Source organism: Bufo bufo, chromosome 3 (assembly GCF_905171765.1).
Source record: "Bufo bufo chromosome 3, aBufBuf1.1, whole genome shotgun sequence".
NCBI classification, from domain to species: Eukaryota; Metazoa; Chordata; class Amphibia; order Anura; family Bufonidae; genus Bufo; species Bufo bufo.
This window is the reverse complement of record NC_053391.1, coordinates 435,647,523-435,719,611: the sequence shown is the minus strand read 5'-3', so window position 1 is coordinate 435,719,611 and position 72,089 is coordinate 435,647,523.

Below are 72,089 nucleotides of genomic sequence, written 5' to 3'. Positions count from 1 at the left end.
GACAAGAAACAGCTGAGGAGGAGAAGCTACGGATCCCTGAGTGAGCCAAAAAGGATTGCAAGGCAAACCCAGAAAGCTACCATTAATAAACATCACTGTCTTTAGACATAGAGCGCGCAACCACCCGCTGCGACTTCCTGACCCCGAGTATAACGGAGTCAGGCGTGGCTCTTGACACCCTCGTGACAGGTAATTTGTATCATCTTTGTCCTTGCCCTCTAGCTCCTCCAGATCCTGCTGGTCCTCTCCTGTCACTTGTGCAGATAACCCGCCTAGTTGTATATAAAATTCCTGGGAATTTATGTCCTCCTCCTTTGCTAATTCATCCTCCTCAGGGATCAGATGCCATGTCTTCTATCCCCTCGCCAATCAGATTTCTAAGCTTCCCCTCCAGGACATGAAGGAGTGGAATGACATCTTGTATCCTACAGTTTTGCCAGCTGACAAATAAAGTGGCCTCCTCAAAACAGGTGACCAAACAGCATGTATGAGCTGCACCTGGCTAACGTGGAAGTTACACCCAGGAGTAAACCTGTCCGTCTGCAGCATTAAGAAAATCGCCTTCCTCTGCTTGTACAAGTGTTTTAATATATGGAGCGTGGAGTTTCAATGGGTGGACACGTCACATATCAGGCGATGTTGGGGAAGAGCGTTTTGCCTTTGCAGCTCAAGGAGGGCGTGTTTTGCATGGTAAGAATGGTTGAAGTGCATGCCCAGTTTCCTGGGCATTTTTAACAGCTCTTGCAGTTCAGTGGAAGACTTGAGGAACCGGGTAACAAAGAGATCGAAGACATGTGCCATGCAGGGTGCATAAGTCAGCTGACGCAGCACAGACAAAATGTTCTTCCAGTTATCAGTAACCATGGTTCCGATATCCAGTTGGCGAAGAGACAGCCAGTGTTCGATTTCTTTATTGATGACACAGAACAGTTCCTCCCAGATGTGGATCCGTACAGCCTGGCTGTACAGCCGTACAGCCAGGCGCAGAACCATGTGACAATGCATAGCTTTGCATAGGTGATATGCTGAGGGACCACTGTAAACTATGCCTAGAGGGGAGGGTGAGGACAAGGTGGAGGATGAGGAGGAAGAGGAGAACATTAGCGCAATAAATCCCAGCATTACAATGCTAAGGCAGCATTACTATCACCTAGCCTGGGCCAAAACCACATTAACCCAATGGTCTGTGAACGATATATACAGTATTGTCCTTGACCATAGTTACAACTCCATACATCGGCATTGGCGTGAACTGTACTGGACACCGAGAGGCACAAGGACTGGCCCACCTACTGCTCAACATACGTGTGCAGGGCTGGTACAGCTTTTTCTTGGAAAAGTAATGTCTGCTTGGAACTCTCCACCTTGGATGGCTACAAGCCATCAGTTCTCTGAAATGTGCAGAGTCAACTACATGGAACTTTGGAGCAATTTTTCAACAAGAACCTTCTGGTATAGCACCGTTTTGCTTGTCCTCTCCACCAGAGGAATGAGAGATGAGAAGTTCTCTTCGTAGCTGTGGTCGAGAAGGGTGAACAACCAGTAATCCGTGTTGTCTGAAATGCATATAACGCATGAGTCGCGGGAAAGGCAGCCTAACATGAAGTCAGCCATGTGTGCCAGAGTACCAACAGGCAAGACTTCGCTGTCGTTATCAGAGGGTGAGCTGACCCTGTAAAAGATTTTAGGTGAGGGCCTGCAGGTGAGCTGACCCTGTAAAACATTATATGCGAGGGCCTGCAGTTGAGCTGACCCGGTAAAACATTATATGTGAGGGCCTGCAGTTGAGCTGGCCCTGTAAAACATTAGGGGCGAGGGCCTGCTGGTGAGCTGACCCTGTAAAACATTATAAGCGAGGGCCTGCAGGTGAGCTGACCCCATAAAACATTATATGCGAGGGCCTGCTGCTGAGCTGACCCTATAAAACATTATATGCGACGGCCTGCTGCTGAGCTGATCCTCTAAAACATTAGGGGCGACGGCCTGCTGGTGAGCTGATGCTCTAAAACATTATATGCTAGTGCCTGCGGGTGATGAGATGCTCTAAAACATTATATGAGAGTGCATGACTGTAGTACCAGCTGCACATTTAGTGCCAGCTGCACATTTAGCTTCCGTGCCGTTGGATGAGTGCATGCATACTGTTGTTTTCTTGCAATTGCCTTGGTGATCAATTTCTGTTGAAACAAGTGATGAGGAGTAGGAGAAGGGGGAGGAGCATCAGGAGCAACAGATGGCATTGAAGTCAATGGGAAGGAATTGACGAGCCCTGACTGCTTGAGAGGTGGTGCGGGACAGTGGGAGATGCAGCGGTTGCTGCATCAGGCTGTAAGACTAAATGAGTGGCACGGTTTTCCATGTCACTTTATGGTGATGCTCCATGTGTGAATGCAGAGCCGTTGTGCCAACATTGGCACACTGGCCATGCTTCACCTTCTGCCCACAAATCCTGCATACCGCCAACATTAAATTCCCCAGTGACTTGGTGAAAAATTTCCACACAGGCGAGTATGGCATTTTCCCTCCACCACTGCTTGATGCCTGCCTGCCGCTGATTTTATGAACCCATGCACTGCTAGTGTGTTCCTCACATGTAGTCTCTCAAGTAGCAGACAGTGTACCCCTCCAGCATTTGGCTCCCACTGCTTCTACCCTGTTGCTTCATGGGCATTCTTCAACCCTGCTGGCTCATGGGCACGCTGCCACACTGCTGTCTCACGTGCACACTGACACCCTCACCCCCTGATGAATATTCCCCCTCTTTACCTGGCTCCCATGTGCGATCGGCTACATCATCATCTACAAGTGTTTGGTTGTCACTTGTGTCACCCATACCTGTCTGTTGTTCACTTCCCTGACTTCTCGCAAATGTGCTCCCACCGGACTGTGATGCTCAGTAATAAGCACAACTAAACGAGTCCACAGCAGACCTCGACTCCAAGTCTGGGCTGGCCTGTAACTGCTGACTGTCCTCACAAAACTCATCGTCACTGAAAAGCAGAGCAGAGTCAGCGGTTATCTTGTTGAGCAGAAAGAGCAGCAAAAGCAAGAGGCAGGTTCAGTACAGGTGAGGGCATAAAGGCAGTTCCTGGGCCATGCCAACTAAGTGTGGTGTCAGAGGAACCGACTGATTCCTGGCTGTGTGTATCCATAGTCACTTGAGATTATGTTGAACAGCGAGTCAACCATTCCAGTTCAGCTGCATTGTCGGTCTAAACTCGACCAATGGATGACAGTGACAGGTCTGGCCTGTTGCTACGACTACCAGCTCCCCCTCCTCCTTCTGCTGCTACTTGTGCCAGCTACAGCAACATTTTTCCCACTGCCCGTTCCTTTGGAGGGCCCAGGAAACTGTCTGTTGGCCATAGTGTACAGTAATTGTATCACTAAAATAATGGATTAACTCTAAATGTGGGTTCACTAGAATGTGATGCACACGGCAATATATTACACCTGCCTTTAATACTGAGGCACACTAAATGTATCACTAAAATAAAGGATTAAAGCTGAATGTTGTTGCACTAGAATGTGATGCACATGGCGATACGCTCTCTATGCAGTTTCACTGCACTCTCCCTCTCCCAATTTTTTTTTAAAACACTTTGCAACAACACTGTCCCTAGTGCATGAGCATTTGACACTAGTGTTGAGCACCAATATTCGAATAGCAAATTTGTATCGCGAATATCGCCACTTTCACGATATTTAGAATATAGTGCTATATATTCGTTATATCAAATATTCAGCATTTTTTCCCATCTGAACACATGATTCCTCTCTGCTTCTTGCTTGTGGGGCAGTGAGAAGGAAGCAATGTCAAGTTCACAACAATACTTAGTGCACCAATCAGATTGAAATCATTGGAGCTCTCAGATCCTCCTCCTTGCCTCTAGACCCATGCCCGGCGGCCTTGGTAAAAGTCCGCCGCGGTTGCAATGGCATCCTACATTGGAGACATTATAAATAGTTCTTTTTCCAGCAGTCAGGTGCCGGCTATTCTGAAGCAGGCAGTGGTAACACCCCTGCCTAAGAAACCGGCGATACTTGTGACCGATCTAAGTAACCTTAGACCGATTTCGGGACTGCCGTTCGCTGCAAAGTTAGGCGAGAGGGAGGTTGTTGCACAACTACAGGGATATCTGGAGGCCAATCACATTCTTGACGACTTCCAGTTGGGATTCCGACCCGGAAGGGGTACTGAGACCACTCTGGTCAATGTCCAGGACGATCTACTGATGGCATTAGACCAGAACGACTCCTTCTGGACCTATCATACGCTTTTGACACTATTGACCATCAAGTGTTACTGAACCGGTTGAAAGTGGTAGCCGGACTAGATGGAAAGGCCTTGGCATGGATGGTCTTATTTCTCCAGGACAGGGTACAACGAGTGAAGCTGGGGGTATTTCACTCAGCCGATCTCCCACTGTCCTGTGGAGTACCACAAGGCTCGGCACTATCTCCAGTCTTGTTCAACATCTATCTGAGACCATTTGCCGACATCATCAGGAGCCACAATCTTCAGTTTCATGTTTATGCGGATGATACGCAACTGTACTTTAGGCTTGCCAAAGGTACAGTTGATCAAGTCGATCTGGCCGGATGTCTCTTGGAGATCGATCACTGGATGAGTGCCAATCATCAAAAGCTTAATGGCACCAAAACTGAATGTATTACATTCAGTGACCAGAAAATTACACCCTCAGCACCCCAATGGCCATTGTCTTTTGGACCTGTCCCTGAGACAGTCATCCAGGTCAGGGACTTGGGAGTGGTCTTGGACTCCAGATTAACCCTGGCTCCTCAGATAAATCAGGTGATTAGTACCTGCCACTACCAGCTGAAACTTCTCAGGAGGATCTTAAAATACATCGAATACCCTCTCAGGAAAGCCTTGGTCGGAGCAGCGATCAGCAGTCGGTTGGACTATTGTAATGCCTTGTACATGGGACTCCCTAAGAAGAACTTGCATAGACTTGCATAGAACTTGAAGAATGCCGCAGCAAGGCTACTAATGGGTGTTGCCCGCCGAGAGCATATCACTCCCTCTCTTAATGCCTTGCACTGGCTCCCCGTCCAACAACAGGTGATGTTCAAGATTGGATGCTTCATGCATAGGGTATTCCATGGTGTGGGGCCCTTGTACATGCGACATAAATTTACCAGATACGCCCCGTTGAGGACATTGAGGTCTAGTAACTCTGCGAATTTTAGCATCCCACAAGTTAATAAGATCAGAAGTGGAGGTAGATCCTTTTTGGCTCAAGGGGCCAGATTTTGGAACCACCTACCTCTGGCCCTGAAAATGATTCCCAGTCTTCTCTCATTCAGACGTGCACTGAAAAGCTTACTTTTCAAACAGGTGTTTGATCTTCCTATATAACACTTATTTTTTGTTCATATAATTTTGGGGGTTTTCCTAAATCTTAGTCTATAAATTCACGGTTGATAATGTCCCTTCTTTTTTTAAAGATACTTTTTCCTCACGTTTATTAATTTTGTTCTCTTCACATTCTCTATATCTCACCCGAACCCTTTGAACCTTGAGATCCCTCTACCTTCCCTCCCTTTTTCTTGATTCTCTATTCGATAAGTGATAGGAAATTGGTCTCTGGAATAGGTGCCTTATCCTCTAGGCCTTTGCGGCTTATGGCTTTCCTCCCTTGTTGAATCAGCCAGCTAAGCGCATTGAGGCCCTAAGGGTAAGACTGTGTGTACACAAGACTATACATCATCATCTGTAGTCAGACCTGCTAAAATGTGAGGTTGCATGTAGTGCGAAAAAATATTTTAATCACTGCCGATTAGCGCAATCGCGAATATATTGGAGCACTTGACTCTATCTGCATATAAATCTATTCTAATGTTCTGCCATGCCAACCATTTTCTCCAGTCTCAAGAAACTTATACCAGCTTGAAAAATTTAGCCAAAGTGACCCACGCCTGTATTTCGCGTTACGAATTTGCATAACGCGATTTTTACATTGCCAATTTTTCGCATTCAATAAAATTATCTAAAATTCTTGAAATTTGCGAATATATGATGAATATTCTACAAAATAGTCACGAAATATCGCAAATTCGAATGTAGCCCCTGCCGCTCATCACTATTTGCCACATCTTTTCCTATGCTCAGCTCACAGGACAATGATGGAGACCACTTGAGATGAGTGTTTTATAGGGCTGTGACATTGTAGCGGTCAGGGGAGGAAGAGACCACAGGGCAGGGTTCAAATACAGTACAGCAGACGAGGAGGCTGAAGCAGATCCCGGTTTTATTAAATAACAAAATATAACGGCAGGAAAATCGGTTTAACAGTTTTGTGCCGATGCACCAGGGGCGCAATCGACAAATGACAAAAACAATGGTAACAAGTTTACACAAATTTACAGGAAGGGTAACTGATCCATGATATAATAAATGTGCTCCAACCAGCAAACACATAAAAATACAGGCTACTCTTCTCTGATATTTTCCTGTTTGACCCCTGCTACTCAGGGCATGTTGCTACAACACTCTGACTAAAGTTTCTTGCTCTATACTCTATAGCAGGTTAGCACCGGTGCACACTCACAGTTCTGTAGGTAGCTGGGCAGAGATCAGTCATGTCACATTCTCCCACGAGATAGCTTCTTGTCTTGGTCTGGTATGTGGGGGCAGGTGTTGTCTTACAGTCGCTTGCTTGTCCCAGCGCGTTGTCATTTCCTCTCTCTCTCTCTCTAGATTGCAGGTACAGGAATCCACATCAGTTCAGCTCTGCCAGGAGTCCCCCGTCCTCTGACACGGTCCCGCTATCCTATAGCACGTTAGCCGGGCCCTGTGTCCTATCACAAGTCTCTCAATTGGATGCTCTCACTCTTCTCAGAATCACTTTTTAGTCTCTGTGGCTCTGTCCAACTGCAGCCAGACTCTCAGCTCACCACCAGCCAGGAAGACACACACCAGACAAAGCCTGGGAACTTGAAACTCTTCTTACATCCTCTGGAATAAACAACTTCTTTTTTTTTCTTACTCAAAGACACAGCGGCCTCTTGTGGCTGAAAGAAGTCATCACAGTCTGTGTAAAACATTATCACTAGCAATTGAATGTAACTTGGTCATTCTAGGGGCTGACTCTTACATGCCTCTCCACTTAAAGGTGGCCGTCCTCAGCCTTGCTATATACTCCATGAGAAAGGAATGGTCAATATAACTTCTAAACAGCAGTACAACATTGTCCACAATACATACAGGTGGACCAAATTAACTGATCGGCAGCATAACTCTTTGGTGGAATCCCTGCATTTGGTGGGGCTGCCAACCTGGATTCATCCACTATAATTGGAGATTTGGATGTGATCAAGAGTTCCTCTTCACTGCGAGTCGGTACTGGTTCTGTGGCAGGAGCTTCCTCACCTGCTGTAGCATATTCCTATGTAGAGTCCTTGAGGCAAACTCCTCATCTTCAACCCGTACTTCGTAAACCGGACCATTGGGGTACACTCACTTGATCACTTTGTATGGCTGTGCTTCCCAACACTCGCTCAACTTGCCTCTGGGACGTTTCTCTCGCACCAGTACCCGGTCCCCAGACTGCAATGAAACCTCCTGGATTGGAGGACGGTCAGTATGTGTTCTCTATTGCAACCGCTGACTTGCTAAACGGCAGATGGTCTGGAGCCGCTAACAGTGTTCTTTCACCCATGAGGTGGTTGATCATTCTATTAGGTCCTCTGGTTGTTCTAGATTCAATTCAACAATTTCCCGACCAGCTCTTCCAAACAGTAACATGTATGGGGTGTAGCAGGTGGTGGTGTGGACCAGATTATTGTAAGCCCAGACCAATTCAGGCAGATAGTCAGGCCAGTGCGTCTTCCTCTAGCGTCCTCAGCATTTGAAGCAGTGTCCGGTTAAAGCGCTCGCAGGCCCCATTACCTTGGGGATGATATGGGGTTGTCCTGGATTTTTCAATGCCATACAGTCGGTGTAGCTCCTCTATCACTTTCCCTTGAAAACACGCTCCTTGATCTGAGTGAATCCGCTTTGGACACCCGTAGACCTGGATGAAGTCTTGACAGACAGCCCGAGCTGCGGACTCAGTCGTCTGGTCTCGAGTTGAGGTGACCACTGCAAACTTGGAGAAGTGGTCAATCATGACCAGGCAGTACTGTAGGCCTCTGGCTGACTGTCCCACGAGGAGATAGTCTATTATTAATACTTCCAGCGGTTCTTTGGTCTGTATGGCCTGTAGGGGTGCCCTTTGGTCCATGCTTTTAGTGAGTTCACACACTCGACACTGTCGGCAAACTTCCTCAACTGTGGCCTCCAGTCACGGACAATATACATAATGCTGTAGCCACTGATAGGTCTTGACTGGCCCAAAGTGAGCTCCAAATTCATGAGCCTCTTTGACTATCTCACGTGTCACGCTTCTGGGAATTACTATATGCCACCTCGCCTCTAGATCAGCAGGCTGCTGCCACTTGCAGTACAAAACAGCTCAGTAAACTTCCAGTCTGTCCCATTGATGTAGAATGGGCTTCATCTCGGCATCAAGGTCAGTCCTTTTTTCTCTGTTGGGTTTCCTTCGCTGGGTTACCAGACTCTTGGCTACTGAGACTGGACTTGTAGGTGAGGGCCTGCTGCTGCTTTGTTGACTCTAGATAACTTCTAGGCGATCGCACGTCCACGTGACGGCGACAATCCATTTGGATGTCTCTCCCATCAACTTTGGAGCAATTTTTCAACAAGAACCTTCTGGAATAGCACCGTTTTGCTTGTCCTCTCCACCAGAGGAATGAGAGATGAGAAGTTCTCTTTGTAGCTGTGGTCGAGAAGGGTGAACAACCAGTAATCCGTGTTGTCTGAAATTCATATAACGCATGAGTCGCGGGAAAGGCAGCCTAACATGAAGTCAGCCATGTGTGCCAGAGTACCAACAGGCAAGACTTCGCTGTCGTTATCAGAGGGTGAGCTGACCCTGTAAAAGATTTTAGGTGAGGGCCTGCAGGTGAGCTGACCCTGTAAAACATTATATGCGAGGGCCTGCAGTTGAGCTGACCCGGTAAAACATTATATGTGAGGGCCTGCAGTTGAGCTGGCCCTGTAAAACATTAGGGGCGAGGGCCTGCTGGTGAGCTGACCCTGTAAAACATTATATGCGAGGGCCTGCAGGTGAGCTGACCCCATAAAACATTATATGCGAGGGCCTACTGCTGAGCTGACCCTATAAAACATTATATGCGAGGGCCTGCTGCTGAGCTGATCCTCTAAAACATTAGGGGCGATGGCCTGCTGGTGAGCTGATGCTCTAAAATATTATATGCTAGTGCCTGCGGGTAATGAGATGCTCTAAAACATTATATGAGAGTGCATGAGTTGAGGGCCTGCAGTTGAGCTGACCATATAAACATTTTTTTGTTGAGGGCCCGCAGTTGATCTGACCCTATTAAAAAAATAAGAGTGGAGGGAATAAATACAATCTGGATAAGGAGGAGGAGGAGAAAACAAGATTCAACCATATACTCTTTTTTTGTGGTGGAAAAGGTGCATGGAAATACACTACAGTAGATTGAGTATATCATAAATGATAGATTGAAATTACCTTTATGTTCATCATCAGCTCAGCTCTCCTCTGGTGGAGTTGAGAAGTCAGGGGCAATCCAGGCCTTGTTCATTTTTATCTGAGTCAACCTGTCAGCATTGCCAGTGGACAAGCGGATACGCTTATCTGTTATAATGCCACCAGCAGCACTAAATACACGCTCAGACAAAATGCTGGCGGCAGGGCAGGCCGGCACCTCCAAGGCGTAGAGCGCAAGTTCGTGCCACGTATGCAACTTGGACACCCAGTAGTTGTAAGGCACTGAGGGATCATTTAGGATACTGACTCGGTCTGCTATGTATTCCTTCACCATCTTCCAAAACTTTTCCCTCCTTGTAATACTAGGCCACACTTCAGGGTGAGGTTGCTGGCGGGGTTTCATGAAAGTGTCCCATGCCTTCGAGAGTGTTGCCCTGCCTTTGTTGAAACTGCTGTGTGTTCCACTTGTCTCCCTTTCTCGGTTGCCTAAGGAAGTATGGACTCTGCCAGGCGCGTTGTCAGATGAAAAATTTTTGTGCAATCTCTCAGACCTTCTGGTATTACACCATTTTACCCATCCTCTCCAGCACAAGAATGAGAGATGAGAAGTTCTCTTTGTAGCAGGGGTCGAGAAGGGTGAACACCCAGTAATCCATGTTATCTAAAATGCATATAATGTGAGGGTCGCTGGAAAAGCAGCCTAACATGAAGTCAGCCATGTGTGCCAGAGTACCAACAGACAAGACGTCAGGATGACTCTCCATCTCCTCATCCTCCTCCTCCTTATCTGCCCATCCATGCCGAACAGATGGAATTAAAGTTCCATGGGTACTACTCTCTGTAGCAGAGGCAACTGTCTCCAGCTCCTCCTCCTTCTCTTCATGATCCAAATCTACAAACTGTGGCTGGTCTGGCTATCACCCTGTGTAATGTCCTCCCCCATTTCCTCGTCTGCCACATTCAGAGCATCTTTCTTAATTGTGAGCAGCGGTCGTTTGAGTAGACACAGCAGTGGGATGGTTACGCTGATAATAGCGTTATTGCCACTAACCATCTGTGTGGATTCTTCAAAGTTTTTTAAAACCTCACAGAGGTCTGACATCAATGCCCACTCCTCGCTTGTGAATAGTGGCAGTTGACTCGAAAGCTGATGACCATGTTGCAGCTGGTATTCCACAACTGCCCTTTGCTGCTCACAAAGCCTGGCCAACATATGGAATGTAGAGTTCCAGCGATTGCTCACGTCGCACAACAGTCTGTGAGCTGGAAGCCGCAAGCGCTGCTGCAGTATTGACAGACCAGCTGAAGCTGTGGACGACTTGCGGAAATGGGCACACACGCAGCGCTCCTTCACTAGTAGCTCTGGCAAATTGGGATAGGTACTGATAAACCGCTGAACCACTAAGTTTAAGACGTGGGCTAGGCATGGGATGTGTGTCAGGTTGCCAAGCTCCAAAGCCGCCACTAAGTTACGGCCATTATCAGACACAACCATGCCTGGTTGTAGGTTGAGTGGCGAGAGCCACAGCTCGGTCTGGTCCCTTATCCCCTGCCACAGCTCTGCGGCGGTGTGCTGTTTTTCACCTAAGCAGATCAACTTCAGCACGGCCTGTTGACGCTTACCCACAGCAGTGCTACACTGCTTCCAGCTGGCGACTGATGGCTGACTGCTGCTGGAGGTGGAAGTGGAGGAGGAGGCGGTGGAGGAGGAGAAGTGGGGGTTGGAGCCAGTAACATAGCTGCTGGCGGAGACCCTGATGGATGTAGGGCCCGCAATCCTGGGCGTGAGTAGCACCTGTGCCATCCCAGGGTACGACTTACTCCCGGCCTCCACAACATTCACCCAGTGTGCGAACAGGAAAATGTAGTGTCCCTGGCCACCAGCACTTGTCCATGTGTCCGTGGTTGAGTGGACCTTCCCAGTAACTGCGTCGGTCAGAGCACGGATGATATTCTGGGACACATGCTGGTGTAAGGCGGACATGGCACACCGTGAAAATAGTGGCGACTGGGGACTGAGTACCGAGGGACGGCCGCCGACATTAGGCTGCGGAAGGCCTCAGTATCCACAAGCCTAAATGGCAACATTTCAAGGGCCAGTAATTTTGAAAGTTAAGCATTTAGTGCTATGGCCTGTGGGTGGGTATTTGCGCTTTTCGTTCAAATGACTGTGTTATAGACATTTGGACACTGCACTGGGACAGGGAAGTGGATGTTGTTGCTGATGATTCATGCGAAGGTCCAGGTGCAGGGCGAGGGGCATCCGGGCTTGCGCCTTCGACAGGGGATTGGCCAGCAGTGCGTAACACAGGGGAAGAGAAGGCAATGGTGTGACCTGCAGACCCAGATTGTGGACCCAGGCGTTCGGCCCACTTATTAGGGTGCTTGGATGCCATGTGGTGGATCATGCTGGTGGTGGTGAGGTTGCTAGTGTTCACGCCCCGGCTCATTTTGGTACGGCACAGGTTGCAAACTACCACTCTTTTGTCGTCTGCACTTTCATCAAAAAAGCGCCAAACTGCGGAACACCTACCACTTGGCAAGCTAGATTTACGTATAGGAGTGCTCGGTGTAATGGTTGCGGGCCTATTTGGTGTGGGCCGACTTCTCACTTTTGCAACCCCACTGCCTCTTCTTGCCTGTTGCGGTGCTGCGGATCCCTCCCCCTCTGTACTGCTGTCCTCGCTCGGCTTTTCACCTTCCCATGTTGGGTCAGTGACTTCATCGTCAACCACCTCCTCTTCCACTTCCTCACTCTGCTCATCCTCCTGACTTGACCTAACCACAACCTCAGTGATTGACAACTGTGTCTCATCGTCATCCACCTTGTGAACGAGTGGTTGCTGTTCATCACCGTCATTTTCTTGACACTGTGAAGGCTCAAGAGGTTGGGAATCAGGGCACAATATGTGGTACAATTCTTGCAGAATATTCATGCCCATTATCACCGGTACATCCTCTTTGAACATCTCGGGGACCAGCAGGATACATTTTCTCCCCACTTCTTGTCCACATAGGCATACATTCATCCACATGACTCCCGTGACAGGGATCTGTTGTTGATTAGCCGCTGTAACCTGGACCAATGTCTCTCGCTCTGGCTTGGCCAGCGCTTGAAACTAACGGTTGAAGTATGACTCAGGCATAGTCATTACCTGTGACCCGGTATCCACTAAGCAGTCGACAGGAATACCTTCAAATTCGGCTCGTATGATGGGACACCCTGCGACCAGGTTTTCGGAGCCATGCTGGGTAACGTGGCTCTCCACTTCCCCCGCAGTACGCCCCACTACTGAAGGGGCCGGAAGTTTAACGGCGGTTCTGGGTGTCCAGACGGATCACTCCCTGACTCGTTCCCGCAGGGCCTGTCTCAGGGGAGTGCTGTAGAGCCCAAGAATAAATTATTCTCGCAGTATCCAGTCTACGGGTCCCATGACGGTTACTCCGTCTTCCTCTTTTTTCTGTACTTCGGACATTACTTCCTGTAGCACTGTTGCATATTGTGAGACCCCCTTCGTCTTCCCGCTGAATCCAGTAAAAGAACTTTGCCCAGAGGTGCCCTGCACTAGCTGTTTCCCTGTATATTTCTTCCAGAAATTGCGCAATCTCTTTCAACGTATCGCGTGTGGCTTTTGTTTGTAGGAACACATTCCTTCGGGCCTCACCCTCTAGGGTGGCCAAAGCGATTTCCACTTGTACTTCTGAGCTGAAATTGTAAATTCTAACAGCTCTCTGTAACCTCGTCACCCAGTCTGACAGTGACATGTTCTGGCCTTCAAATTTGGGCAGCAAGTTAAAAAGCGTGCCCATAGGGAGGGCCCTTGCAGGGGTTCCACCAATGCCTGAGGTATTCACATTAGCATCATGCACATTGCCTTCAGCCGCCTCCATCTCTGTGACTGTACCCTGCTCGCAGCGCCACTTGTAGCGGTCAGGGGAGAAAAAGACCGCAGGGCAGGGTTCAAATACAGAAAAGCAAACGAGGAGGCTGAAGCAGATACAGGCTTTATTAAATAACAAAATATAACGTCCGGAAAATCGGTTTAACTGTTTTGTGTCGATGCACCAGGGGCGCAATCGACAAATGACAGGAACAATGTTAGCAAGTTTACACAAATTTACAGGAAGGGTAACTGATCCATGATATACTAAATGCGCTCCAACCAGCAAACACATAAAAATACAGGCTACTCTCCTGTCTGACCCCTGCTACTCAGGGCACGTTGCTACAACGCTCTGACTAAAGATTCCTGCTCTATGCCCTATCGCAGGTTAGCACCGATGCACACTCACAGTTCTGTAGGTAGCTGGGCAGAGATCAGTCATGTCACATTCTCCCACAAGGTAAATGCTTGTCTTGGTCTTCTACGTGGGGGCAGGTGTTTTCTGGCTCCTAATACAGTCGCTTGCTTGTCCCAGCGTGTTGTCTTTTCCTCTCTCTCTCGCTAAATTGCAGGTACAGGAATCCACATCAGTTCAGCTCTGCCAGGAGTCCCCCGTCCTCTGACACACGTTAGCCAGGGCCCCGTTTCCTGCAACAAGTCTCTCAATTGGATGACCTCACTCTTCTCAGAATAAGCTTTTAGTCTCTGTGGCTCTGTCCAACTGCAGCCAAACTCTCAGCTCACCACCAGCCAGGAAGACACACATCAGACAAAGCCCGGTAAATGCACAGGGGTGTTCTCAATCATTGATATTATGCCCAAGGCCCAATTTAAATGGGAGAATGACTTTATTTTAACCCATTCCCAAACTACACTATACATGTACAGTTTATGGGAGCAACAATCACCCCTAGGCTGACTTAAAATAAGTGAACAGAAATGAAAAAAATATATATATGTTAAAATCTAAAAAAATGTATAAAAATTCTAATCAGCCCCTTTACCCCTATTAATAACAAAAATAAAAAATAAAGATCATTGTCATTGTTGCACACAAAATGCCTGTACTATGAAAATATAAATGTTATTTATTGCGTACAGTGAACCCCATAAATGGGGGGAAAAAAGTCAGAACTGCAGATTCACCATTTTTTGTTGCTTCATCTCCCCCAAATAAAATATTAATAAAAAATTATCTAAAAGGCATATTCTAAATTGGTATCGATAAAAACTACAGATTGCCCCACAAAAACCCTGCCTACTTGACTTGACCACACCTTCTGTCTGTTTGGCTTTGTCTACATTGTAGTAGACTCTACAACATGGGAACACTTCTATGTTTTTTCCAGGGCCACTTTGAGCTCCCAATCTGCCCCTGCTATAGTTAAGGCTTTAGTATTTTTAAAGTTAGGATATGTTACAGAGTCTAGTAAGACTACTTCAGTGTGTAAATATGCCGGAAATCAGGTGAAAAACTTGTTTGTCAGCTGATCAGATCATTTTATCCAGCACTCAATACTATAGCCTATCAAACAGGCAATGTTGGGAAATGAATGTTCATTCTCAAAGAATGTCTAGTGTCTAACTAGGTGTCATGGTGGCCTGTTTGGAATGTGGCATGTGAATAAAAAACACCAATAAAAGTGGTACATTAAAAAGTCAGACAGGAAGATAGGAAGGGATCAATAGTGCAAATGGTGAAGTGCATTGTCTTAATGAAGGCAAGCCATGTTCAAGTTAGCGGAAACACGTTAGGGTGCAGCCGCACAGTCAATTTTCTGCCAGCAGTTTTTGAAGCCAAAACAAGGACTGAATAAAAATAAAAAAAGTCATACCTGTCCTTTATACTTTCTCTGCTTTTATGATCCACCCTTGATTTTGGCTTCCAAAACTGTATGCAGAAACCTGACCGTTCTCACGATCAGCGATGAACGTCGCATCTGAAGGGTTCAATGACCAGAGTGGTGCAATCACGATTCCCCGCCATTGTGCCCCCTACTTATAAAGAAATGTGCTTTGTGATGAATTACTTCATCACAAAGCAATTTTATTTGTAAGAGTCGTCGAAGCAACCGGATCGAATTTTTTACTTTGCTCATCTCTACTATTCATGATGTTTAAGATATTGAGTGCCAATGAATACATAGTAGCTCAGTGTTATAGTCAAATATGTTTGATGAGACTCAGCACTAAATTAGCTTTAGGGCTCATGCACACAAACATTTTATTTTCGTGTCTGTTCGTCAATGGGTCTGCAAAAAAAATGGAAGTTTAGTTAAAAAAATAGAACATGTCCTATTATTGTCCGCATTATGGACAAGGATAGGACTGTTCTATTAGAAGCCAGCTGTTCTTCCATTCCGCAAAACACGAAATGCACATAGACGTCATCCGTATTTTTTGTGGATCCATGTTTTGTGAACCGCAAAATACATACAGTCATGTGCATGAGCCCTTAGACAGAAATATAGCAATCTTTAAGTGCAGCACATTGAAGCTACAAACAGGCATGCACCTAAGATAACAGTGCAATCAGCACTTCCAATCCCACTCTTTTTTACCTTCATTAAAACGTAAAATATGTGGCACTTAAAACAGTTACTATAAGGAGATCAAGGGAGACAATATCTGAAAATCTGCAGTTTGAACATTGCCATTCCATCTAGCATGTTGAGCACCTAGATACCTGTACACTATCACTGATAATATACCTACCATAGATGCTGCAGACCAGCAGTTTTATCTTTTTGTGTTTTTTTGTTTTTTTTTTTGGGGGGGGGGGGCAATGAAAGTGAAGTTGTATTTTGTGTATTTAGTTACATTAGAAAAATTAGGAATAATAGCCTTAGGGCTGATGGTATATATAGTAATTATATCCTGAACCACATTATAACGTCTGAACAGTGTTGGATGTTACCAACATCACCCTTGATATATGATACTTTCAGATGATATGCAATAAGAAGTAGCAATGTTCACATATTGCAAAGAAAAAAAGGGGGTCAGTCAGCACATCCCAATGCGCAGGGGCACGTTGCTATGGCTGAAAACACAACATAGAACAAAACATACAATGCAACAGCTCTCTGCAAACCAAATAAAGTACAAAAATGCATAATAATTGCTAATGCTATGCCTGTAAATTAGAGATGCTTGGCAAATACATTTTGTACAAAATTATTTGAGTCCGTCTGCCACACGTCAAGGAAATCTCTGTAAGACGGGAACCTAACACTAAATTCTACCTGTTATGTGCCATGACGGCTACCATACAATACATGGAGTGTAGGTTCCACATGCATGCTGGGCCCACCTTCATTTTTATCATCTTTGGTGCCAAAATGGCCTCCATTATATCCAGGGAATGCGAGTACCAACATGCATGCCGAGCCAACTCCACACCATAATTTTGTACAAAATGTATTTGCCAAGCATCTCAAATTTATAAGCATAGCATTAGCAATTATTATGCATTTTTGTAATTTATTTGGTTTGCAGAGAGCTGTTGCATTGTATGTTTTGTTCAATCTTCACATATGTCAGATACAGTGGGATGCGAAAGTTTGGGCAACCTTGTTAATCGTCATGATTTTCCTGTATAAATCGTTGGTTGTTACGATAAAAAATGTCAGTTAAATATATCATATAGGAGACACACACAGTGATATTTGAGAAGTGAAATTAAGTTTATTGGATTTACAGAAAGTGTGCTATAATTGTTTAAACAAAATTAGGCAGGTGCATAAATTTGGGCACCACAAAAAAGAAATGAAATCAATATTTAGTAGATCCTCCTTTTGCAGAAATTACAGCCTCTAAACGCTTCCTGTAGGTTCCAATGAGAGTCTGGATTCTGGTTGAAGGTATTTTTGACCATTCCTCTTTACAAAACATCTTTAGTTCATTCAGGTTTGATGGCTTCCGAGCATGGACAGCTCTCTTTAAGTCACACCACAGATTTTCAATTATATTCAGGTCTGGGGACCGAGATGGCCATTCCAGAACGTTGTACTTGTTCCTCTGCATAAATGCCTTAGTGGATTTTGAGCAGTGTTTAGGGTCGTCGTCTTGTTGAAAGATCCAGCCCCGGCGCAGCTTCAGCTTTGTCACTGATTCCTGGACATTGGTCTCCAGAATCTGCTGATACTGAGTGGAATCCATGCGTCCCTCAACTTTGACAAGATTCCCAGTCCCTGCACTGGCCACACAGCCCCACAGCATGATGGAACCACCACCATATTTTACTGTAGGTAACAGGTGTTTTTCTTGGAATGCTGTGTTCTTTTCCCTCCATGCATAACGCCCCTTGTTATGGCCAAATAACTCAATTTTAGTTTCATCAGTCCACAGCACCTTATTCCAAAATGAAGCTGGCTTGTCCAAATGTGCTTTAGCCCACCTCAAGCGGCACTTTTTGTGCTGTGGACGGAGAAAAGGCTTCCTCTGCATCACTCTCGCATACAGCATCTCCTTGTGTAAAGTGCGCCGAATGGTTGAACGATGCACAGTGACTCCATCTGCAGCAAGATGATGTTGTAGGTCTTTGGTGCTGGTCTGTGGGTTGACTCTGACTGTTCTCACCATTCGTCGCTTCTGTCTATCCGAGATTTTTCTTGGTCTGCCACTTCGAGCCTTAACTTGAACTGAGCCTGTGGTCTTCCATTTCCTCAATATGTTCCTAACTGTGGAAACAGACAGCTGAAATCTCTGAGACAGCTTTCTGTATCCTTCCCCTAAACCATGATGGTGAACAATCTTTGTCTTCAGGTCATTTGAGAGTTGTTTTGAGACCCCCATGTTGCTACTCTTCAGAGAAAATTAAAAGAGGAGGGAAACTTACAATTGACCCCCTTAAATACTCTTTCTCATAATTGGATTCACCTGTGTATATAGGTCAGGGGTCACTGAGCTTACCAAGCCAATTTGAGTTTCAATAATTAGTTCTAAAGGTTTTGGAATCAAAAAAATGACAACAGTGCCCAAATTTATGCACCTGCCTAATTTTGTTTAAAAAATTATAGCACACTTTCTGTAAATCCAATAAACTTCATTTCACTTCTCAAATCTCACTGTGTGTGTCTCCTATATGATATATTTAACTGACATTTTTTATCATAACAACCAACGATTTATACAGGAAAATCATGACGATTAACAAGGTTGCCCAAACTTTCGCATCCCACTGTATGTTCATGCCTAGAACATATATCTAAAAGGAGTTGTTTCAGCAGCATTTAGATTTTTTCAATCCCCCATACAGATATTTATGTAAAAGTCATAGACTGTTATGCAACATATATGCTGCATATGCAGAGTTTTAGCTTCTGAGCCTAATGAAAAATTGGCAAAAGCGCCCTCTCACGGTTCCAAGTGTGACTAACTCTTAGGTTAACAATTCTGATGGCATCTTAAAAAAATCTATCATATTCTGTTAATAAGACACATTTTTCAGGTACTGTTGGGCCATTCTGAACAACTAAATATCAAGAAAGGGCCACTATTTAGGCATTCTTTACTTTCCATGTCTATGTCCTGACATAGTGCCCATGTGGGTCATAGAAGTGTCTGAAAAGCCAACTATATTGGTGTCTTCCCTTGTAATGCCATCAAGTTTATAGCATGCATTTGTTATATTTCCTCAGTAGCTGTTGTGTAGAGATTAACTGCGTAAGTGGTCTGCAGCTGTCTGTTATGAATTAACGGAGTTTAATCAAAGTATTTCTAATGTACAGCATAATGATAATACATGGGGGAAGTACTATTTAAGAGATAATGATGGCTTCAGAAGATCACTGTTGTAATGTTTAGTGCATATGCCTTCAGCATTGAATTTGTTGTTGTTCTGAATATGCTTAATGGATCTGTGAAAAGCTGCCTAATGTGGGATTGTTTGATGGGGCTGACAGAGCTGGAATTAGCCCATTGCTGTTTACTGCATACAGCCATTAAGATTAATTGCTGCCAGATAATTTTGACTGTTTTTTATCTCCAGCAAAACGTGTCACTAATGGGTTTATAAATTGGTTCACTATTACTATTAGTGCGGCTATAACAGGAGAAGAGATCAGCAGCTCATTCCACAGATAACGGTAGAAAAAAATTATAAAGTATTAGGTGAGTTGCTTGTTTTAAGACATTAGACAGCATGATATATGATGCTCATTAAACTTTAGCTAGGATTTCTGTTAAAGCTAAGAGATGATAATAAAGTCTTATTTGATGTGCTATTAACAGCTCGATATTTTCTCTCAATAATACATTGGGTTATTTATAACATATTCAGTGAATAAAGCACTCTTCTTCCTTAAGTTCTCCGGTGCATCAAGCTACAAAACAGCCCAGATTTTGGAACATTGTTCTATCTGTAATTGAAAGGAACCTTATCTCAGCCCTTGTGATTTCCTTGTTTCATCTTTAAAACTGTTGGTGCTTGCAAAAAGAATAAACTGGCAATTTATTCAGCTAAAGATTTTAGTTGAATAACTGACTACTTCAATATTACCTAAAAGGAGTGGTAACTGGCTATAATGTCTCATGCACTTGGTCATATTATTGCTCCCTTTTGTTCTGAGCCAGAAAAAGGTTTCCATTCCCTTGCATAGGACCTTGACTTAACTCTGCATGCCTCCAATTTCATACAGAGACATCCAGTTTCTTCTGTTGGTTTCCATAAAAAAAAATATATAGCTCTATTCATATGGCACATAATGGAGTCTGTGTGACAGCACAAGGAGACCATAGGAGGTTGTCCAATACCTACTTGTGTGAGTGTCCTCGTGCTGGGATAAAGAGTGAACATCTTTTATCTGTGGGAAAACATGGCTATAAAGACCCTCACTCACATTAAACTATTTGGGAGCTGATAGCAGAGTGGAATTTCAATTCCGGATCCATTTATTCTTTCCCAAGATAAGCAGAAGCTTTCTCCTCTCTGCCCATTGATAGACATACACAGTTGAAAGAATCAAGCATGTATGTGTATGGGATAATCAGATGAGAGAGCTGTTCGGCTAACAGCTATTGAAGGTGCATGGGCATCTTTACTGTTCAAATTCCCTGCAACACCACCACCGAGGAGATTAAGTATTACACATTTATCTTTGCAAACGAGCTCTTAACAAGTCCTGCCTCTAATGCTACCAGATGTAAGGTAGCTATCCTATAAGTCAATGTTTGACCTTTTGAAAGGCCTTGAGACATGACTTGGATAAGAATTAAGCTAGCATCTCACCTGCAGAAAGTTGTTTCAGGGTGATTGCCTCTCATCAGTGCAGAGCAGAGAGTACTAGCTTAAAAGGGTGAGAGACCTAGGTCAGGATTTGGGGAATACAATATCTCCTTATAAATAGCGCCTTAAACTGCATGGGTCTTATAGGCTATGCATTCTCCTCTGGAATTATGGGAAGATGGTATGCAAATTAGCTCTTAACAAGTTCTGTTTCTAATGCTACCAGATTGTCACGGACGTACCGAGACATACAGACGTTCCCGCTACAGGTGGCAGGAGATCTGTGAGACTGGCAACATGTGGTCAAATGACATCTGTGTTGTTTCTGGTGCTTGCCACACCTTCTTTCCTCAGATGTAGCTATTGTGGTCATTTAACCTTCTCTATTGTTCTTTCTCCCACTATGCTATGTGGTTTATAGCTTCTGTTGGACTTAGCTTGTGTTTGGTTCTCGGCTGAGTTCCTGGTGCTACCAAAGCTTCATTGATTATAATTGTTTCCTTTCCTTTTTGTATTTTGTTTATACAGGTGAAACTCGAAAAATTTGAATATCGTGCAAAGTTAATTTATTTCAGTAAGGCAACTTAAAAGGTGAAACTAACATATGAGATAGACTCATTACATGCAAAGCGAGATATTTCAAGCCTTTATTTGTTATAATTTGGATGATTATGGCTTACAGTTTATAAAACCCCAAAGTCACAATTTTGAGGTACCCTTTGATCAGGGGATATGGATTAATTAGCTGACTAGAGTGTGATACTTTGGGCCTAGAATATTGAGCCTTTTCACCAAATTCTAATTTTAAGCTGCATTAATGCAATTGCTTTTAATTTACATTACTGAAAAAAATGGACTTTTGCATGATATTCAAATTTTTTGAGTTTCACCTGTATATATGTGTGTGTGTTGCCTCTCCCTGTTGTTTCTCATTAGGCCTGAGGGAGACTCCTGTTCATCCTTCCCTTTGGAGGAACAGGTAGACTCGGTCCTGACATTAGTTCCAGGGTCCTATAGGGTGAGATACAGTCCTGATCAAACGTTTAAGACCACTTGAAAAATGGCAAAAAAATCATATTTTACATTGTTGGATCTTAACAAGGTTCCAAGTAGAGCTTCAACATGCAACAAGAAGAAATGAGAGTGAGACAAAACATTTTTTGAGCATTCAATTAATTGAAAATAACGATTAAACTGAAACAGGCTGTTTTTCAGCTGATCCAAATTTTAGGACCACATGCCTTTAAAATGCCAAATCTGTGCAAAGATGTGGATTTATCGTCATTTTCTGTCAGGTAGTCACACGTTGTGATGGCAAAGGCAAACAAACTCTCCCTTTTTGAACGTGGTTGGGTTGTTGAACTGCATAAGCAGGGTCTCTCACAGCGTGCCATCGCTGCTGAGGTGGGACGCAGTAAGACAGTCATTTGGAAATTCTTAAATGATCCTGAGGGTTATGGAACAAAAAAGTCAAGTTGAAGACCCAAAAACATTTCATCAGCACTGAGCCGGAGGATCCAATTGGCTGTCCGTCAAGACACTGGACGATCTTCGACCCAAATTAAGGCCCTTACTGGTGCTGACTGCAGCCCCATAACCATCAGACGGCATCTGAGACTGAAGGGCTTCAAAAACAAAAAACGTCTTCAAAGACCTCGTCTCCTTGAACGCCACAGAACTGCTCGTTTGGACTTTGCAAGAGAGCACCAAACATGGGACATTCAAAGGTGGAAGAAAGTTTTATTCTCTGATGAGAAAAAATGTAACCTTGATGGTCCTGATGGTTTCCCTCGTTACTGGCATGCCAAGCAGATCCCACCTGAGATATTTTCTACACGCCACAGTGGAGGGGATGCCATAATGGTCTGGGGTGCTTTTTCCTTTAGTGGATCAATGGAGCTTCAGGAAGTACAGGGGGCGTCAAACGGCCGCTGGCTATGTCCAGATGTTGCAGAGAGCATTCCTCAGGACTGAGGGCCCTCGTCTGTGTGGTAACGACTGGGTTTTTCAACAGGACAACGCTACAGTACACAATGCCCGCAGGATAAGGGACTTCTTCCAGGAGAATAACATCACTCTTTTGGCCCATCCTGCGTGTTCCCCTGATCTAAATCCAATTGAGAACCTTTGGGGATGGATGGCAAGGGAAGTTTACAAAAATGGACAACAGTTCCAGACAGTAGATGGCCTTCGTGCCGCCGTCTTCACCACTTGGAGAAATGTTCCCACTCACCTCATGGAAACGCTTGCATCAAGCATGCCGAAACAAATTTTTGAAGTGATAAACAATAACGGCGGAGCTACTCATTACTGAGTTCATGTTTGGAAGTTGGATTTCTGTTTTGGGGGGGGTTTAGTTTTTTTTTTGGAGGTGTGGTCCTAAACTTTTGAGCAGCTGAAAAACAGCCTGTTTCAGTTTACTTGCTGTTTTCATTAAATTGAATGCTCAAAAAATGTTTTGTCTCACTCCCATTTCTTCGTGTTGCATGTTGAAGCTCTACTTGGAACTTTGTTAAGATCCATCCATACTAAATATGATTTTTTGCCATTTTTCAAGTGTTCTTAAACTTTTGATCAGACTGTAGGTTTCCGGTGTATGAACTTGCCTACCTTTGAGGCCTGTTCATACTGGTAGTCTGTCAGGACTGGAGTTAGGGTTTTCTCTAGTAGGTGTCTTAGAGAAAACACCTCCTAGGCCTTATTCTGGTATCCCCTTTCCCTCCTATGCTCGGTGTGGTGTTTTCCTCCCACACTTGAGCGTGACACAGATGTAAGGTAACTATCCCTTTAGTCAATTTTTGCCCTTTTGAAAAGCCTTGAGACACGACTTGGATAATAATTAGGCCAGCATCTCATCTGCAGACAGCTGTTTTGGGGTGATTGCCTCCCATCAGTACAGGGCAGAGAGTATTCGGTTAACTTTGTGAGAGACCTAGGTCAGGATTTGGAGAAAACAATATATCATCATGGAGAGCACTTAGTCACCCCAAAACAGCTGTCTGCAGATGAGATGCTGGCTTAATTACTATTTAAATCATGTCTCAAGGCCTTTCAAAAAGTTGAACATTGACTTATAGGATAGCTACCTTACATCTGATAACATTAGAAGCAAAGTTTGTTAAGATCTTATTTGCATACTCTCTTCCCAGAATATGGCCTGAAAGACTCCTCATGCCATTTAAGGCTATTTTTATAGGCAGATATTGTATTCCCCAAAACATTTATCTTTCAAATAAATATGTAGTCTGTGTAATGCAGGACAGCTCAATGTTCTTTGTAACTGCTTTCCACCGTGGTCAAGATATGATGATCATGAATTGTGGAAGCCCCTCTCTTAACCCATAAGTCCATAATAGGGAAAATGAAAATGGGTTTTACAAATTCATGTTACGACAGTACAATACTCAGTATGGTATTTGAAGAGCCTTAGCTTCGGATATGGATTGCTACAGTAAGATTAACATTCAGTAACTGGAAACAATGGTTCTTTCCCTCACAGCAATAGCTTGCTAGCTAGTGGAGGAGACAACTGCTATTACATGTAGCAGTCTCCTCCACAGCATGGGGAGGAGTGATCACTATGCCATCACTCATCCTCATACTGACTAGTGGTTTGCCGGTGGCAGATCATTATTAGACAGCAAGATCTGCCGCTGGGAAGCGCAGATTTTTAAGCATGCTGAAAAATCAGAATTGCCCGTTCATAGGGAAATCAGTGACAGTATTACACTGCAAGATGATCGCTAATGAGCATTCATGCAAACACTCATTAGTGATTTTATCGGCCAAAATATTGGCCAGTGTAATACAGCCTTTAATGCAAAAGTTTATTTTCATTTGAATTTTGGGAAGTGTGATGTAGATAAGTTACTATTGTAAGAGCTTTAATTCATTTCAAATTAATATTGATGGGCAGTGTATGAAGTCACAGATCGTCCAATTATTCTACTTCAAAAGAGAGCCATGCTCTAAGGCAGACATGCTCAACCTGTGGCCCTCCAGCTTTTGTAAAACTACAACTCTCACAATGCCCTGCTGTAGGCTGATAGCTGTAGGCTGTTCGGGCATGCTGGGAGTTCTAGTTTTGCAACAGCTGGAGGGCTGCAGGTTGAGCATGCCTGCTCTAAGGCATCCTTCTCAAATATATTAGAGGAGTATCATATCTGAACCCAGGGCATGTATTTATCAGTGGTTATAAAGCTGAAATATACACACAAATTATTTCTCAACGATAAGACGAATTTTAACAAGGTGCAATATAACTATGTGTAACATATGCAAATATATTAGTGCTGATCCCACCTCTGAGCTTTGATGAAAATCTGATCAGTGAATGTTTTGAAAAGGATGTAGATAGGAGCTAATATGAGGATGTCATATGCATATTTAACATCTCCTGTTTCTTTATTTGGCAGGTAGAAAACTAGATAAAGATTTTCTTGCATCTCCTGTTTGATTTGACAAGGTTCCTTAGTGGACTTCTACTGTATAAGCAGTCTGTCTTTTTTTGAAGAAGGTGTGAATTTAATACATTTCAAATGCACTGTATGCAATCACATCTTCCAAAGTTGCAGACAGATGGATGATGCAATTAAAATTCCAAATCAATGTAATCAAGATCACCAAAGAACAAATACATTTTGTCAGCATGGTAAATGCAATACATAAGGAAGATGTTTTGACATCAGGAATTTTAAATCATTCTTTTAAAATTCATATTTATTTCTGTGCATACGTTGTGGATCTGCTGAAACTGATGTTAAAATAAAAGAGCAAAGTGTTAGTCATGAGATAAAATTGTGGCAGACTATAAGAGCAGAAGAAATGCCTATACTACAAGGTATATTTGGTATTTGAATATACTAGTTAGGGGCTGTAAGGTTTAGAAATCACATTTTACATAATCTGTTAGGAAATTCTCGGTTAATATCTGGAACCAAGATCCCCCCTCCCTCTTGAGAAACCTTATCTTTTAGCTGGTGGAGAGAGGATAACAGATACTAAGAGCATCTTTCACTTTGGAGGACCCAGTTCAACCATACCTTACATGAACAACTGATTTAAATAGGGGGACTATGTGATGTTTCATATTCGCTGTGGTGGCACTGCACTGAATTTAACACTTGCTCTTCAGTTCTTTCACAGATTGGAGGTGCTTGATGGAGATTCCAGTAGTGGGCCCTTTTAAATCAATCTAGTCTAGGTGCACACCGCATTCAGCTATTATGCTTGGCATCGTCGTTTCAAATAGTGTGTTTGCAGATATACTGTATGCATATATGTGCACAACTGACTATAAATTTTTCTTTATATACAATCATATTAAAAAGAATTGTCAACTACACATTTAATTCAGGGCCTGACATACTAGCCAAGCACAGTTCGTTAACGCATATGGGCACATTGCTAAATAGGTTGAGAGAGTTTCCCAGTCATGCATTGGAGATGTGGTATGAACACAATCCTATTGTCAAGGGGCCCTTCTTGAGGTCAATGCATAGACAATGATCATAAATTGATACCTGCATTTACATACAGCTCTGCTTTAAAAGAGAATGAGCGATCATTCTACCCTAGAGTATCATGGTTTTTGTGTTGCAAATCCCTGTTTATAAGGGATGATCTGCTGCTGTAAAATGATTATTATTTTTTGTGCCACAGGAACATGCAATCACTCGCTGAAGAAGCTATTGTTCATTCATTGAGTGACTGGTGGTACCTTTACACAGGGCAATTATTGTAACAAGTGTTCCTAGGAATGCTGGTTACCGATACTTGCCTAAATGCTGGCCCATATAAAAGGGCCTTAAGAAACAGCCATTGTCCAGCAGACATTAAATAATAAAATGGTTGTTAATCTTCAACTAGATAGAGTGTGCATACTCAAGGCCTGAAGTAATGTATTTTTAAGGTTGAATTCATTAAAAACTTTTTTGAAAAAGGAGAAAATTTAGCTCATCTGAAAAAATTAAGACTTAATGTCAAGTGATGAATGTCAATTAATATATTTCCATTTTGTTACATTCATGACCAGTGATAGCTTGTGCAATTCACAGAACTACCTGACAGATGATTCATAGACAAATTGTGAAAATGAATCCTTGTTACTCGAATTAAGCTAATGCATTATTCACTTTCAAAATCAATTACTTAGGACTGATCTACCTAATCAAGATACCATGTACTCAACATTCTTTGACTGTCTGTATTACTAAATATTCTCATTTCTCTTGACTCAAAATTAAAATCTATATTTCACCAAACCACTGCACATTTTCTTTTTGTTGGTGATTAAAATCACAATATTTAAACCTTTTTTAGGTGAATTAAATCAGCTGTTCAAAAGTTCAAATATTGCTGTTCAGAAAAATGTATAAGAATATGAACCATAGAGAAATATGTTCAAATAATTTCGGATATTATATATTGTTCTTAGTGACTATACAATGTGTAGCATGTATTACATTTTGTTTTTAATTTGTTGTTCTTTGTATCGCTATAGAAAATGTAGCAAGTAGAACATTAAAAAAATGGACAAAATAGTTTTAGATGACATTTTCATGAAATGCCTCTTTTTTCCTCAGCATGACAGAAGCAAATAATTTCCTGACCTTGAAAGATACAGTTCTAAAAACTCAAATTTTTGTGAAAAGGTTTCACTTATCTCTAGCCCACAGGTAGTACAATCCTTCAAAGTCACAATGATTATAACATTTATTTTATAAATTAATTTTTGAACAGCAGCCTATTCCAGAAAGATGGTTAACAGCAATCTCAGTTTTTAATCAAGAAATTTACCCATAGGGTTTGACGAGCAGGCAGTCAATTCTAACTATATGACTGAGCTGTAGAAGACAAAGCTAAAAAATTTGTGGGACTATTTGTAATGTTTCAGATTGCCCTGAGCTTTAACTGGGGGCATTTGTATACCACTAGCAATGTCTACAGCCTAGTGGTAAGGAATTTGATTTCTGAACATCCCTAGAGCACTGTTATCTATGTCAGTTTGTAAACAGAGAAATTCTAAGCCCATAATATGGGTGCAAAAAGGGTAAAGACATTTTTTTTGCAGAGTTGATGAACTTTGAGAGTTTAAAATTTGACAGAACAATTACACTTTCAGTTTTTAAGAATGCAACTAATTTAGGTCTTAAAGGGGTTGTACACCTTTATGGAGTATTTCTACATATTTCACAGCATGGCCAGACATATGGTGTAATCATATTTACCTGTTCCCTGTCACTGGCTCCATCACTGCCTGCCAGTTCCGCAGGTCACAGGTATCTCTGCATCAAGATCTAGTTTGATACTGGATCATGTGATCTCTGCAGCGTCGATCACAGTAGTGACATGTCACCCATGCATTATGTGACAAAGTGATATAATGTATGGATGACATGTCACTGCTGTAGTCAGTCATTGGCTGCAGTGATCAAGTGACCTGGCATCAAACCATCAGAGTTGTGATGTGGTTTTTGGTAATTTTTTTTATTTTTATTTTCCATGTCTTTATATTTTAAAAAAAAAGTATATAAAGCTGCAATTTTCACACTGGCCACTAGTCAGTAATAATAGGTCCTGATTTCCTGTTGTTGAATATTTATTAAGGGTTCTGCCCTTACCTCACTCTTTTAACCCTTAAATGCACCATAATGTAACAGTATGTTGTTGGTGCAGTCTAAGTGTAAGTGTTTAACCTCTCAGATGACATGGTCAATAGCAACCATGGTATCTAAGAAGTTAGACAGAGGGAGGGGGCTCCCTCAGTCCTCCAATCGAAGTCCCCACAGCAAAACTGTGGGATTCTGATCCATTGCTATGACAGCCTGGGGCCTTCTGATGTATTTTATTGCAGTCTATGGTACAGATAATGATAAGATTGCATGTACAAGTCCCAAAAAGGGACTGAAAGTGACAGTAAAAAGTTTTTAAAAAGTTTTCAAATGTATGTAAAATACACAAATATATTTAAAGTTCAAATATCCACCTTTCCCAAGTTTACACATAAAATAAATAATAAAAAATAAATTGAATAGGTTTCGCTGCATCTGAAAATGTCCAAACTATTACATGTTCGTAATAGAAAAAAAGAACAATGCCAATTTGGTGTTATTTAGCCACTTTCCCCCACATAAAAATTGAATAAAAAGTGGTCAAAAAGTCCCAAAATGATACTAATAAAATTACAACTCGCCCCTCAAAAAACAAGCCTTCATACATCTATGAAGATAGAAATATTAAAAGTTAAGGTTGTCAGAATATGGCGATGCAAAGAAAAATGTTTGTCCAAAGGTAGAATTTTAGTAGTAAAATATAACATAAACTATGTAAATTTGGTATCATGGTAATCATACTGACCCACAGAATTAGGCTGTCATGTCACTGAACACCATAAAAACAAAACTTTTTCCAATTTCACACCACAATTTTTATTTTTTTCCGCATTTTCGGATACATGCTGTAACGGATCTCCTAGCACCCCGACCGGGTACCTCCGTCGATAGATGCTCCTAGTGCTTCCAGAGGACTCCAAGCACTCCACTTGACACCGTAAGCACTGCAGACCCCACGAACCTCCGAATCTTGGTTGAGGTCCTGCCGTCTCCTACCCACCCTGGACCTATGACAAGGCTCCAGGCTCAATTGGGTGAACCTATCAGGGATCCAGAAAGCAGGAACAGCTCTTACAAGAGCTAGTAGTTAAAGCCAGGAGAGTATAGCAAATCTTCAGCGTATAGCAATCCCCCAGTGTTGATCAGTTACCCAAACACCAGCCTCAACATGATGAAGGGTAAAAACAGGCACTCCCACACAAAATCCTCCCCTCTGCTCGTGACCCAATTACCTCACTCTGGGTTGATGCAATCATCACAGGCAGGAGACTACACAATGTCTTCTGTCCTGGAGACAACCGAGTTGTAATTCAATTATCTCTCAGGACAAAGTACATCGCCAATACACACAGAGAGACAATGTAACAGACCTCACTACTCAGCGTATACAATGTCCCACCCTTTTCAATACACATAGTAATTTAACATCCCAAAATGGCACGAATTAGACCAAGGGTTCAAGTTAGTACAAGTCCTTTGTGAACAAAGGAAGCCTGGCTGATGAGAGGGCCAATAATCCTGGGGCAAGAGGCTGGTAGCCAGGCCCCTCCAAAACCCAGTGGCGAGATTGGTTTCGCCACACATGCTATAGTAAATTAAATGGTGCCCTCTAAAACAAGCTCTCACATGACTACATAAACAGAAAATTAAAAAAATATTGAGCCTTGGAAGGCAGGGACCAAAGAATTAAAACAAAATAAAAATAGGCTGTGTCCTGAAAGGGTTAAACTACAGCATTTTGCAGATGATTGATGTTTCATGTAATATGAAATACTCTCAGTATTCTGATTAGAAGAGTTACCACTGCACCTTCAGCCTTTAGGCTGATTTAGGAACATGCAAATCCTTTGGTCTCGACCAAATGAAACTTAATGACAAATAGAATACAAAGGGATATATCAAACTGAAACTAATTATATCACAAAAAGTGGTGGCAGGTACACCTTAAAGGGGTTATCCAATTAAGAACCCCCCACCAACATGTGCCGAGCCCCTCACCAGTAACATACTTATCCCGCTCCCCGCTCATGTGTATGTGGTCTTTGAATAATAGTTTTTTTATTTAACATATCAGGCCATCACTTTTTTTAAAGGAGTGGGCATGGAATCACGGTGCTAACCAACCAGTTTGACTTAGGGCTAGATCTAAGTGTATTATACTGGCGGTTCCCTGGTATTCACCCTTTAACCCATGTTCAGGGATCAGGACTTCACTGCAAAGGAGCTAACAGATTGCTTTTGGAATAGTCCTGATGTGGTTGGCTGCTGACCCACAGGAGTCAGAGAAACTGATGTGAAGTTCTGAGGGGTCAGACAATACTCATAGACTAGTCAGGAAACAAGCAAAGATCAGTGCAGGGCAACAGCACAAAAAGCCAGGTAGGTGGCACATAGGAGAGGGATAGCAGCAGGCATGAGCCGCCAGTGCAACTTCTTTGCATATATGAAAACCCATGCACCTGTAACCAGTCTCTGAGCTGAATAATCTGGGTATTAGGCTATTCTTTGTATTATAGCTTAAGTATATTTTTAAGAAGTGGTCAAATTATTTGTTTATCCTTTTTTTTTAGTCCTTTTAACCACTTAATGAATTACATTTGACTTGCTCTTGCTTTTCAACAATCTCAAGCATCAAAAGTTAATGGTAGAATTAAAAATTCTGCATATTTTAGACATTGCTTTTAATACAAGTACATGAATTTCTGCACTATATTTTCAGACTATCAATTATTATTTTGAGGTTTGCATCTTGACTCTAGGGAGCCGTTAGCAAGCTGTAGAAAAAAATCAATCCAGTTTTACAACTTTTAGCTTGGCATTAAGCCAACTCCTTTATCTAACTAGGTTGTTAATCTTTTTCCCTTTAGTAGGTGTTTTCTGAGTAAATCTAGAGTCAACACAGAAAATAGCATATAGCACAAAAATAATAAATACATGTTTATATTTTACCCAAGGCTTCTTCACTTAATAACACCTGACAGCAAGGTTCAAGTGAGAGCAATAATCCTATTATTTTGTAGTTAAACCATAGTTACTGGACCACGGGTTACCTACCTCAGCTTCAGTCATAAATGTAAAAAGGAATAGACATGTTATCCAAAATCATTTGTCTTGACTCCGCAATATTAAGTAAAAAATGCATTTATCCATGACGGCTAGGTATTTCACAAGTGCATGTATCTGTACTGCACTCATCTGTAATGATCAGATATCTCATGATACAAAATTTATGAAATTGTAGACTTCAGAATCACAAGTTATTGCCTGAATCAGGAAAAAAATTGATTTTTTTTAGTAGACAAATAATGAACAGGAACATTCATGGACATTTGAACACAGAATCCAGACAATGGGGGGGGGGGGGGGGGGGGGGGGATTTATCACCTCTCTGTACCAGTTTTCTGGTGGGAAAAAAGATGCAAGTGGTGTTTTTAAGCCGCCCTCACCACTTTCCCAAAAATAGTGCGTGCTAAGGGGGCGGGCGAAGATATTATTATAGGTGCATGTACTCACCTAATTTATAACGAGGTGTATGCCTCATCATAAATTAGATGGAGATTGCCTGGATATCATAGCCTGGCATATGCCACCAGGCTGAAATAAATTTCCCCCTAAACCTGTATAGTCTTTATCAAGTCCAACCTAATTATTTACTGTATGGCCATTACCAATTTTAAGGAAAATGGGGTCCTATATCACAAACAAAGTATATCCTTTTCTCTATTTGCAGACAGATTTTCTCATAATTTCTGTCCACATAATACCACCACAAATTGTCAAAATATTACTGCTATACCCAACCCTCATAATACTATCATATTATAGTAACTGAAATACTATGCAATATCTAAATATCACTCCTTTAAAGAGCATAGTACTGCCATATACTCACATAATGCAATAATTAAATTTCCAAATTCTACCACCATATACAGCTAAATAACATTATTTAGTTCTAGTATACTCCAGGCGAGCCTTTTCCCAATGCCCCATTAGTACAGTATACGGTGAGTTAGACCCTAGTTTAAACATGTCAGACAATATTGCTACACTTTCTGGGGTTACATTTAGAAAAAGGGCTTATGAATGTAATTGTTTTCTTTTGAAACTTCTTATTTTTACTTATTATTATTACTTATTTATTAATATTTTTGTGGTCAATGTTACATTTTGGGTAAAAATCATGTGATGGGTCTATGTTGGGCCTTTAGGACAAAGCTATAAAAAAATGTTTTATATTGTCATTAAAATAACTGTATGAGGGCTTGTTTTGTGCAGGATGAGTTATATTTTCCAATGGTACCATCTTGGAGTACATGTAGCTCAATGATTAACATTTATTTGTTCGGGGTGGATTGGAAAACAACTTGTATAGCCGCCATTGTTCGTGGCATTATAAGTTTTGCGGTATTCACTATGTGGCATAAATAATGTGCTATCTTTATTATGTGGGTCACGATGATTACATTTACATTTTTTAAGGTTTTCTTAATTTTACTAAATAAATCCACTTTTAAAAAATCATAGGTTTTTATGTCGCCATATTCTGAGAGCCACAATTACTTAGAGCTGTATGAAGACTTTTTGGGAGGACAAGATGTAGTTTTAATTTATATCACTGTGGGGTACATTTTGGGGTACATAAGAATTTTTGATCCCTTTATTCCACTGTATGGGAAGTAAAGTGAAGAATAAAACATCAACTATATGTATCTCTTTAAAACTCTTTATTCGGCATGTGGATATGATTATGGTGATACCAAATGTCTTTTAAATTCTATCACTTTTGTACAAAAATAAATAAGTTATAAAGAAAAATTATATTTTTATATGAATGACCTGCAATTTTCATTGGAGCCCCTTTGGGGTATATACAATTTCATAATCACGGTTTATTAATTTGTTTACAAGACGAGATGAACATTTTGGTATTGTTTTTTATTTCCACTTTTTTACGGCATTCACCATGTGGGTTAATTGACATGATAACTTTAGGACAGGTACTTACAGATGTGGCAATACCAGATTTAAAAAAAATAAAAATTGTCCATAATAAATACTCTTTTATTAAATAATAATTATAATATTTAATTATATAGCACCAAAATATTCCACAGCGCTTTACATTCAGGGGTTTAAACCCTTAAGGACCCGCGCCATACATGTACGGCGCAGATGTCCGTGACTTAAGGACCAGCACCGTACATGTAGAGCTGAGAGCTGGACCCCTGCTGCATGCGCCGGCATCTGTGAAATCACCGATGCCGGCGCATTAATCCTTGATGTGCCGCGGTCAGCGCTGACAGCGGAACGTGCGATGTCCATGCAGGGAGGAAGCAGCCATCAGGTCCCCGTGCTGCTGTGACGGGGACCTGATGGCAGGGAAGGCAGCCCGATGCCTCCCATAGGCATCGTGGCTGGCTTCCGTGACAGCCTGTGAGATCCAGCCCCCTGGATCTCACAGGCAAGAAGCTGCAAGTGTATTACATTCAGTAATACACTTACAGCTAATGCTTTACAATATCTATCTATCTATCTATCTTATATCTATCATCTATCTCAATAAGACATTTATGTGGTAGGTAATATGAGATAGACAGACAGATAGAGGTGTGTATTATGATATACTGCAGAAGATTAGGTGTATATTACGTGTATATTACGTTCTGCAGCAGCGGAGATGTGTATTATGAGGTTCTGCAGCAGCTGAAGTGTGTATTGAGTTTCTACAGCAGCCGAGGTGTGTATTATGAAGTTCTGAAGCAGCTGAGTTGTGTATTATAAGGTTCTTCAGCAGCTCACGTGTGTATTATGAGGTTTTTCAGCATCTGAGGTGTGTATTATGAGGTTCTACAGCAGTAAGGTGTCTATGATGTTTTGCTGCCGTTAAACTGTTTATTGTGAGGTTTGGGAGTACTTTTTTGCTTTCCCTGTTGGCTATTTTAAGGCGGGGGCATTTTCCTCATCTGCTTAGGGCACCAAAATTCCTTGTCCCGACCCTAGGCCACAATAAAAAGATATGTTTTGAGGGAGGGTCTACTACTGTAGATGTAGTGAATTAGCCTAATAGCTTGGGGTAGGGAATTCCAGAGAACTGGTGCAGCTCAGGAGAAGTCTTGAAGATGGGAGTGATAGGTAAGTATTATGGTGGGTGTTCAATGTAAGTCGTTAGCTGAACGGGGAGCACAAGTAGGGTGGTTGTTTTGTGAGGTTGTTTTGTGAGGGGCAGACCAATTAATAATGAGTTACAGTAAGCGAGACAAGAATTTGGACAATAATGAGAGATGTTGTTTGCACAGTAAGAAATGGGCGGATTCTAGAGATGTTTTTAAGGTTTAGGCTGCATGAACGGGCAGAAAATTGAATATAGGGGGTGATGGAAAGATCAGTTTGAAACATAATACAGAGACAGCGAGTGTGCTGCCTAGGTGTGATGGTAGTGCCACACACTGAGAGTGAGATATCAGGTTTAGTTAGGTTAGAACTCCATCTGCATCTTCTCCCTGTGTTTGCGTGGGTTTCCTATGGGTACTCAAGTTTCTTCCCACACTCCAAAAACATAATGATAGGGAACTTAGATTGTGAGCCCTATTGGGAACAGCTTCACACAAATGTCTCTAAAGTGCTGCAGAATATAGTAGCGCTATATAAGTGCTTAAAATAATAATACACTAGAAGCTCAGTTTTTGGAAACATTCAGTTTCCGAAAGAGAGGGGACATGAGACAACAGACAGACAGTCACTGGTGTTCTGCAGTACAGCAGGGGTATGTCAGGAGGTGAAAGGTATAGTTGAGTGTCATCAACATAGAGATGGTGCTGAAAACCAATTCCACTGAAAGATATGGTGGTCTACAGTGTCAAATGATGTAGAGAGTGGAAATCCGATTGTAATGGATCAAGGAGAGAAATAACAACCAGGAATTGGATTAGGTGAGAATAGACCAGGTTATCCAGGGTTTTAGAGATGAAGGGGAGATTATTTATTTATTTTGCTTACTTATATAGCACTGACATATTCCACAGCACTTTACAGACAGTATCACGACTGTCCCCCATTGGAGCTCACAATCTAAGTTCCCTATCTGTATGTATTTGGAGTGTGGTGCAAAACCCATGCAAACAAACACAGGGAGGACATCTAGTACAAACTCCATGTAGATGTTGTCCTTAGTCAGATTCGAACCTAGAACCAAGGCAAAGTATCCTTGGTAATCACTGAGCCACCATGCTGCCCATTAGATTAGTGGCTGTTTCTGCTCCATCCCCATGATGTAAACGTACATACAGTTGAGTTGTGAGAAGTTAGTCCTCACCTTGAGGAACAGTGATGCTATATACTTTTTCATGAATGACTCCTTATGCACCGTTCTGGCAGTCATTAAACTACATTTCCAGGTATCATCAATACTGTCAGAGCTCATTAAACAACATTTTCAGGTATTTATCAATACTGTCAGGGTCTGATATTGTGCCATTTTGTTAGGCCTGGTGTGAGTGGGGAGAAGTCACAGATTGCAGCGCAAAAGACCTAATTTAGGCGTATTTCTGTTTGACAAATTACGCCCTTAATTCTTTCCATTTTAGAGATGTTATCCAAAGAAATTAGCAAGCTTAGGATAAAAAATCCAAAAACCCTTTAATTCAATTACTTTGGAACATAAGGCTTGTCTTAAGTCTGTTTCAGGCAAAGCCTTAAAGGGGTTCTGTAGGCCATATATATTGAGGACTTGTCAGGATACAGTAATAAATGGCAGAAGTCACAGCAGCATATCCGGTGCGTCTTTTTATTGGAAGCCTTGAGTGCACACACAAACAAAGTACGACGTTTCGGCTTCGCAGTAGCCTTTGGCAAGTATACAAGTGCTAAAAACTGGCAAACATAAATACATATAAATGACCACACCTATAACATGTTGGAGCCAATCACTAAAAGGCTCAGCCCAATCAACACATGTGTGTAATTAAAAACAGCCTCCTCATCAATCTGGCCGTCTGAAACACGTTAAAATAGCAATGTGTACCTGATCCATGTTATGTGTCATCCGACATCGCCAACCATGTTCGCGCTCTTCAAGTCGGCATCCGACCGCTTGCAATGCGCATGTCGAAGACGTCACCACGCCGCCGTCCCAGCGTGACACCGTCAGTCACGTGCGTCATGTGTCATCCGGTCACCTAATGACCACATGACGGGCGCAAGGTCCTTTAAACCTAATGCAACTCCTGCAGTATGGGAAACACTATTGGCGGACATCCCCGCTGGCCCTAGATATATCAATGGGGACAACACCATGTCTCACACACCAATATAAATCCCAAGGCCAGGGTGATTTATCCAATCAATATCGAATTGAAATTACATAAAGCAGGATGCATGTTGCGCATTGCAATCAATCATTAGCAGACTTTAAATTGGAGCATGATTGCATAGGGGTCGGATGAGACAACATATCAGATACACATCATATCAGTAATATTCTGTGTATGAATATAAAAAATACAATAAATAAACAAGTGAGAATGGTGACCAAAAAATAATGATAATGTACCATACAATACCATGTAAAAGCAATGTTTATACTGAGTCAGACATCAATACCTGAACTGTTCTACCTATCTACACTGTTCACATTCAATTCAATATTGAGTCCCTGGGGTTGTAAAGATTGTAATGTAAAGATCCATTTAAGCTCCTCTTTTCTTAACATGCGCTCCCTATCGCCACCCCTCTTGGGAACGTCAAGTACCTTATGGTACTTTTGTGTTTATTGATACGCTCCCTAATTTGCATGGTTGTTTCTCCCACGTAGACCAAGCTGCAGGGACAAACAATCATGTTAATTACAAACTTGGACCGACATGTGTAATACCCTGCAATGTTGTATCTCTTGCCGCTGTATGGGTGCACAAAGGTGTTCCCCTTTAGCATGTTCCCACAGTTGCAACAACCCAGACATGGGAAATTCCCCATCTTTCTGGGTTTGAGGTAACTCTGACCCCCCTTGGTAACATCTCCTATGTCAGTTTTAATCAGTTTGTCATGGAAATTGGTGCCCCGCTTGTATGCCATCAGTGGCGGACTATCAAATTCACAGATAGTGGGAAAACCCCTGTGTAAAAAATGCCATTCACAGTTTTTTTGGACAGACTGCTCCATGTCCATGCAACCTCAGCGCCCTCTTATGTCAGGGACACTGGACATTTCTTGATGAAATTGAGTGAGATTACTTTACCTGCTAATTTTTGTTTGGTCATTTTTGATGTGGTATCATTGTATACGTCTATTTCACATGATTATGGAATAAATGTCGTCGATGTGGCCCTGGCCGGCACAGGACTCACTCTTGATGCTCCCCGGTTTGTCCTCAGCCTCCTTGAGTCGGTCCTGAAGAGGAATTATTTTCTCTTTGGCAACACCTTTTACCAACAGACACGCGGTGTGGCCATGGGTTCCAACGTGGCACTAACTTATGCCAAGATATTTATGTCGGAGGTTGAGGACAAACCGGTATATGCATCACCTTTTTATCAGTGGGTCCTGTGCTGGTGGCGCTACATCGACGACATTTTCATGATTTGGAGTGGTTCTATGGACTCTTTGAATGAATTCCACCAACATCTCAACAGTGGTGTACCCGGTCTTTAATTCACTGTGACCTCCTCTTTGGAGGAGTTACAGTTTCTTGATGTGAGGGTTTGCATTGAAGGGGAGAAACTGAAAACAGACTTGTATAAGAAGCCTACAGACAGGAATAACCTCCTGAGACATGACAGTTGTCACCCACGACGCATGCTTGATTCCCTGCTGCGCATTATACGAGTTGTATCGGATGATGATGTGTTTACTAACCGCATCAATGAGATGTGTAAAAGATTTTCCAACAGGAGGTATCCGGGTAGGTTGCTACACAAGTCTAGGTCCGGGATTTCCTTGGTCGACAGAGTGAACACATTTCAAGCTTCCCCCACAAGTAGGGATACAGGACGCATTCCGTTTGTGTCCACCTATGGTAGCCACAGTGCTGATATAGCACGGATTTTGAGGAGTGAATGGCATTTTTTACACAGGGGTTTTCCCACTATCTGTGAATTTGATAGTCCGCGACTGATGGCATAGAAGCGGGGAACCAATTTCCATGACAAACTGATTAAAACTGACATAGGAGATGTTACTAAGGGGGGTCAGAGTTACCTCAAACCCAGAAAGATGGGGAATTTCCCATGTTTGGGTTGTTGCAACTGTGGGAACATGCTAAAGGGGAACACCTTTGTGCACCCATACAGCGGCAAGAGATACAACATTGCAGGGTATTACACATGTCGGTCCAAGTTTGTAATTTACATGATTGTTTGTCCCTGCAACTTGGTCTACGTGGGAGAAACAACCATGGAAATTAGGGAGCGTATCAATAAACACAAAAGTACCATAAGGAAAAAAATGTTTGATAAGCCTGTGGCTAAACATTTTAATGACTGTGGACACTCTTTCAGCCAATTGAGATTTTGGGTCATTGACTCAGTTGACGTTCCCAGGAGGGGTGGCGATAGGGAGCGCATGTTAAGAAAAAAGGAGCTTAAATGGATCTTTACATTACAATCTTTACAACCCCAGGGACTCAATATTGAATTGAATGTGAACAGTGTAGATAGGTAGAACAGTTCAGGTATTGATGTCTGACTTGCTTTTACATGGTATTGTATGGTACATTATCATAATTTTTTTGGTCACCATTCTCACTTGTTTATTTATTGTATTTTTTATATTCATACACAGAATATCACTGATATGATGTGTATCTGATATGTTGTCTCATCCGACCCCTATGCAATCATGCTCCAATTTAAAGTCTGCTAATGATTGATTGCAATGCGCAACATGCATCCTACTTTATGTAATATCAATTCGATATTGATTGGATAAATCGCCCTGGCCTTGGGATTTATATCAGTGTGTGAGACATGGTGTTGTCCGCATTGATATATCTAGGGCTAGCGGGGATGTCCGCCAATAGTGTTTCCCATACTGCGGGAGTTGCATTAGGTTTAAAGGACCTTGCGCCCGTCATGTGGTTATCAGGTGACTGGATGACGCATGACGCACGTGACTGATGGTGTCACGCTGCGACAGCAGCGTGTTGACGTCATCGACATGCACATTGCAAGCGGTCGGACGCCGACTTGATGAGCGCAAACATGGTTGGCGATGTCGGATGACACATAACATGGATCAGGTACACATTGCTATTATTACGTGTTTCAGATGGCCAGATTGATGAGGAGGCTGTTTTTAATTACACACATGTGTTGATTGGGCTGAGCCTTTTAGTGATTGGCTCCAACATGTTATAGGAGTGGTCACATATATGTATTTATGTTTGCCAGTTTTTACCATTTGTATACTTGACAAAGGCTACTGCGTAGCTGAAACGTCGTACTTTGTGTGTGCACTCAAGGCTTCCAATAAAAAGACGCACCGGATATGCTGGTGTGACTTCTGCCATTTATTACTATTCCTTGGACTGCTGTGGATCTGCGGTCCCATCGTGGCTGTTGCATTCCGGCTTTGGTCAAAAGGTCCGGTTGTGCTGCTCTACTACTTTGTTTATGCTGTTGTCAGGATAGGGATAGGTCATCAATATCAGATCGGAAGGGATCAATTGAATAGAGCTACACCACTGCTCCAGAGGTGACGACTAGTTTTGGCAGAGCACCAAAGTGCTCAGGTGCTCGGGTGCTCAATTAGAACACCTCGGGATTCATGGGTGCTCTACAGAGCACAATGGAAGTCAATGGGAGAACCCGAGCAGTAAGCCAGGCACCCCCTGCTCTGAAGAGGGGAGGGTGTCTGGTTCATAGGAAAAGGTCAGAAAATGATGGAAACACCACCTAAATGGTTCAGTAACAGCATGGGGAGGATGTCTGGATGCATCTTGGACTCCCAGGTCGCTGCTGGGAATGATGTTGTCCGAGTAGTATACCACTTTTACAGACTGACAATGATACGTGCAAAACCGAAGATAAAATCGATTTTGGAGGAAAAATTGTTAGCAAACATTCTTTCCTGTATATTTACTTATATACAAAGTGTAAGTGCTGCCAAAAATTACAAGTAAGAGGCACTCCGATACAACCTGTATATCACATAAAGGAGGGCCTCATTCACATTGTGCTACAATTATTCAGTTAGTGGGACTCCTACACTCATAAAGCCTATGCAATAAGTAAAAGGGCTGCAAAGATTACAAGGAACCGGCACTACAATACACCCTTTATTACACATAAAGGAGGGAATCATACACACAAAATTATGATTGATGGCCTGTTGGTGACCCTCAAAAACGATTGGAGCAAGGGCTAGCTGATCTGACCATCTAAAACATTAGGGGCGAGGACCTGCTGCTGATCTGACCATCTAAAACATTAGGGGTGAGGGTCTGCTGTTGAGCTGACCATCTAAAACATTAGGGGAGAGTGCCTGCTGCTGATCTGACCATCTAAAACATTATGGGCGAGGGCCTGCTGCTGAGCTGACCACTAAAATATTAGGGGTGAGGGTCTGCTACTGAGATGACCATCTAAAACATTAAGGGTGAGGCTCTGCTGCTGAGCTGACACTCTAAAACATTAGGGGAGAGTGCCTGCTGCTGATCTGACCATCTAAAACATTAGGGGCAAGGGCCTGCTGGTGACCCTCAAAAACATTATGGACAAGGGCCTGTTGGTGACCCTCTAAAACATTAAGAACAAGGGCCCACTGGTGACCCTCTAAAACAATATGGGCGAGGGCCTGCTGGTGACCCTCTAAAACATTATGGGCGAGGGCGTGCTGGTAAACCTCAAAAACATTATGGGCGAGGGCCTGCTGGTGACCCTCTAAAACATTATAGGTGAGGGCCTGCTGCTGAGCTGACCCTCTAAAAGATTAAGAGCGAGGGCAGCCTAATAAGCATGTTGATATGATGGAGGAGGAGGAGGACAAGAAAAGGGAGCTTGAACCATATAGCCTTTTTAGTGGTGGAAGGGGTGCATGGAAATACAGTGTATTCAATACACCATAAAATCCACATTTAGGATCCATTCACACGTCCGCAAAATGGGTCTGCATCCGTTCCGAAATTTTGTGGAACAGGTGCGGACCCATTTGTTTTCAATGGGGCCAGAATGTGCTAACCGCATCAGCATTTGCGGATCCGCATTTGCGGATCCACACTTCCGTTCCGAAAAAAAATGGAATATGTCCTATTCTTGTCCGCAAAATGCACAAAGAAAAGGCATTTTCTATGAGAGTGCAGGCGATGTGCAGTCCGCAAAATGCACATTGCCGGTGTCCGTGTTTTGAGGATCCACAAAACACATACGGACGTGTGAATGGACTCTTAGAGTGCCATTATGTACAGCCGCTTTCCTCTGGTGGAGTAGAGAAGTCAGGGGCAATCCAGGCCTTGTTTATTTTTATAAGAGTCAACCAGTCAGCATTTTCAGTTGACAGGCGGATGCGCTTATCAGTTATTATGCCCCCAGCAGCACTAAATACACGCTCTGACAAAACGCTGGCGGCGGGGCAGGCCAGCACCTTCAAGGCGTAGAGTTCATGCCACGTGTCCAGCTTGGACACACAATAGTTGTAAGGCATAGACGGATCACTGGGGACGCTGACACGGTCTGCTACGTACTCCTTCACCATCTTCCAAAAATTTGCCCTCCTTGTGACACTAGGCCGCGCATCAGGTTGAGGATGCTGGCGGGGTGTCATAAAACTGTCCCAGGCCTTGGAGAGTGTTGCCCTGCCTCTGTTGGAACTGCTGTGTGTTCTCCTCATCTCTAGTGTTGAGTGCGAATATTCGAATAACAAATTTTTATCTCGAATATCGCAACTTCGAGATTTCGCGAATATTTCGAATATAGTTCTTTATATTCGCGAAATCGAATATTATTATTATTTATATATTTTTTTCATTTGAAAATATATGATTCCTCCCTGCTTCTTGCTTGTGGGTCAATGAGCCATTGGCCCACAAGCAACTAAATTGAAGCTGGAAGGAATCACGTTTTCAGATGGACCGGAATATTCGAAATAAAGAATATATTGCTGTATATTTAATTTTAGAATATTCGTCCTATTCTAATCTAAACCAATAATCTCGGTTATAATATTCGAAGTTCACGAATATTACAACCGAAAAATCGTAATGGTTAATACGTGTGCCCGGCACTGCCCGACCGCATGACAAAATCGTTATTTCATCAACTTCAGCATACACCTCCCCGACAAGCGTCCCCGTCACCATGGGAACACCTGTCTGAGTTTTCCCTGAGATCCTAAAAACTCAGATCCGATGGTATATTCTAACCCACAGGCGTTCCCATGGTTACGGGGACGCTTTTCGGGGAGCAGTATGCCAAAGTGGAATATTATTGCTCTAACTTCGTCTTTTAGAATATTCGTAATATTGCTCTAACTTCGTCTTTTAGAATATTACGAATATTCTAAAAGACGAAGTTAGAGCAATATTAAGAATATTCGTAAAATACACATATAGATTGTAATTTAGCTAATATACTGCTATAGTAATTTTTTTAATAGTGTACATATTTTCAAAAACTGAAGTTCAGAAGAGGCAAAAAAAATTAGACAAAAAAAAAAGGATTATAGCACTATATTAGCTAAATTACAATCTATATGTGTATTTTACGAAAATTCGTAATATTGCTCTAACTTCGTCTTTGAGAATATTCATAATATTGCTCTAACTTCGTCTTTTAGAATATTACGAATATTCTAAAAGACGAAGTTAGAGCAATATTAAGAATATTCGTAAAATACACATATTGATTGTAATTTAGCTAATATACTGCTATAGTAATTTTTTTAATAGTGTACATATTTTCCAAAACTGAAGTTCAGAAGAGGCAAAAAAAATTAGACAAAAAATGAAGGATTATAGCACTATATTAGCTAAATTACAATCTATATGTGTATTTTACGAAAATTCTAAAAGACGAAGTTAGAGCAATATTACGAATTTTCGTAAAATACACATATTAGCCTAGCCATAGTCAATTAGTCGAACGTTGCCTTATACTGTCAAAAGAACAATCGCAATACGCAATTAATTAAATCGCATATTATTCGCGATAAATGGAATAATGACGAATATTTGATTTCGACGAATATAAGACGAATATTCTATTGAATATTCGCGAAATAGCGCGAAATCGAATATGGCACCTCCCGCTCATCGCTACTCATCTCCCCTCCTCGGTTGGTCAAGAAACAACGTACTCTGCAGCCATCGTTGTCAGCTGGAAATGTTTGGAGCAATTTTTTCACAAGGACCTTCTGGTATTGCACCATTTTGCTCATCCTCTCCACCACAGAAATGAGAGATGAGAAGTTCTCTTTGTAGCGGGGGTCGAGAAGGGTGACCAACCAGTAATCGGTGTTGGCTAAAATGCATACAACGCGAGGGTCAAGGGAAAGGCAGCCTAACATAAAGTCAGCCATGTGTGCCAGAGTCCCAACAGACAAAACTTTGCTGTCCTCATCAGGAGAATGACTCTTAATGTCCTCATCCTCTTCCTACTCTTCTACCCATCCACGCTGAACAGATGAAATAAAAGTTCCATGGGTACTACCCTCTGTAGTGGAGGCAACCATCTGCTGCTCCTCCTCCTCATCATCATCATCCAATTCGCGCTGAGAAGACAAACTGAGGGTGGTCTGGCTATCACCCTGTGTACTGTCTTCCCCCATTTCCACCTCTTCCACATGCAAAGCGTGCAAGCATTTGAGTAGACACAGAAGTGGGACGCTGATAATATCGTTAACGCCGCTCACCATCTGTGTTGATTCCTCAAGGTTGCGTAAAACCTCACAGAGGTCAGACATCAATGCGCACTCATCGCTTGTGAAGAGCAGAAGCTGACTGCAAAGGCGACGACCATGTTGAAGCTGGTGTTCCACTACTGTCCTCTGCTGCTCACAAAGCCAGGCCAACATGTGGAACGTGGAGTTCCAGCGTGTGCTCACATCGCACAACAGTCGGTGAGCTGGCAATTGCAAGCGCTGCTGCAGCATTGCCAGAACGGCAGAATCTGTCGATGACTTGCGGAAATGGGCACAAATGTGGCGCACCTTCATCAGTAGCTCAGGCAAAATTGGGGTAGGTTTTGAAAAACCACTGAACCACTAGGTTGAACACAACCATGCCTGGTTGTAGGTTAACCCCTACCCGACACATGACATACTATTAGGTCATGGTAGCCACTGCATTCCCGCAATTTGACATAATAGTACGTCATGGTGATCGGGCGGGCACCAGAGCAGTGCGCGCGATTACTGCATGTGCCCAGCAGTCCCTGGTAGCCGGGTTCCTGCTGTATCCGCCGGCATCGCTGTAAAAGCCGATGCCGGCGGATTAACCCCTTCTATGCTGCGGCTGGGTCTCCTAGGCAACCTGTTAGTGTACTACTCACTGTAGTAAATGAACAGGCAATGCATTACAATAGAGATGTAATGTAATGCATTGCAGAGGGGATCAGACCCCCAGAAGTGAACATCAGAAATAAAGTTAAGAAAAAAAAGTTAAAAAAAAGTGTTTTTAATAAAATGAATAAAGTAATAAAATTAATAAAGTAAAAAACAAAAAAAACGCCCCTTTCCCCTTATTTAAAAAAAAATTAAAAATTAAAACACACATATTAGGTATCGCCGCATCCGTAATGAATGGCTCTATAAATATATCACATGATCCACCCTGTCCGATAAACACCATAAAAAAATAAAATTACTTAAACGGTGTAAAAAAAAAAGCTATTTTTATCACCTTACATCACAAAATGTGCAACACCAAGCGATCAAAAAAGTGTATGTCCCACAAAATGGTATCAATAAAACCGTCACATCATCCCGCAAAAAATGAGTCCCTACCTAAGACAATCGCCCAAAAAATAAAAAAAAACTATAGCTCTCAGAACATGGAGACACTAAAACATAATTTTTTTGTTTCAAAACTGCTATTATTGTGCTAAAGTGAAATACATTAAAAAAATATACGTATTCGGTATCGCCACATCCGTAACAACCAGCTTAATAAAAATATCTTATGACCTAACCCCTCAGGTAAACACCGTAAAAATAAATAAAAATAAAACTGTGTAAGAAAAAGCCATTTTTGTAACCTTACATCACAAAAATTGCAAAATCTGCAAAAAAAAAAGAAATTCTAAAATTTCATCTCCAATTTCCATTAATTCTTGTTGAACACCTAAATGGTTAACAAAGTTTGTAATATCAGTCTTGAATACCTTGAGGGGTGTAGTTTCAAAAATTTCATTTTTGGATGGTTTCTATTATGTAAGCTTTGTAAGATTTTTCAAAAATAAAGGTAAAATATATTGACTCAAATTTATGACTATCATGAAGTACAATATGTCACGAGAAAACAATCTCAGAATGGCTTGGATAATTAAAAGTGTTTTAAAGCTATTACCACATAAAGTGATACATATCAGATTTGCAAGAAATGGCCTGGGCAGAAGAGCGAAAACTGGCCCGGGGTAGAAGGGGTTAAGTGGCGAGAGCCACAGCTCAGTCTGGTCCCCTATCCCCTGCCACAGCTCTGCGGCGGTGTGCTGTTTGTCACCTAAGCAGATCAGTTTAAGCGCGGTCTCTTGCCGCTTCCCCACTGCAGTGCTACACTGCTTCCAGCTACTGACTGATGTCTGACTGGTGCTGCAAGATGATAATTTAGAGGTGGAAATGAAGGAGGAGGCAGAGGAGGAGAAGGGGGGGGGTTGCAGCCACTAAGGTAGGTGGTGGCGGAAACCCTAATGGAAGTAGGGCCCGCAATTCTTGGCATCAGTAGCACCTGTGCCATCCTAGGGTATGACTCGCTCCCAGCCTCCACAACGTTCACCCAGTGTTCCGTCAAGGAAATGTAGTATCCCTAGCCAAAAGCACTTGTCCATGTGTCAGTCGTTAAGTGGACCTTCCCAATAACTGCATTAGTCAGGGAATGGGTGATGTTACGGGACACATGCTGGTGTAAGGCTGGGACTGCACACTGTGAAAAATTTTGGAAGCTGAGAGCAGAGTAACGCGGGACGGCCACCCCCATCAGGCTGCGGAAAGCCTCAGTGTCCACAAGCCTAAATAGCAACATTTCCAGGGCCAGCAATTTGGAAGGGTGAACATTTAGTGCTAGGACCTGTGGGTTGCTGGCTGGGTATTTGCGCTTTCGTTCAATGGCCTGGGGTATAGACATCTGTATGCTGCGTTGGGACACAGAAGTGGATGTGCTTGCTGATTGTGCTTGCGAAGGTCCCAATGCATGTCGGGAGGCATCTGGGCCTGCGTCTTGGACAGGGGATTGGCCAGCACGTAACACAGGGGAAGAGAAGGCAGTGGTGTGACCCGCAGACACTGATTGTGGACCCAGGCATTTTGGACCACCTATTAGGGTGCTTTGATGCCATGTGGAGGATCATGCTGGTGGTGGTGAGTTTGCTAGTGTTTGTGCCTCTGCTCATTTTGGTCTGGCACAGGTTGCAAATTACAATTCTTTTATCGTCTGCACTTTCCTCAAAAAAGCGCCAGACTCCGGAACACCTACCTCTTGGCAAGGGAGATTGCCGCAAGAGGGTGCATCGAGGAACAGTTGCGGGCCTGTTTGGTGTGGCCCGCCTTCTCCTTTTTGCCTCCCCACTGCCTCTTCCAGCCTGTTGCGGTGCTGCAGATCCCTCCCCCTCTGTATTGCTGTCCTCACTCAGCTTATCACCTTCCCAGGTTGGGTCAGTGACTTCATCGTCTAGCACCTCCTCTTCCACTTCCTCACTCTGGTCAACCTCCTAACTTGTTGACCTAACAACAACCTCAGTTATTAACAACTGTGTCTCATCCTCATCATGAACCTCTTGAGACACTAATTGCAGTTGACTTATTGTCTCATCATCATCATCATCCACCTCGTGAAACACTAATTGCCGTTCCCCAGCCAGAGTTTGAGAATGGCACAAGATCTTCTCATGTCCCTCTTTAAGTGGGCTTGTCGATAGGCCCAAATCAACGAATAGTGATGAAAAGAGCTCCTCGGAATATCTGAGTATGGGATAATTTGTTTGTCAAGACTGTCCATGGCGAGAGGAAGAAGTATCAGGGTGAAGATTCTGTTGACCAGACTCTTGGCTACTGAGATTGGACTTTGTGGAATACAGGGTGGTGCTTAACTGACTGGAAGCAGAAGGTATAGCACAAGTAAAGTCGCTATCACCAGCACCTAATAAAAAAATTACACTGAATTAATGTCACTGATATTCAGGAAGCGTAAACGTTATACAGAAGGTATAGTGCAAGTAATGTTTAAGATGGGCAAACATTATACAGGAGATGTAGCGCAGGTAATGTAACTGTCCGCAGCGGACACCGTCTATGGAAAAAGTACACTGGATGTCACAGATATTTTTAGGCTGTGCACACGTTACACAGGAGATGTAGCGCAGATAATGTCGCTGTCACCAGCGCCGAAAAAAATTACACTGAATGTCACTGATATTTCGGATGCGCTAACGTTATACTGGAGATGTAGCATAGGTAATGTCGCTGCCACCAGCAGCAAAAAAAATTTACTGAATGTCACTGATATTTCGGATACGCAAGAGTTATACAGGTGATGTAGCGCAGGTAATGTAACTGTCCGCACCGGACACCGTCTACGGAAAAAGTACACAGGATGTCACAGATATTTTTAGGCTGTGCACCCGTTACAGATGTAGCGCAGATAATGTCGCTGTCTGCAGCAGCCAAACAATTGCAGTGGCAAAACAATTGCAAGCTATTTAGCGCAGGTTGCGCTAAAAATATATATTGCTGCCAGATACAACAATAGTCCTTAAAAGGACTTTTGGGTCTCTCTAACAATTCCACGCAATTTAGTACAGTTTGCGCTAATAATTATATTGCTGCCAGATACCGTACAACAATAGTCCATAAAAGGACTTTTTGGTCTCTCTAACAATTCCACGCAATTTAGCGCAGGTTGCGCTAATAATTATATTGTTGGCAGATACAACAATAGTCCTTAAAAGGACTTTTGGGTCTCTAACAAGTTTTTTCAATAAAATAGTACTATTTCACTCCCTACACTATCTGTCCCTTCTTCAGCACAGCTCTAAGACTGAGCCGAACATGTGTCATCGGGTGCTATATAGCACCCAGTGACGCGTTCCGGTCAGCCAATCACTGTAATGCCGGTACCTAATATGGCTATGGCATTACAGTGATTGGCAGTACTTACCTGCACGTTTATTGGCATTGTTTAGATAAGCTTCTGCAATGTCACAAGATTTATTTCCATCCAGTGTTGCATTAATTTTTCACCAAGATCTTGCATTGATGATGGTAGAGTCTGACCGCTGCAAAGCCTTCTCCAGCACATCCCAAAGATTCTCAATGGGGTTAAGGTCTGGACTCTGTGGTGGCCAATCCATGTGTGAAAATGATGTATCATGCTCCCTGAACCACTCTTTTACAATTTAAGGGTCCATTCACACATCCGTGTGTGCTTTGCGGATCCACGGATCTGCGGATCAGCAAAACACGGACAGCGGCAATGTGCGTTCCGCATTTTGCGGACCGCACATTGCCGGCACTAAGAGAATATGCCTATGCTTGTTCTATTTTTTTCAGGATCGGAATTGTGGACCCGGAATGTATGTATGGGTCCGCAATTCCGTTCCGCAAGATGCGGAATGAAATTGCGGCTGTGTGAATAGAGCCTAAGCCTGATGAATCCTGGCATTGTCATCTTGGAATATGCCTGTGCCATCAGGGAAGAAAAAAATCCATTGATGGAATAACCTGGTCATTCAGTATGTTGAGGTAGTCAGCTGACCTCATTCTTGGAGCACATACTGTTGCTGAACCTAGACCTGACAGCAACCCCAGATCATAGCAGTGCCCACACAGGCTTGTACAGTAGGCACTAGGCATAAAGGGTGCATCAGTTCATCTGCCTCTCTTCTTACCCTGATGCGCCCATCACTCTAGAACAGGGTAAATCTGGACTCATCAGACCACATGACCTTCTTCCATTGCTCCAGAGTCCAATCTTTATGCTCCCTAGCAAACTGAAGCCTTTTTTTTTTGTTTGCCTCACTGATCAGTGGTTTTCTTACGGCTACACAGCTGTTCAGTCCCAATCCCTTGAGTTTCCTTCACATTGTGCATGTGGAAATGCTCTAACTTTCACTATTAAACATAGCCCTGAGTTCTACTGTTGTTTTTCTTCGATTTGATTTTACCAAACGTTTAAGTGATCGCCGATCACGATCATTCAGGATTTTTTCCCGCCACATTTCTTCCTCGAATACGATGGGTCCCCACTATACTTCCAGTTTTTAATAATGCATTGGACAGTTCTTAACCCAATTTTAGTAGTTTCTGCACTCTCCTTAGATGTTTTCTCTGCTTGATGCATGACAATGATTTCACCCTTCTCAAACAGACTAACATCTTTTCCACGACCACGAGATGTGTCTTTCCACATGGATGGGTAAAACCTATGTACAAAGCAATTATGGTTTTAGCATTTCTATAGCATTTTTAGGGTCACTGGAGTTTTTATTAAAACACAGCAGTGTATATAATTTTTCTGGCATTTTCTTCCCATAAACTACTCTATAGTACTTAAAAGATTTGTCCCATATAACATACTTATTTCCTATCCACTCGGGTATCTCTGGCATTTCCATAGAGAATAAAGGAAGCGGTAGCATATAAGTGCATTCTTTGTTCATATGGGAGTGGGGGATCCACTGGTCAGTCATTCCTGTGGATAGGGGATAATGTGTGTTGTGGTACAAGTCACTTTACAAATTTGAAAGAAAATTGCATGTACTGTACACCGTCAGAATTGTAAAAAAAAAAAAAACACAAAAGAAAAACAGTAACAGCTACACTAGCTAGAGTGAGATTGCTTCAATTAAGCTGTTTTGCATGATTAAAGAATGTTGTACCTATGAAACATTTAGTATGCTCTACTCATTAATTCCTACTGTGCGCTTAATTTGATATTATGTTATGTATAAAATTAATGCATGCTACATGTTTTTATTAGGGGCAAAGCAAAAACTGCTATTCTGTAATCCATACTACAACATGACACACTCAGGATCTGTAACATTGTCATTTTAAACGAAAATACTGAACATTGATTGATGTTTGAGAAATAGTATTAGAAATATGCATAATGATAACAATTATTGTTTTAATGAAGTAAATAATATACATATGTGTGATAAATTATTATATATATATATATATTTGCAAAACTCCCATTGTAGATTAAAAGTGTTGTTCTATTCACCAGACATTGTGACATTTCAGTCCTCTTACTGACTATTTGAAAAACTGAATATTTTTAAGCTTGAGAATAGTTCCAGTAAGAGTACAGAAACATCGCAATTAGAGATGAACGAAGTTTTCAAAAACCCGATTTGGTCGCTTCGCCGAATTTCTCCCCAAAATTTGCTTCATTACAAATTGATTCTTTATGAAGTGCGTTAAATCAGGTCTATCCTGGCCTGCTGTTAAACTTTAGGGGAAATGTATCTCGGTGTACATAATCACTGTGCATTGCAGCAACATACATAGCTAGTCTTTTCTGGTAGAGAAACAGTTACTGTGCGTCAGAATGAAAGGCAGGTCACATATATGGACATGCACATCATCGTGCAGGCCGCCAACAATCCTAGCTAACCCCTAGCTAAACCAAAAGAAAAGCATACAGAAGCCTTTAGTAAAGCAAAAAAGAGAAAACGCTGCACATTCCTGCAGGAGCTGTGTCCCAATGACTCTTTAATGGAACAAAATAAGGACATGGAGGCAGTGCCAATAAAAAAGTGGAGGAAAAAAAGGCTCTTTTAATCCACATTATGGTAGTGCAAATACATTCTTTGGAATCCCATTTGTAAGCTATGGAAAGACTGTGCGTCACTGTTAGACTTAGCTCACACTTCACATATTTGGTCAGTTATTCTCATCAGTTATCAGTCCAAAGCAGGTGTGTGTCAAAACCACGTAACAGGTGCAGATCTATTCATGATACCTAATCTGAGTGTATGCTTGGCTCCTTAATTTGGCTCAAAATAAGTGATGGAAATAACTGACCAAATAACAGGACAATGTTAGCATCAAGTCTAATTTATCGTTATGGACTTAACTGTGCAGTGGTCCAAGACTCAAGTGGTTGCCCCATGACAATGGGGAGGGTGTCAGCAGTAAGGCTATGTTCACATCACTGTTTATTTTTCTGTTCTTCTGATCTGTCAGAAGAACAGCCCAAAAAAAGCGGATCCTGTATTTTGAGCATCCGTTTTCAAACCGTCAGTATTTGGTCAGCATTTGCACAGAGATATAATAACAGGGAGATATTTGCATGTCCTTAAAGGTGCAGTAGGTGAACTAGATAAATGCACCTATATATTAGACCGCATGTTGACAATGAGTCTGACGCACAGTAAGTGTATTCATAACAGAACAGATTAAATATAAATTACACAGCAAGTATACTAGATAAAGTCTGATACACAGTAAGTCTATGTATAACAAAACAGATTAAGTGTGAATAGCACAGTAGGTGAACTAGGTAAATGTGCCTATATGTTAGACCACCTGTTGAGACAAAGTTTAATGCATAGTTAGTCTATGTATAACAGAACAGATTAAGTATAAATGGCGGAGCAAGTGTACTAGATAAACACACTTATATATTAGACTGCCTGTTGACAATGAGTCTGATGCAGAGTCAGTCTATGTATAACAGAACAGATTAAGAATGAATGGCGCAGCAGGTGAACAAGATGCACAGGGAAATTACACTGAGCCTACACTGTCACTGCAGTATCCCTATACTCTCCCTACAATCTCCCTGCACTGTCCCTGTAGTCTCCCTATGCTTTCCCTATGCTCTCCCTACAGTGACTAGAAACTCTCCCTATGATCTCCCTACACTGCCCCTGCACTGTCCCTATCTAATATTCTACATTTAAATGCTTTCTAAAACACTATCCTTAGTGCTTGCTACATCTTTCTCTATGCTCAGTTCACAGTGAAATGGTGGCAACCGTGCTGGATTAAGCTTTTATAAGGCTGTAACATCACAGGGGATGGCTATCTGCTGATTGGTTGGATGCATGACAGTATCGGTCATATCATGTTCCCAGGCTTCTCATTTTCACTTGTTAACAAGTGTAGCTGCCATTTTAGAAAAAAAAATGATTTGTTACCACAAAGTGCTAGATTTGGATTTGTTGCAAATTTAATTTTCCTGAAATTCAGATTGAAGTCAATTTGTTTTATTTTGATTCGCTCAACACTAGTCGCAATGTCTGGTGAATAAGAGGACAACACTTTTGAACTATAATGGGAGTGCTGCAGAATCTCTTCATTTTATTAATTTGGGATTAAAGTCATATACACAGCATCCTGCACACTATCTATTGGATTTTTAGCGCTGCTTGAATTTTCTCTCTCTCTCTCTCTATATCTATATATATATACACTCACCTAAAGAATTATTAGGAACACCATACGAATACGGTGTTGGACCCCTTTTGCCTTCAGAACTGCCTTAATTCTACGTGGCATTGATACAACAAGGTGCTGATAGCATTCTTTAGAAATGTTGGCCCATATTGATAGGATAGCATCTTGCAGTTGATGGAGATTTGAGGGATGCACATCCAGGGCACGAAGCTCCCGTTCCACCACATCCCAAAGATGCTCTATTGAGTTGAGATCTGGTGATTGTGGGGGCCATTTTAGTACAGTGAACTCATTGTCATGTTCAAGAAACCAATTTGAAATGATTTGAGCTTTGTGACATGGTGCATTATCCTGCTGGAAGTAGCCATCAGAGGATGGATACATGTTCTCATTCTGTTTACGCCAAATTCGGACTCTACCATTTGAATGTCTCAACAGAAATCGAGACTCATCAGACCAGGCAACATTTTTCCAGCCTTCAACAGTCCAATTTTGGTGAGCTTGTGCAAATTGTAGCCTCTTTTTTCTATTTGTAGTGGAGATGAGTGGTACCCGGTGGGGTCTTCTGCTGTTGTAGCCCATCCGCCTCAAGGTTGTGCGTGTTGTGGCTTCACAAATGCTTTGCTGCATACCTCGGTTGTAACGAATGGTTATTTCAGTCAACGTTGCTCTTCTATCAGCTTAAATCAGTCGGCACATTCTCCTCTGACCTCTAGCATCCACAAGGCATTTTTGCCCACAGGACTACCGCATACTGGATGTTTTTCCCTTTTCACACCATTCTTTGTAAACCCTAGAAATGGTTGTGCGTGAAAATCCCAGTAACTGAGCAGATTGTGAAATACTCAGACCGGCCTGTCTGGCACCAACAACCATGCCACGCTCAAAATTGCTTAAATCACCTTTCTTTCCCATTCTGACATTCAGTTTGGAGTTCAGGAGATTGTCTTGACCAGGACCACCCCCCTAAATGCATTGAAGCAACTGCCATGTGATTGGTTGGCTAGATAATGGAATTAATGAGAAATAGAACAGGTGTTCCTAATAATTCTTTAGGTGAGTGTATATATATATATATATATATATATATATATTCCACCAAAATACACACATTATTTTTGGAAGTGCCGTGGAGTTTTTCTTTTTATGTTTGGTAGGTGGATCACATCCATAGCCGCTGGCACTCATATTTCTCTGTTTTGATTGTGGTGCTGCCCAGTGTTGTTATATATATATATATATATATATATACATAGACATGCTACTGCAATGCTTTTATTATACCTTTATTATACAGTGAATTATTGTAAGTTGTTTCTATGCTCCAGTATATTTGGGGGTTAACTGGCTTCTGAGTAAATTGTCCTTGTATTAATGTGTCAGTATGTCATTGTTCATCGCTTTGAGACAGGTTGATTGTTTATAGATAAAGGTTATTACCAAAGAGGCTTATTGTTCATCTTTTTGTGTCACCTTTGGCTTGTGTAACAGTGATTTGCATAGTAATTAGTGTTTGATTCATTTACTAGATTATTTATATTTTTGTGTGTATATTTTTTATGCTTTCTTTAGACCACTACATGAAAATCAAAATGGGATTTCTACTCATCAATAAAGAAACTATACTAGAAAATGAAGTAAAAATAAGAAAGCAAACCCTTATGCACATGACCATATTTTTCATCCGTGTGTTATCAGCATTTTTTGCAGATAGCACTGAACCATTCATGCACACATCCATATTTTTCACAGATTTGTCTGTCTGTCCACAAATTATTGAATATGTCCTATTAAGTCTTGCATTCTCATTTCTATTGTTCAGAATTTGAAAAATGTGGAATGCACATGGAAGGTATCCATAATTTGTGGATCAGCGGTTTGTGGATCAAAATGCGGACATAGCCGTGTACATTAGGGCTAATGGGTATATGTACCTGAGCATCGTTTTTCACTGATTATCTCTCCATTCAGTAAAAATTGCAGCATGTTCTATATTATCTGTTCATCACACAGGACTGGTCCATTCAAGTCAAATAGGTCAGTGAAAAAAACTGACGGCACACATATGCTATCCGGGTGCAGTCCGTTTTTTACTGCTGTTTGCTAGAACATACCCTTTGTGATCTGGTGTTTGGACCGTACCGCTAGTGTGCACTCTGTATTGTTTGGGATTTTTCCCTTCAATAGTATACAGCAATACCCATATATGTTTTATATATTTGTCATCTTGTATCAATAAAATTATGTGACATTTTTATTCTTTGGCTCGCTCTTTTTTCTTTTTGGTTTGTTTATTTAAGATAATGGAGGCAGGGATGTCATCAGAGATTTCTGGGTCCTATATTATGAGGTCAGGGCCCCGTCCCATATATCTTTATGCAGTTTATCATGCCTGTATCATACATGCCATGTTCAGTACTGGTGCACCAATTCTATAGACATCGCCTCAGCGGCAGAGTGCAGAGGTGGCGGCAGTATCAGGAAGAGGCCACAGGGTAGCACAATGACAGTGTGGAGGTGGCAGCAGCAGCATGAGGAGACCACAGAGTGGCACAATGACAGAGTGCAGAGGTGGCGGCAGCATCAGGAAGAGGCCACAGGGTAGCACAATGACAGTGTGGAGGTGGCAGCAGCAGCATGAGGAGACCACAGAGTGGCACAATGACAGAGGGTGGATATGCACATAGGATGCAAAGAGAAAAGAAAAAAGAGGTTGAGTGGTCCCACCAGGACTGGAGGTCCTGGGGAAAAGGCGCCAGAGGGATGGAGAAGATGTAGATGTAAATTAGAAAGGTATAAAATATCCTATAGAATGAGATAAAAAAAAGCACCACAAACTATGTGCCTGTTCAATGACTTGTTGGGGAAGGCTGCACAAGTGTTATAGGGAGATGAAAAAAAAAATTTCATTCCCAATAGACAAATACCAATACAAGTGAATCTAGTCTGGAGGCTCCAAAGGACAAGATGGATCCAACCGGACGGGATTCGAAAAAGAGAGAACACTGTAAAAGGCGCCACTCCCAAGGATGTGGAAGAATTAGATGTAGTGGTTAGTACCCCCTTAAGCCGGAGGATAATAAATGGTGATATATAGTGAATACATAGAATACTCTCCTAAGGGGAGATTCCTGATGATGACAGCTGGAGTACTCACTTCACAGGGGGGGTTAGTCACAGGATAAAGCTCAAGACAGCTTTATCCTGTGACTAACCCCCCCTGTGAAGTGAGTACTCCAGCTGTCATCATCAGGAATCTCCCCTTAGGAGAGTATTCTATGTATTCACTATATATCACCATTTATTATCCTCCGGCTTAAGGGGGTACTAACCACTACATCTAATTCTTCCACATCCTTGGGAGTAGCGCCTTTTACAGTGTTCTCTCTTTTTCGAATCCCGTCCGGTTGGATCCATCTTGTCCTTTGGAGCCTCCAGACTAGATTCACTTGTATTGGTATATGCACATAGGAGTCAGCCATTAAGAAAATGGTTAATGGGATGGCCACTCTTCATTAAAGGAGTTGTCTCACTTCAGCAAGTGGCATTTATCATGTGGACAAAGTTAATTCAAGGAACATACTAATATATTGTTATTATCCATATTGCTTTCTTTGCTGACTGTATTCATTTTTACACCACATTATACACTGCTCGTTTCCATAGTTACGACCACCCTGCAATCCATCAGTGGTGGTCTTGCTTGCACACTATAGGAAAAAGTATTGGCGTTTCTGGTGGCTGGCACCATGGGAGCACACATAGGCTAGTACTTTTTCCTATATTGTGCAAGCACGACCACCACTTATGGATTGCAGGGTGGTCTGTAACCATGGAAATGAGCAGGGTACAATGTGATGGAAAAATGAATTCAGCCAGTAAAGGAAGCAATACGGATAATAATAGTATATTGGTAAGTGCCTTGTATTAACTTTCTCTACATGATACATGCCACTTACTGAAGAGAGATAACCCCTTTAACCACCTAACTGTTTTGCCCTAGTCCAGCTCCAGCAGTAGGAAAAGTTGCTAAATGGAGGGGGGAGGGCTGCTTTAGATGCTGCTATCTCCTGAATGGTAGCAGCTAGAAACATGCACAACAAAGCTGACATTCCAAGCTTTCAGACAATACCAGAATGACAGCTAATGTCCAAGCAACAGAGGAGAAATTAATGTTAGAAATCGGGATGCTGTGAATGCAGCTAAAAGTGAAAGAAAAAACAGGTTTTACCCGCACTATTCCTGACTCAATTTCTAACAGTGATTTCTCCTCAGTTGCTTGGACTTTAGCTGTCATTCTGTCATTTCTTATATGAAAGCCTTAAATGTCAGCTTTCAAACAAGACCAGTTACATGTTTTTAGCTGCTACCATTCAAGAGATAGCAGCATCTAAAGCAGCCCTCCCTAGTTAGCTACTTTTCCCATTGCCCGAGCTGGACTCGGGCAAAACAGTTAGTTAGTTAATTATGTGTTAAAAAGTCAAAAAATGTGATGATGATGTATAGTATGTAATTTAAAACATGGGGGTCCTGATGCTTATGCTCCACCCTGACTGGAAATGGACAATATGGTTTGGACTCATACATGAGTTCATAGTCTGCGAGTGTGTGGTCCAGAAAAATGAAGCCACTGTCTTGGAGCCAGGGTGTTATACCATGGCCATCAGAGGAAAGACCACAGCCTCAGAGGGTCAGGATACACAGACGGCAAAACCCTATCCACCAAAAGTCATACAGTATCCAAGTCGGCAGGACTCACGTAACTTCAGTTGCAAATAAAGCCTGAGGGAGTCATTGCAGAGCATTGGCGCTTCAAAGCAGTCTGTTACAGCCTTACTCAAGAAATGGACATCTGGTGTATGAAGAGAATAATTGCAAGGGGAAGTAAATGAATCAGCCTCCCAGATTATCATTGAAGACCCTGACTTACACTGTCTGGAGCTGTTCTCGTTATTGTTCTTAGTCAACCCAGGGGAGTGCTGTGTTACAGGGACTGTTTAAGATATACAGAGTTGTAGAGAACACCTGTTGCAAATGGACACTCCTAAGATTCACTTGAACTTTTAGTAAAAGAAGAATTGTCTGCACTGGCCTAAAGTTGTCTATACACCTACCTGACAAACTATACACCTCTCCCCATGAAAATAAACATGAATGCTTGGCTGAGCTGAAGATGCATGCTTACAGGGGAGTCAGAAAAGATAGCTGTCTTTACAGTTCAGTTATCTTTCCTTCCATCACCCCGGCTTCCAGCACAACCAGTTCCTGATTCTTGTCTAGTCTAATCTCAGGGAGAGCAATTACTGTGAAGATCCGCAGAATGCTTCTTTCACAACAGTCATCTGCTTGTGAGTGAAGAAGACCGCTGTATTTACATGCAGCGATTTCCTCCACAGTATGGGGAGGAGCGACCTCTAATGCCATTGCTCGTCACCATACAGAATCATCTGCTCTGTTTAGACAGCACAATCTGCCGCTGCCAAACATTGATTCTGGTGACTGCACAAATGATCATATTACTTGATGAATGAGAGTTTTGCTCATTCATTAGGTAATCAGCAGCACCTTTACACTGGCAGATAATCATTAATCAGTATTCATATGAACGCTTGCTAGCAATTATCTGGCCAATGCTCTATCCTTCAGATACAAATAGTATTATTATTTATTTTATTGCCGCTAGAGATGAGCAACTTTGGAAAAAATTGATTCAGCAGCTTCGCCAAAGTTCTCGAAGAAATTCGACTTGTTCCGAATTAATTTGTCATGAATTGCTATAAATCAGGTATACCCGGGCTACTCTGCCTTATGGTGCGGCCACGCGGAGCGGGCGTTCTGCCGGAGGGTTGCGGCCGTGCTGTGGTTAAGAACAGCGTGGCCAATTAGCCCGTAGCTGCCTTTCAGTTAATAATAAAGGCTGCATTGTATAGTCCTTCTTCATTGTTAATGGCTGAGCAGCACTTTTAGTGCACCTTTAAAAGGATTGTCTCAATTCAGCAAATGGCATTAATCAGGTAGAAAAAGTTAATAAAAGGCACTTACTAATGCATTTTGATTGTCCATGTTGCCTCCTTCGCTGGCTTGATTCATTTTTCCATCACATTATACACTTCTTCTTTCCATGGTTATGACCACCCTGCAGTCTACCAGCAGTGGCCATGCTTGCACACTATAGTAAAAATCGCCAACATATGCCTACTACTGCGGTTTGAGTCACCAGAGAGGCTGGAGCTTTTTCCTATAGAGTGCAAGCACAGCGACTGCTGCTGGATTGCCTAGTGTTTTCTGTCCCTAGTGCCTGAGCGCCAGGTCTCTCCCTATGCTCAGCTCACAGGACAATGGCGAAGGCCGCGTGGGATGAGGGTTTTATATTGCTGTAACATCATAGGGAGATTGGCTGGCATGCATGGCATTATCAGCGATCTTGCATTCCTGGGGTTGTCTCCCCTACACTTAGTTTCGCTTTGTAACACATGCTGCCGCCAATTTAGGAAAACCTGATTCGTTACCACGAAGCGCGAGGAAATTTGGATTTGTTACATGTTATAAACCTATGACAAAAACTAGCAAATACATTAGCTGACCTGAGAATACAGAGTAAAAAAGGCCATACTAATATATATGGGGGCCTGCCAACTTTACTATGACTGCATATGTGGTGGACAGGCATTTTGGTTACTGGCAGCAGCTGTTTCCCCACTCCCTTTCACAAACGTGCATACCTGTCTGAGCTGAGGGGGATTGGGAAAAATAGCTATCAATCAAACAAGCATTCCGTTAAAAGGGTGTATAGCTGCTTAGGCTCCATTCACACGTCCGTGGAATGGGTCCGCGGACCCATTCATTTTCAATGGGGCAGGAATGGATGCTGAGAGCACACTATGTGCTCTCCGCATCTGCATTTCCAGAGCGCGGACCCGATCTTCTGGTCCGCAGCTCCGTAAAAAAATAGAACATGTCCTATTCCTGTCCGCAATTGCGGATCCGCAATACACTACGAACGTGTGAATGGACCCTTAGACTGGCACAAAGGCAGTGGAACATTTCTAGTCATACACACACATGAACTCAATTTCACCATGGATGAAAAAATAATATTATTGTTTCATCACGCTAGACCAGGGATGCCCAACCTGCGGCCATCCAGATGTCGCAAAACTACGACTCCCAACATGCCCTGGAGTCATAGTTTTGCAACAGCTGGAGGGTCGCAGGTTTGGCATCCCTGGGCTAGACAATCACAGAAGTCAATATGGTGCATTGGGAAATTTAAAATATGCTTTTCTCTTGTATAGAAGGGTATGATTGCTTACTATGCTCTGTAAATTAATTACTATTTTTAATTACTATTTTTAGTCTCAACTGTTACTGTAGTTTTATAAAAAAAAAATATTTCTAATGGACCCTTATTAGAAAGAAGATAGATTTAAATACGGTGAATTGTACATTATTAGGTTCAGGTGGCAAATAAAACTTAGCTGATCCCCTGTGACATGTATGGTTAACAAACATAATTACTACATTACTACAGTAGTATACTGCAATGAACACAATGGTATTAAACAGTTATAGTACCGTTCTTGTACCATTGGTATAGAATATTATACAATGAAGTGCAGAGATCTCACTGTTAGGGTCCATTCACACGTCCGTTTTTTCTTTCCTGATCTGTTCCGTTTTTTGCGGAACAGATCTGGACCAGATCTGGACCCATTCATTTTCAATGGGTCCTGGAAAAAATCGGACAGCACAATGAAATACGGATGACATACGGAAACATTTTCAGGAACAACGGATCTGCAAAAAACGGACCGAAAATCGGGATATAGAAAAATACTGACGTGTGAATGTAGCCTTATCTTCAGCAAATCTTCCTTTCCTCTTGAACTGATGTAAAGCATAAGCCTTTAGGGTGTTCTAAATGTGTGGAAAACAATCCACCTCGTGCGTGAGATAAAAAGATGAAGGACAATATGATATTAATATGAAAACTACCTTTCACACTCTTCTTGTGAAAAACACATCATCATCATTAATAAAACCTTAATAGAAAAAATATAAAACAGTTCCACAACACAGAAGGGTTGCACTGCTTTTGCTTTCTTTCCCTTTCTTAAAAAAAAACTATATCTCCAAGACGGTATCTTCTCTACCTCTCATGGCAGTGCTTCTGCCTCTAAGTCTTTCAAATGTACAACAAAGAAGAAACAACTAGTCGGCACTCACTAAAAAGTGGATGTTCTTTGTTCCAGATGTCATAAATATTCACTGATACAGACATGGGGCAGACAAACAAACAGCGTAGGCAAGTAGCTTGTGGCGACGGCCGTTTCGTGCCTTAATGCTTCCTCAGGCCACTAACGTTCTGATGTGATTACGTCACCTTTAAGCGCCGCTTTATCTGTGCGGAGCACATTATTTCCGTCACAGAGGAACCGACCAAATACATATAAACACCAAAAATGTGCAAATAAAACAAACAATACATATATTTTTACTGAAATACTCCAAGATCGTTTCTATCATTCAGTCCCAGAGGGCCCATAGCTCCCGAGCGCATGATCCATCTTGCTTCCTTCCTTAGGAGGGTACGAAGTCTATCTATCCCTTGTGGGAGACTATGCACTATCTCAATCTCGGCAAACCTCAACACCTTACTATTACCATCATGCTCAGATTTCACATGTTCTATTAACCTTTTTACTGTAACAATTGAATTAACATGTTCCCTAAATCTCTCACCAAGGCTCCTAATGGTTTTTCCTATGTAAAACCTACCACATACACATAATATGAGGTACACTACATATTTACTTTTGCAAGTAATCAAGGTATTTACTTTATGATGTTTTCCACAAAAAAACAGTAAATCCCTTTGGGGATTGCATTTACAGTAGGAACAATTACCACACTTCCGGTTTCCCGCAAGTATCCAATCTTTCAGCCACATATCAGATTTTGGTTAAACAAAACAATGCCTAACCAGCCTATCTTTCAGAGTTTGGCTCCTCCTAAAGGCTACTAATGGTTTAGAACCTTTGATCTCTTTTAAACTATCGTCAATTTCCACTATGTCCCAATTTTCTCTTATAACTTTCCAATCCGATCCACCATTGGACTATATTTAAAGGAGAAAACGAAACATTTCTGATTGTCCTTTCGCTTCATAACATTTGTATTCCCCGATGTTACCACATTTCAGAGCAAAGATGAAGTCTTCTGCATAGGCTCATTCAATAACACTATCGGGTACCCTCTAGCTAACAATCTTTTTTTCAGATCTAAGGATTGTTTCCTGAAACTCTCCTCCATCCCGTTAATCCTTCTTATTCTGATAAACTGTCCATATGGGACTGCTCTCTTCACACTATCTGGGTGGTAACTGGAGAAATGTAGATGTAAATTGGTCACAGTTGGCTTGCAATAGCCCTCGGTGACCAATTCACCATCTTTTACCAATACCAATACATCTAGAAATTCTAATTTGGAGCCTCCGAAATTATGGGTGAATCTCATATTAATTTTATTCCCTGTATTGAGATACTCCACAAACTCCCTGAACAGAAGTTCCGTGCCCGACCAAACAATAAATACATTGTCTATGAATCTTAAATAGAGCTCCACTGAATGCACATAATTATCTTTGAACCTTGCAAGATAAATATTTGCAAACGTACATGCGACTGGGGTGCCCATGGCCATTCCAAATTTCAATTTGTACCACTTATCCCAAAACCTGAAAGCACTATTCTTCAAAATCAAGCTTAAAGCTTCTCTTATAAAATCTACAAAAATCTCACTTTTGTCAGTGCCACTCAATACTTCAGTCACTGCTTCAATTCCTTTATCTTGTGGGATACAGGTATACAAACTTTCTACATCTAAAGAGACCAGTTGGAACCCCCCCTACCACTGAAAAGACTTCAGTGCCAGTAACAGGCCCCCATGTCTCTAAGGTAAGATGGTACCTGCCGAAGCAGAGGTCTGAGGTTCACTAATAAATTTTGGAGGCTCCAAATTAGAATTTTTAGATGTATTGGTATTGGTAAAAGATGGTGAATTGGTCACCGAGGGCTATCGCAAACCAACGAAGATCAATTCACTTCTACATTTCTCCAGTTACCTCCTGTATAGTGTGAATAGAGCAGTCCCATATGGACAGTTTATCAGATTAAGAAGGATTAATGGGATGGAGGAGAGTTTCAGAAAATAATCCTAAAATCTGAAGTAACTATTGTTAGCTAGAGGGTACCCGATGGAGTTATTGAATGAGGCTATGCAGAAGGCTCATCTTTGCACCGAAGTGTGTTAACATCGGGGAATACAAATGTTATAAAGAGAAAGGACAATCAGAAATGTTTAGATTTCTCCTTTACATATAGTCCGATGGCGGATCGGATTAGGAAAGTGATGAGAGAAAATTGGGACATAGTGGAAAGGGTCAATAGTTTAACGCATGACGTACCGGTACGGCATGTTTCCCGAGTCCTTAAGGACCCATGACGTACCAGTACGTCATGTGTTGTTCCAACCACCGCCGCCCGGCGGGCGGTGATCAGAGCACGGTGCCTGCTCAAATCATTGAGCAGGCACCACGGCTAAATGCGTGGGGGGGGGGGTCCCGTGTCAATTCAGACCTGCGGTTTGCGGCTTTTACCTGGTGCGGCGGTGGTACCATCAGGTCCCCATGGGGCTGTGGGGGGGACCCGATGGCATGGAAGACAGCGCGATGCCTTCCTGAGGCATCTGCGCTGTCTTCCGGTGAAGAGCCTGTGAGATCCAGCCCCCTGGATCTCACAGGCCCCGGAAGCTGTATGAGTAATACACACAGTATTACTCATACAGCCAATGCATTCAAATACAGAAGTATTGGAATGCATTGTAAAGAAATATACCCCCAAAAGTTTAAGTCCCAAAGTGGGACAAAAAATAAAGTGAAAAAAAGTGAAAAAAATAACGTTTTCCCCCCAAAAAATTAAAAGTTTCAAGTAAAAATAAACAAAAACGTCATTTTCCTCAAATAAAGTAAAAAAAAATTGGTAAAAAGTAGGAAAAAAAAAAAAGTATACTTATTAGGTATCACCGCGTCCGTATCAACCGGCTCTATAAACATATCACATGACCTAACCCCTCAGATGAACACCGTAAAAAAATAAAAATAAAAACTGTGCTAAATAAACCATTTTTTGTCACCTTACATCACAAAAAGTACAACAGCAAGCGAACAAAAAGGCGTTTGACCACCAAAATAGTACCAATCTAACCGTCACCTCATCCCTCAAAAAATGAGCCCCTACCTGAGACAATCGCCCAAAAAATAAAAAAAACTATGGCTCAGAATATGGAGACACTAAAACATAATTTTTTTTGTTTGAAAAAAGCTGTTATTGTGTAAAACTTACATAAATAAAAAAAAGTATACATATTTGGTATCGCCGTGTTCATATTGACCAGCTCTATAAAAATATCACATGACCTAACCTCTCAGATGAACACCGTGAAAAAAAAAAAATTAAAACTGTGCTAAATAAACCATTTTTTGTCACCTTACATCACAAAAAGTGTAATAGCAAGCGATCAAAAATTCATATGCACCCCAAAATAGTGCCAATCAAACCGTAATCTCATCCCTCAAAAAATTAGACCCTACCTAAGATAATCGAACAAAAAACTGAATCGCAGAATATGGAGACACTAAAACATTATATATTTTTTTTCTAAAAATATATTATTGTGTAAAACTTACATAAATAAAAAAAAAAGTATACATATTAGGTATCGCCTCATCCGTATCGACCGGTTCTATAAAAATATCACATGACCTAACCCCACAGATGAACACCGTAAAAAATTTAAAATAAAAACTGTGCTAAATAAACCATTTTTTGTCACCTTACATCACAAAAAGTGTAATAGCAAGCGATCAAAAAGTCACACGCACCCCAAAATAGTGCCAATAAAACCGTCATCTTATCCCGCAAAAATCATGCCCTACCTAAGGTAATCGCCTAAAAACTGAAAAAATTATGGCTCTCAGACTATGGAAACACTAAAACATGATTTTTTTTGCTTCAAAAATGAAATCATTGTGTAAAACTTACATAAAAAAAAGTATACATATTAGGTATTGTCGCATTCGTAACAACCTGGTATATAAAAATATCACATGATCTAACCTGTCAGGTGAATGTTGTAAATAACAAAAAATAAAAACTGTGCCAAAACAGTTATTTCTTGTTATCTTGCCTCACAAAAAGTTTAATATAGAGCAACCAAAAATCATATGTACCCTAAACTAGTACCAACAATACTGCCACCCTATCCCGTAGTTTCTAAAAGGGGGCCACTTTTTTGGAGTTTCGACTCTAGGGGTGCATCAGGGCGGCTTCAAATGGGACCATGGTGTCAAAAAAACCAGTCCAGCAAAACCTGCCTTCCAAAAACCGTATGGCATTCCTTTCCTTCTGCGCCCTGCTGTGTGCCCGTACAGCGGTTTATGACCACATATGGGGTGTTTCTGTAAACTACAGAATCAGGGCCATAAATATTGAGTTTGGTTTGGCTGTTAACCCTTGCTTTGTAACCGGAAAAAAATTATTAAAATGAAAAATCTGCCAAAAAAGTGAAATTTAGAAATTGTATCTCTATTCTCCATTAATTCTTGTGGAACACCTAAAGGGTTAATGACACTTGTAAAATCTGTTTTGAATACCTTGAGGGGTGTAGTTTCTTAGATGGGGTCACTTTTATGGAGTTTCTACTCTAGGGGTGCATCAGGGGGCTTCAAATGGGACATGGGTGTAAAAAAAAACAGTCCAGCAAAACCTGCCTTCCAAAAACCGTATGGCATTCCTTTCCTTCTGCGCCCTGCCGTGTGCCTGTACAGTGGTTTATGACCACATATGGGGTGTTTCTGTAAACTACAGAATCAGGGCCATAAATATTGAGTTTGGTTTGGCTGTTAACCTTTGCTTTGTAACTGGAAAAAAATTATTAAAAGGGAAAATCTGCCAAAAATGTGAAATTTTGAAATTGTATCTCTATTTTCCATTAATTCTTGTGGAACACCTAAAGGGTTAATGACACTTGTAAAATCTGTTTTGAATACCTTGAGGGGTGTAGTTTCTTAGATGGGGTCACTTTTATGGAGTTTCTACTCTAGGGGTGCATCAGGGGGCTTCAAATGGGACATGGTGTCAAAAAAAACAGTCCAGCAAAACCTGCCTTCCAAAAACCGTATGGCATTCCTTTTCTTCTGCGCCCTGCCGTGTGCCTGTACAGTGGTTTATGACCACATATGGGGTGTTTCTGTAAACTACAGAATCAGGGCCATAAATATTGAGTTTGGTTTGGCTGTTAACCCTTGCTTTGTAACCGGAAAAAAATTATTAAAATGAAAAATCTGCCAAAAAAGTGAAATTTAGAAATTGTATCTCTATTCTCCATTAATTCTTGTGGAACACCTAAAGGGTTAATGACACTTGTAAAATCTGTTTTGAATACCTTGAGGGGTGTAGTTTCTTAGATGGGGTCACTTTTATGGAGTTTCTACTCTAGGGGTGCATCAGGGGGCTTCAAATGGGACATGGGTGTAAAAAAAAACAGTCCAGCAAAACCTGCCTTCCAAAAACCGTATGGCATTCCTTTCCTTCTGCGCCCTGCCGTGTGCCTGTACAGTGGTTTATGACCACATATGGGGTGTTTCTGTAAACTACAGAATCAGGGCCATAAATATTGAGTTTGGTTTGGCTGTTAACCTTTGCTTTGTAACTGGAAAAAAATTATTAAAAGGGAAAATCTGCCAAAAATGTGAAATTTTGAAATTGTATCTCTATTTTCCATTAATTCTTGTGGAACACCTAAAGGGTTAATGACACTTGTAAAATCTGTTTTGAATACCTTGAGGGGTGTAGTTTCTTAGATGGGGTCACTTTTATGGAGTTTCTACTCTAGGGGTGCATCAGGGGGCTTCAAATGGGACATGGTGTCAAAAAAAACAGTCCAGCAAAACCTGCCTTCCAAAAACCGTATGGCATTCCTTTTCTTCTGCGCCCTGCCGTGTGCCCGTACAGCGGTTTACGACCACATATGGGGTGTTTCTGTAAACTACAGAATCAGGGCCATAAATATTGAGTTTGGTTTGGCTGTTAACCCATGCTTTGTAACTGGAAAAAAAAATATTAAAATGGAAAATCTGCCAAAAATGTGAAATTTTGAAATTGTATCTCTATTTTCCATTAATTCTTGTGGAACACCTAAAGCAGGGCTGGCCAACCTGCGGCTCTACAGCTGTTGTAAAACTACAATTCCCACCATGCCCTGCTGTAGGCTGATAGCTGTAGGCAGTCTAGGCATGCTGGGAGTTGTAGTTTTGCAACAGCTGGAGAGCCACAGGTTGGCCATTCCTGACCTAAAGGGTTAACAAAGTTTGTAAAATCAGTTTTGAATACCTTGAGGGGTGTCGTTTATAGAATGGGGTAATTTTTGGGTGGTTTCTATTATGTAAGCCTCGCAAAGTGACTTCAGACCTGAACTGGTCACTAAAAATTGGGTTTTTAAAAATTTCTGAAAAATTTCAAGATTTACTTCTAAACTTCTAAGCCTTGTAAAATATCCAAAAAATAAAATATCATTCCCAAAATTATCCAAAAATGAAGTAGACATTATTTTATGGGGAATGTAAAGTAATAACTATTTTTGGAGGTATTACTATGTATTATAGAAGTAGAGAAATTGAAACGTGGAAATTTGAAATTTTTTACAAATATTTGGTAAATTTGGTATTTTTTTTATAAATAAAAATGTATTTTTATTTATACAATATGTTGGCCTGGATAAGTCAAAGCGTTTTAAAGTTATCAGCACTTAAAGTAACACTGGTCAGATTTGCAAAAAATGGCCAAGTCCTTAACCACTTAAGGACCACAGGTTTTTACCCCCCTAGTGACCAGGCCCTTTTTTCCAAATCGGCACTCCACAACTTTAGCGGTTTATTGCTCGGTCATGCATCTTACCACCCAAATGAATTTTACCTCCTTTTCTTCTCACTAATAGAGCTTTCATTTGGTGGTATTTCATTGCTGCTGACATTTTTACTTTTTTTGTTATTAATTTTTTGCAAAAAATGACATTTTTCACTTTCAGTTGTAAAATTTTGCAAAAAAAAACGACATCCATATATACATTTTTCTCTAAATTTATTGATCTGCATGTCTTTGATAAAAAAAAAATGTTTGGGTAAAAAAAAAAATGGTTTGGGTAAAAGTTATAGCATTTACAAACTATGTAAATGGGGTCACTTGTGGGGTAGTTAAACTGCCCTGCCATTTTAGGGGCCCGAATGCGTGAGAAGTAGTTTTAAATAAAAATCTGTAAAAAATGGCCGGTGAAATCCGAAAGGTGCTCTTTGGAATGTGGGCCCCTTTGCCCACCTAGGCTGCAAAAAAGTGTCACACATCTGGTATTGCCGTACTCAGGAGAAGTTGGGCAATGTGTTTTGGGGTGTCATTTTACATATACCCATGCTGGGTGAGATAAATATCTCGGTCAAATGCCAACTTTGTATAAAAAAATGAGAAAAGTTGTCTTTTGCCAAGATATTTCTCTCACCCAGCATGGGTATATGTAAAAAGACACCCCAAAACACATTGCCCAACTTCTCCTGAGTACGGTGATACCAGATGTGTGACACTTTTTTGCAGCCTGGGTGGGCAAAGGGGCCCACATTCCAAAGAGCACCTTTCAGATTTCACCGGCCATTTTTTACAGATTTTGATTTCAAACCACTTCTCACGCATTCGGGCCCCTAAAATGCCAAGGCAGTATAACTACCCCACAAGTGACCCCATTTTGGAAATAAGACACCCCAAGGTAATTCGTGATGGGCATAGTGAGTTCATAGAAGTTTTTATTTTTTGTCACAAGTTAGTGGAATATGAGACTTTGTAAGAAAAAAAAAAATCATCATTTTCCGCTAACTTGTAACAAAAAATAAAAAATTCTAGGAACTCGCCATGCCCCTCACAGAATACCTTGGGGTGTCTTCTTTCCAAAATGGGGTCACTTGTGGGGTAGTTATACTGCCCTGGCATTCTAGGGGCCCTAATGTGTGGTAAGTAGGTAAATGACCTGTGAAATCCTAATGGTGCTCTTTGGAATGTGGGCCCCTTTGCCCACCTAGGCTGCAAAAAAGTGTCACACATGTGGTATCGCCGTATTCAGGAGAAGTTGGGCAATGTGTTTTGGGGTGTCTTTTTACATATACTCATGCTGGGTGAGAGAAATATCTCGGCAAAAGACAACTTTTCCAATTTTTTATACAAAGTTGGCATTTGACCAAGATATTTATCTCATCCAGCATGGGTATATGTAAAATGACACCCCAAAACACATTGCCCAACTTCTCCTGAGTACGGCGATACCAGATGTGTGACACTTTTTTGCAGCCTAGATGCGCAAAGGGGCCCACATTCCTTTTATGAGGGCATTTTTAGACATTTGGATCCCAGACTTCTTCTCATGCTTTAGGGCCCCTAAAATGCCAGGGCAGTATAAATACCCCAGATGTGACCCCTTTTTGGAAAGAAGACACCCCAAGGTATTCAATGAGGGGCATGGCGAGTTCATATAATTTTTTTTTTTTGGCACAAGTTAGCGGAAATTGATATTTTTTATTTTTTTTCTCACAAAGTCTCCCTTTCCGCTAACTTGGGACAAAAATTTCAATCTTTCATGGACTCAATATGCCCCTCACGGAATACCTTGGGGTGTCTTCTTTCTGAAATGGGGTCACATGTGGGGTATTTATACTGCCCTGGCATTCTAGGGGCCCTAAAGCGTGAGAAGAAGTCTGGAATATAAATGTCAAAAATTTTTTACGCATTTGGATTCCGTGAGGGGTATGGTGAGTTCATGTGAGATTTTATTTTTTGACACAAGTTAGTGGAATATGAGACTTTGTAATAAAAAAATATATATATTTCCGCTAACTTGGGCCAAAGAAATGTGTGAATGGAGCCTTACAGGGGGGTGATCAATGACAGGGGGGTGATCAATGACAGGGGGGTGATCAGAGAGTCTATATGGGGTGATCACCCCCCTGTCATTGATCACCCCCCTATAAGGCTCCATTCAGATGTCCGTATGTGTTTTGCGGATCCGATCCATGTATCCGTGGATCCGTAAAAAAACATACGGACATCTGAATGCAGCCTTACAGGGGGGTGATCAATGACAGGGGGGTGATCAATGACAGGGGGGTGATCAGGGAGTCTATATGGGGTGATCACCCCCCTGTCATTGATCACCCCCCTATAAGGCTCCATTCAGATGTCCGTATGTGTTTTGGGGATCCGATCCATGTATCCGTGTATCCGTAAAAAACATACGGACATCTGAATGCAGCCTTACAGGGGGGTGATCAATGACAGGGGGGTGATCAGGGAGTCTATATGGGGTGATCACCCCCGTCATTGATCACCCCCCTGTAAGGTTCCATTCAGACGTCCGTATGTGTTTTGCGGATCCGATCCATGTATCAGTGGATCCGTAAAAATCATACGGACATCTGAATGAAGCCTTACAAGGGGGTGATCAATGACAGGGGGGTGATCAATGACAGGGGGGTGATCAGGGAGTCTATATGGGGTGATCAGGGGTGAATAAGGGGTTAATAAGTGACGGGGGGGTGTAGTGTAGTGTGGTGCTTGGTGCTACATATTACTGAGCTGCCTGTGTCCTCTGGTGGTTGATCCAAACAAAAGGGACCACCAGAGGACCAGGTAGCAGGTATATTAGACGCTGTTATCAAAACAGCGTCTAATATACCTGTTAGGGGTTAAAAAAATCGCATCTCCAGCCTGCCAGCGAACGATCGCTGCTGGCAGGCTGGAGATCCACTCGCTTACCTTCCGATCCTGTGAACGCGCGCGCCTGTGTGCGCGCATTCACAGGAAATCTCGGCTCACGCGAGATGATGCCAATCGGCGTTAGTGTGACCTGGGAGCGCCGCAGAGATGACGCCTTTCGGCGTTAGTGTGACGGTAAGTTGTTAAGGTGAAATAGGGCTGAGTCCTTAAGGGGTTAAAAGAGATCAAAGGATCAAAACCATTACTAGCCTTTAGGAGGAGCCATACTCTGAAAGATAGGCTGGTTAGGAGTCATTTCGTGGAACCAAAATCTGATATGTGGCTGAAACCGCAGGTGCAGTAATTGTTCCTACTGTAAATACAATCCCCAAAGGGGTTTACTGTTTTTTGGTGGATTACATCATAAAGTAAATACCTGATAACTTGCAAAATTAAATATGTAGTGTGTCTCATATTATGTGTATGTGGTAGGTTTTACATAGGAAAAACCATTAGGAGCCTTGGTGAGAGATTTAGGGAACATGTTAATTCAATTGTTACAGGAAAAGGTTAATAGAACATGTGAAATCTGAGCATGATGGTAATAGTAAGGTGTTGAGGTTTGCCGGGATTGAGATGCATAGTCTCCCACAAGGGATAGATAGACATCATACCCTCCTAAGGAAGGAAGCAAGATGGATCATGCGCTCCAGAGCTATGGGCCCTCTGGGACTGAATGATAAAACGATCTTGGAGTATTTCTGTAAAAATATATATGTATCTTTATTGTTTGTTTTATTTGCACATTTTTGGTTTTTATATGTATTTGGCCTGTTCCTCTGTGACGGAAATAATGTGCTCCGCACAGATGAAGCGGCGCATAAAGGTGACATAATCACATCAGAACGTTAGTGGCCTGAGGAAGCATTAAGGTGCGAAACGGCTTTTGCCACAAGCTACTTGCCTGCTCTGTTTGTTTGTCCGCCCCATGTCTGTATCGCTGAATGTTTATGGCATCTGGAATAAAGAACATCCTCTTTTTGGTGAGTGCTACCTAGTTATTTATTCTTTGTTGTACACTTAATAGGAAAAAAGGTGGACACTGTATGTCAAAACAGAAATCTTCTGAATACTGTGAGATACTGACCCAGTCACTGGAAAAGACAGATCTCTGCATATTAATTTGACTTTTATGAAATAATTACTTGTTTTACGTGTTACATTAAAATGACTGCACATCAAGTGTCCGATACTCACCTTGCTTAAAAGACAATCCTTGTCTTTCCCTGGTTTGTAGGGGGCTGATGTGCAGGTAGTTTGATTACTCTGTAATTCACTTTAATTTTTTCTGTGCAGTAGCACAGTCTTTATGTTTAAAATTTCTCAGTTCAATGAAATTATCATTCACC